Genomic DNA, 72,089 nt, shown 5'->3' with positions numbered 1-72,089 from the left:
CCTACTCTGATATATTCACTTTTCTTCTGGTACTTTAAAAAAAAATGCTTCTCTTTAATCCACCTGAAATTTATTGTTGTGGAAGACAGAAAAGAATGAGCGAGTTTTAAGTACTAGAGCCTACAGTGGCTAGTCTGGCCAGCCTTACATTCTGGTTAATGTATTACAGCTAACACACCAACTATCCAGTTAATACAGTCCAGCCCAGGGCCATTCCCAATAGAAGAGCCTTTGATCTCTACTCCCTACACAAAACTAGAAGCAATTCTCATGCCATACCTCCTTCTAAATCACACGCTCCCTGTCCTTTAGGTCTGAAGACTTGTCCAGACCCAGTGGAAAATGCTTTGAGCTCTATATTAGTTACTGTACTCCTATGCTGACATGGAACTGGCCCAAGTCAAAGGATCGTCTGTTGCCACAGAAACATGCAGAAAGGACATCTGGGGCCTTGATTTACTAGGACAACGAAGCTAAGCAACCTGATGCTCCAGAAGGAAACATTCTAGGGCCTCTCAGGAACTCCAGACAGAAACAAGGGCCAGAATGTTTCCAGAGATGAAAGACTCTTTGTCCCAGACCCACCTTAGACTTCTCATGTTCCCCAACCATCTGAAGTCAAGCAGACCAGGATCTGAATGCCAGCTGAGCCATGCATATACTAGTTTGCTCCCTCAGGAACACTGCTTAACTTCCACGACATTCAGTTCTCACCTGAAACAGGATGACACTACCACTCAGCCTGCAGTTACTGCATGGATCTGAAAGTGTGGAGAGTACCTGGCATACTGTAAATGTGCAGTAGTGCTAAATATCATGCGTGAGATTACCCTGAACTTCTATCACTGCTGCCAAAAAAATTTCTCTCTCCCTCCAGAAAGCCTTCAATTCCTCTACCCCTCTTCCTTCTCCTCCAAGAAAGGACTTGTCAGAAACATAAATAATGCCTCAATGCTATCCTTTCAGAGGAGCTCCTTAACTGCCTCTCATTCTCCTCCCTCCTCAGCCCTCATGACTGAGGGCTTTTCAACAGCTCTAGACTTACGCTGCCTCTTTCCTGACCACTTGTTCTTCCTCAACACCCTTAGAGCCAATTTACCCAGCTGTTACCCCCCCAGCTCTAAACTTAGGTCTCTTCTCTGATTCTCTTAACCACGAAGGGAGTCATCCATGACTCAGGCCTAACCCCTCTGGTTTTGCCTGCCCCCATGCTCCATGGGAGTTTAGATTATGTTCCTCTCTCCTCAATCTCTGTTAGAGCCTCCTGCCTATATACCTCAGTATAATAACAAAGATACAGAGCTCCCTCCTAAAATCTGTTTCCTCAGTACACCCCAAAGCCTAGAGGCTTTGTAACACCTTTCTCTCCCTACTTCCAAGGAAAAACAGTAGCCAGGAACTGTGTGTAGTAATAATAATAATAATATTAAAGGTACTGTAAGCACTTTACAGGTGCACTCTAACATAATCCTGGCAACCCTACGTGGTACGTACGTACCCCTTTTACAGAGGAGAAAATTGAGGCAAGGCAGCAGTGATGGTCATTTAAGTTGCCTGAGACAACAAAGGTAAACTCACACTCAAGCAGTCTAGGACACCACAGAATCTTAACCACTAGAGTGCCTCTTAAAAAAAGAAAAGTGTCCAACTAGATCTCTAATCCCCAAAGGAAGTGCTGACCACAGCATTACTTTTTTTTCCGACCACTGCACTATTACCAACCTCAACTACACTGTCAGAGATCGGGCTTTAAGTCACTAAACGCTTAGTTCACTAAGCAAGTCCTTCCTAGGAACTAAGTCAGCAATCATCCCTTCCTTCCCTTTGCCGAAAGCTTGCTGCACAAGGGACCTGTGTGTCCAACTCTATTCTCTCCCTCTCACCTCCCCAAGCTGCCCATCACCAAGATGTGCAGGTTTTATACATGGCCCTTGGACCTGACATTTTTGGCCATTTCTTTTTATCTACTATGTGCCAGACACTCTGCTAGGCATTGGAGATACAACAGAGAGCAAGAGTAACATGTCTTTGAATCAGGAAAATCTTCTAACTATACATCCTGATTCTCCCAACTCTGTCCTACCCAGGACAGCCACAAGCACCTTTTAGAAATGACAATCTCGGGCCCGCCCCGTGGCTTAGCGGTTAAGTGCGCGTGCTCCGCCGCTGGCGGCCCGGGTTCGGATCCCGGGTGCACCCCAACGCACTGCTTGTCCGGCCATGCTGAGGCCGCGTCCCACATACAGCAACTAGAAGGATGCGCAGCTATGACATACAACTATCTACTGGGGCTTTGAGGGAAAAAAAGGAGGAGGATTGGCAATAGATGTTAGCTCAGAGCCAGTCTTCCTCAGCAAAAAGAGGAGGATTAGCATGGATGTTAACTCAGGGCTGATCTTCCTCACATACACAAAAATAAAAAGGACAATCTGTTATTCAACTACACCCCTGCAAAAACAAACAGAATATGGTTCAGTCTAAGGGTGGGGAGACTTGGGGCTCAGCTACTGTCCTTTTCTATTAAGTTATTTCTCTGTAGGACTCAGTTTTCTCTTCTATTAAATGAAGGGGGCAAACTAAGGATCTAGAAAGTAAATTTTGTCATTCTCAGCCAAATGTTAAAGACCACTCAACAAGAAAAAAACCCCAATCACTTAAAGCCAACTTCATCCCCCAGCCACAACTCAGTTCAATCCAATCTGCTTGCTATAAATTACACTTTCAAGCACATAACATGGTCTCATGTAAATTCTTACTGGGTGATCGATTTGCTTAGGAGGCAGCATGAGGTAACATAAAAACTCAGAGGCTGCAAACTAGTAGTCTCCCCATCCCCACTCCCAAAAAAGGTTCTGCTTGGGGCCAGCCCAGTGGCATGCTGGTTAGGTTCAGTGTGCTCCGCTTCTGTGGCCCAGGTTTGTGGGTTCGGACCCAGGGCGCAGACCTATACCACTCATCAAGCCCTGCCGTTGCGGTGACTCACATACAAACTAGAGGAAGACTGGCAACAGATGTTAGCTCACGGCCAATCTTACTCACCAAAAAAGAAAAAGAAAAAAAAAAAAGGTTCTGCTTGGTTGGCATAGTAATTTGAGACTTCTGACTCGGAACGCTTTTCTTAAGGGCACTACTCTAGAGCACCAGAGCCTGGGTCTCCAACACTTTTTATTGTCTCACACCCAGGCCCTTAATGTTTGGCCCTCCCATCTGCCCCACCAGTATCCTATTCTCCTTTAACTGCATTTAAGTGCATGAAAAGCCACATCTCATTTCTTCTAGCTAATTTCCTACTTCCCTATATTACCAACAGCGTTTCTTCCATTCATACTTTCCTCCAACCACCACAATCCTAAGCATCACCCACATGCAAGGCATTCAAAGGTCAAACTGGCATCCTACTGCGTTTTCTTTCCCCTTGAGTTTTTCTGGGAAAAGGCCACATACTACACTCTTTGTTCACCTCTTGAAAGATTGATCCAGGCTAATCTTAGGTCTGCTTAGGCAGCAGTGCCTAACAAAGCTGTTCCTAAAGGAAGCAGAGCTCCACATGTCCTAGCGGTACTACGTTTGACAAATGGCAAAACTCTTATCCCTCTTTGGCGGCAGTGTCTTTCTCCAGCGCTAGATCATCTTTTTTGAGTTTCCTATTCACTCCTCTTCCTAGACACCTTAAGTACTTAAACGCTGAACTGCAATGCCATTTTTGATTGTATGCCTCAAAAACGATACTATTCTTATTTTTTCTGCCCTCCTTTCCCAATAACTGGTTCCGTGCTGGGCTCCGAGTTGCCTGTAAGTCTGGCCAAACTGCGCCAACGCGGCTGCTTCAGAGGCCAGGCTCAAGGCACAGCAAGCGCTCAACGAAAAGTTCCTGAACTGAACGGGCTTCTCCGGGCGCTCAGCCCGGCACGCCGTTTTCCTCGCCGCCCGCGCCGGGGCTGCCGCGGGACGGAGCGGGGTCTCGTTTCCTCTCGGCCCTCCTGCTCAACCGCCCGCTTCACCCAGAAGGAGCTGCACCGAGCTCTCAGACCCACTGCGGCCGAGTCTCCAGGCCAGGCCTCCCGTCCGAACGCGCCCGCCGTCTCACCCGGACACCCTGGCGGCTCGCCGTGCGGCTGGGGCCCGGGGGCGCCGCCGTCCAGGATGGCGAAGGCCTCGTCGTTCTCGATGCCCGCAATCTCGCTCTCCTGCTGCGCCAAGAAGGCCGCGGCCGGGTCTTCTTCGCCGGCGCCGGCCACCCCGTTCCCCAGCGCGGGGGCGCCGAACGGATCTAGCTCAGCCATGGCGCGCAGTTCAACGGCACGGGCACCGACGCTGAAACGAGCCAACCGACACCACGCCCGGCAGCGGCCGCTGTGGTGGCGACTGCGACTGGAGGGCAAGCGGGAGGAGGGAGGTAGCGGAAACGGAAACCCTGTCCCTATATCCGGCCGGTCTAGGCGGTTTGGGAGAGCCGAAAAGGCCACAGCCAATCAGAAGACAGCAATGGTTCAACAGCTACCCAATCAGCAGGAGGGGCCGGGCCCCCCAGGACAACTCGTGACTCGCGCAGTGGCGGAGGTGAGGGCCGCGCGCCCCTGGGGCGAGGGGAGGCGGAAGTGGGGCTTGAGTTAAAGCGTCCTTGCCCGCCTGGTGTCGGGGGCGGGCTGAGCCGGGCCGGCTCCTCTGAGGGGCCTCTGGGGCTGAACCGGCAGGTGAGGTGAAGTTAGGGCGGCAGTGATTGGCCGATTGCAGAAGAGTCAAGCTCGTTAGCCTTTCTGAACTTCAGCTTCCTCTTTCGTCAAATGGGAACGAGAATCCTGCGCTGCCAGGATGGTTGGGAAAGCTGAACTTGTACGGCTCTGTACTGGCTTTGCAAAAGACTTTCTGTATTTGTTAACTCATTCACCCAGCCTAGATTATTTTTTCCTTTAGAGCCCCCTGACTCAAATGTAATTGAAACCACTCTGATTTTTCTCCCCCATAGTATTTTTATAAAAAGGCGAATATAGCTCTGTTACAAAGCCCTTTTGCAGCCAGTATGTTTTTCAGACCTAGACAGAAGTTTCTAGGACTGGAGAATTCATCAGGGATCCCGGGTTCATAGGGAAACTGAGACCCCTGTGTGGAAAGGGATCAATCACACAGGGAGTCAGTGGCTGCGAGGAAACCCAGGTCTCCTGGGCAGCTCCATAATGTACTAGCCCCAACCTGTTGTATATGTATGCACCTCTCCCAGCTAAGGACAGCAGGAACTTTCTTTAGAAATAAAGTTCTTTCAGTATTTCTTTTAAATCCCGGAACTGTTAATAACATGGCTAGATAATTTTGTCTGCACTATAGAAATGGTAATAGAGTGATTCCAGTTAATCATGTTCATGTTGAGGATGGGGGAGCTTCTGCAATGGCTAACAGAAGGACCTTTCTCCTTTACCAGCACCACCCTAAAAAGTAAAAAGTCAAAAATAGAAACAAACTAACCAAAAAACCAGCCAGAGGTCAAAGATGCCTCCAGAGGCAGTCAACAAGGAACAAGAAAGTGGTTTCTAAAAACATACATGTATCTTTGGTGACAAAAAAGGGTAATGGTTTCCTTAAAGCATGCGTTTACTTTTAAAGCCATTTTAAGTGTGGAATGTAGGAAAGTCTTGAAGAAAAACATTTAATAAACTTAAAATTTTAGAACCTGTAACTGTCTCAGTCTTCCCCTCCCTCTTCTTGTTTAATGCTCACCCCTAACATAAATAGGTAACAACGCATGAAGTAGTTTCACGTTCATCTCCTTGAAACATTCTACCCTGCCCCTGTGAGAAGGATAAGTGTCAAGGACTACCATGTGAGGGTCCAAGGAAGACAACTTTTGGTTGCTTACAACAGTAGTAGCTAAGGGACAGACAGCATTCTCTCCAGGGTAAGTGCATGATTCTGGGGAAGCTGGCCTGAGAGTCACTTGCTACAGGAGGCATCACATCTCATCATGCAAAATTAATAAATATTTATACACTCAGAATTGGGAAAATCAGCTGAGGTGCTTAGGGAAGACTTCACAGAGGGGGCGGCTTGGAGCTCCATTATGGAATATGGGTAAGATTTAGAAGAATCAATAATGGTGGCCTCGTATTACTGTTGGGCAAAGATTCAGAGCTGGGCGTGTTTGAGGGACAGAGAGTAAATTAGTTTGGCTGGACCTGAAAGGGCTTAAGAAGAGAATAATTGAAGGTAAATCTAGAGACATATGCTGGGGTCAAGAATGCAGTCCATGCTAAGGAGACTTATTAGTGATAGGGAACCATGGAAGGTTTCAGAAAAAGGAATGATTTTTTTTTTTTTTTTGTGAGGAAGATCAGACCTGAGCTAACATCCATGCTAATCCTCCTCTTTTTGCTGAGGAAGACCGGCTCTGAGCTAACATCTATTGCCAATCCTCCTCCTTTTTTTTCCCCCAAAACCCCAGCAGATAGTTGTATGTCATAGTTGCACATCCCTCTAGTTGCTGTATGTGGGACTTGGCCTCCGCATGGCAGGAGAAGCAGTGCGGTGGTGCGCACCCGGGATCCGAACCCGGGCCGCCAGTAGCGGGGCGTGCGCACTTAACCGCTAAGCCACGGGGCTGGCCCTGAGAAAGGAATGATTTTGACCAACGTGCTGCTTAAGAGATTAATCTAGCCCCTGTGTGCAGGATGGAGGGGAGCAGAAGCTGTGGGCAGAGAATTTGAGGAATGGCATGATGAAGGTCTAGGCAGGGGAGTGGTGTGGAGCTGGATGAGGAGCATTTATGGGAAAGTGGGTCTCAACAGAGAAGTGACTGACTTCATGACTGACAGGTAGGGACTGGGAGAGATGCGGGGAAAAAAGATGAGATCATAAATCATGAGTTGGTGAAATTGCTGAAGCCACTAGTTTATGGGCTCTGGGAAAGCTCAGGTGATTGCCAGGAGTCATAGAATATTTAGGAGATGTCCAAGAAGTAGCTAGAAGTATGTGCAAGCAGGAGAGCTGCTGGCCTGAAATGGGAGCAATGGAGAGAGGGAAGTACTGGGTGACATAGTTGAGAAGAGCCCTCGGTTCTAGGGGGAGGCAGAGACTAGACCTGTGCAGGATCCTACCTGAGCATTTTGCCAGAGCCAGACCAAGGGTCACACAATGATTTTTGAAGGGTCTTGAGTGAGGGATTAAGACAGATCCCACCGTCTAAAGCGGAAAAGGATCTGATCCAGAAGGAGGTCGGTAAGAAATGCATACAAATTACTATAAGATAGATGGTGATGTGGAGTGGGGGTACGGAGAGTGCAGTGAGCAAGCAAAGAACTGTAAAGACAGAAAGAAGGCGAGTCATGTTTGGTTGAGAAGTCCTGGAAAAGTTTCATACAGGAGATTAAGTCCTTTCTGAGTGTCTATATGTCCCACTAGACCTTTATGTGAGGGCAAGGACTATGCCTGCCTTGTTCACCTTCGTATTCTCAGGCTCTGGCATTATGCCTGGCACATAGCACGTGCTCAAAAAATATTTATTGGTGGAATGAATGGAGTAGATTTTGAGACGCATCTCAGAGGAGAAGGGTTGTGAGAGATATGGCATGGAGGGGAAGAGAGGCAGAGGGTGGTGCTGTACTCTGAGATGTGATTTGGCTAGATGATGGAAAGATTAGGAAAGTACGTGGATACAGCTGAAGAAAGTTGGAGTCAAATCATAGAGGGCCTGAGTGCCCAGGTGAAGATTATCCCTTAATTGCTGAGGCTGTGAGGAGACTTTGAAGGACTTGAAGCAGGCAATGACTTGGTCAGAACTCTTCTGGCAGCTCAGGCACTGTAAGAATAGGAAAGGATTCTGAAAGCAGGGAAGACAGTTAGGAAAGACACTGCTGCAGTGATCCAACAGGGAGATGAGGAGAGCTAAAGATGATACTCTAGGGAACAGAGCAGTGGACTCACGTGGAAAGAAAATAATGGAGGCAATGTACACAGTACTTGGTAAGTGATAGCATCTAGGAGGCAGAGAGAGAGGAAATTCACACATAATATTTATAGGTAGGAAAACTATGAACAGAAATAGCCACAACAGGGGCTTGCCTGGTGGCCCAGTGGTTAAGTTTAGCACGCTCACCTTCAGTGGCCAAGGTTCAGTTCCCAGGCGTGGACCTACACTGCTCATTGGTGGCCATGCTGTGGCAGTGACCTACATACAAAACAGAGGAAGATTGGCAGAAAACTGAGCTAAACAGATATTAGCTCAGGGCAAATCTTCCTCAGGAAAGGAAAAGAAATACGCACCACAGGCAAAGCCAGCTGAGTGGGAGGGGTCAGGAGACGAGACAAATGTAGAGTTCAGTGTGGAAATATTGAGCACAAGAGACATGTGGGATATTCAGGAGACGTTCAACAGGATACTGGAAATCCAAGTCTGAAGTTCAGGGGAGAGGAATGGTGGTGGGCAAAGTGTTTAGGGCCAACTCTTCTGCTGAAAACAACTGGAAGGGCTGGGCAAAAAGTTTAAAAGATCTCTTTGAAGGTATCAGAGGACTACCAAAGCAGTGAGGAACTGTGGGCCCCAGTTCTAGGAGAGGAGGGAGGCCAAGAAAAGTGAGCCTAACATTTGGAACCATGTTTCCTCTCAAGGAGATTGTTAGTTCTGAAAACAGAGACTGAGAAGCTGAGTAGAGCTTCAGTGAACAGGGTTGGGGAGATCAAACAGTTGAGGGCCTACCAAGAAGGAGGGGTCCTGATAAATGTACCAGGCTTTTTGTGGGGACCCTGTGGGATACACACTAGGAATAAAGGTGAAAGACTAAAGCCCAGCTTTGAGTCATAAAAATCCTTGGTTGAATTAAAGTGGTCCAGGATTTCTGGGGCCCTTAGCCTAGGCTGCCCACCAAAAGCAAAAGTAAATTCTCTGACAGAAAAAATTTCATCCAAAAATAACTAAACATATAAAGACAAAACATGCTAAGAGACATTTTCAGGGACAGACATACAACAGAAATTCCAGGGGATTCAGAAAATGGAGTTATCAGACCTAGACATTAAAATAGCTATGATTAACGAGTTCAAGGAATTAAAAGAAAATACTGAGAATTTCAGCAGTTTGAAAGTTTGAGAACTGAAATTTAGAGTATCTGATATTAAGAATTTAGTAGATAAATTTAATAGTGGGTTAGACATAGATGAAAAGAGAATAAGTGAACCAGAAGATAGAGCAGAAAAATATCCAGGCTGAAACCCAGAATCAAAAGGATGAAAACACGGAAAAGAGCATAAAAAACATATGGGATATGAGGAATAGGATTTATAAACATGTAATTTTTAGCTAGAAAGAGAGAAGAGAGAGAATGGAGCAATGTGAGAAGAGAAAATGGCTAACAGTTTCCCAAAATTGATGAAGAAACCAAGCCACAGATTCAAGAATCACCATGAACTCCAAGGAAGATAAAAATACCCTCCCTAAAAGAATTTTTAAAAATCCACATCTCTGGGCCGGCCCCATGGCTTAGTGGTTAAGAGCGCGCGCTCCGCTACTGGCAGCCTGGGTTCGGATCCCGGGAGCGCACCGATGCACCACTTCTCCGGCCATGCAGAGGCCGCGTCCCACATATAGCAACTAGAAGGATGTGCGACTATGACGTACGACTATCTACTGGAGCTTTGGGGGAAAAAAAATTTAAAAAAATCCACATCTCGTGTGCATTTTAAATTGACATCTAAATTTTTTCATAATTACTTAATTTGTTGCAATGGATGTACTTTCTAATATACTGTAAACATTGATTCTTTGAAATAAAATTGTTCCATTGCTTTTTAAAATGTATCCAATGGCATCTAGATACCATAGTGGTTTGATATTCACCATTATCCATTCAAAAAATATATGACAAAGTTTTTCATTAAAATTAAGAAATTTCAGATTCTTGCTTTTGCTCCAGGAACACATACTACCATTCAAACACCTACTCTTAAGTTCTAGCCTATTAGAATTTTTTTGTGCTTTAAAGACTTTCGTTTATCAACTTGTCATACTTCTTTATAACAAAAATATGTAATATAAATATAATGGACTTTTAAAAAATATCCCATGACCGTAAGGCTCTGAATGTTAAAATTTTGTTTTGTATTGACATCATTATAATTATTAGTAGTATATATTTAATTAAAGCAACAAATTATACCAGAAATTTCATAAATAATTATTAAATATAAAAAGTACAATTTTGTTGGAAATTCCTGTCTTAAAGAGGTAGATGGGTTTGTATTATCTATTGCTGTGTAATAAATTATCATAGAACGTAGCACTTAAAATACCAAACATTTATTATTTCACACAGTTTCTGAAGGTCAGGAATCTGGGAGGGCTTCACTGGGTGGTTGTGACCCAGGATCTCTCATGAGGCTGCAGTCAAGCTACTGGCAGGGGCTACAGCCATTGAAAGCTTGACAGGGGCAGGGTAATCCACTTTCAAGGTCACTCACATGGCTGCTGGCAGGAGGCCTCAATTCCTTGCCACATGGGATTTTCCAAAAGATTGTTCAAGACACAGAAGTTGGCGTCCTCCAGAGTGAGTAATCCAAGAAAGAAAGAATGACCAAGACACAGGCATCGTATCTAACAACTATATTGAGATACAATTCAGATACCTTACAATTCACCCATTGAAAGTGTACAGTTCAATGGCTTTTAGTATATTCACAGAGTTGTGCATCCATTTCCACTATCAGTTTTAGAACATTTTCATCATTACCCCTGAAATAAACTTTGCACCTTTAGTCACCATTCCTCAATCCTCTCAACTGTCCCACCTCCAGGAAACCACTAATTTTCTACTTTCTGTCTCTGTAGATTTGCCTATTATGAACATTTCATAAAAATGGAATTATGCAGAGTGACAGCATCATGGTGAAGTGAGCTGTTCCCTTAGTCTCTTCCCCCTAAGTTACAACCAAATGGACATTCATTAACCAACAGAAGATTCCCTACAAAGCACAGTAGGACATCTGAGAGGTCCACACAGCCATACATCTGAAGGAGGGCACAGGATCCCCAGGAAGCAGTGGAAGGAGGTGAGCAGATCCCCTCCCCATCCCCAGTGGCAGCAATATAGGTCATGGATCCTCACACAGCAACTGGAATGCAAGTGTAAGAGGAGGTGGGGCAGCAGGCAGGCCTGTATATGAATGCTTTTACTTTTGGAGTTGCAGCCTGGCCCACAGGAACGCTCCACACTGAGTGGTGAGGCTCAGCCACCGTGTGGGTGCCCCCACCAAGTGCAACAGCCTAGGCAACTGCCCATGAGTGCAGAGCAGGCCTGTGCACATGTGAAAGAAAGCACCCCTCTCCCCCTGCCTAGTGCACTAGTTTGGCTGGTCTCTGGCCAAGGCAGCAGACCCACACCAGAGTGCCTGCACGTGCGTGAGTGACCCACCAAGTGTTTGCAGCCAGCAAGCAAACACAGATGAGGCCTATCAGCACAACTTCCAGCAGATGTGGTGGGTTCAGAAAACACAGCTCCTGCCCCCAACCAGTGGTGGCATGTGGAATCTGCTGATACTACCACTATGTGCTGGCAAAGGATCACTTCATCAAACACCATGAAAAACTACATTAACATTCCAGAGCAGGTGGAAAATGACAAGTCTCCAGACACCAATCTTGAAGTCACAAAAATTTACAATCTAAATGACAGAGAATTCAAAATAGTTGTCATAAAGAAACTCAACGACTTACAAGAAAACTCAGAAAGACAATTCAATGAACTAGAAATAAAATTAAGGAGGAGAAGGAATTCTTCACAACAGAGATTTAAACTCTAACAAAAACCAAACAGAAATTCTGGAGATGATGAACACAATGAATGAGATAAAAAAGCAATCTAGAAACCTCAAAAACAGAGCTAACGTTATGGAAGACAGAATTAGTAATTTAGAGGACAGAAATATAGAAACACTTCAGGGGGAGGAAGAGAGAGAACTAAGACTTTAAAAAATGAAGAGAGGGGGCCGGCCCCGTGGCTTAGTGGTTAAGAGCACACACTCTGCTACTGGTGGCCCGGGTTTGGATCCCAGGCGCGCACCAACGCACAGCTTGTCTGGCCATGCTGAGGCAGCATCCCACATACAGCAACTAGAAGGATGTGCAGCTAAGACATACAACTATGTACTGGGGCTTTAGGGAAAAAAAGGAGGAGGACTGACAATAGATGTTAGCTAAGGGCCCATCTTCCTCAGCAAAAAAAAGAGGAGGATTGGCATGGATGTTAGTTCAGGGCTGATCTTCCTCAAAAAAAAAATTTAAAAAAAAGAAGAGATTCTTCAAGAAATATCTGACTCAATTAGGAAATGCAATATAAGGATTATAGGTATTCCAGGGGGAGAAGAGAGGGAGAAAGGAGCAGAGAGCTTGTTGAAAGAAATAATACCTGAGAACTTCCCAAACCTGGGGGAGGAACTGGACTTACAATTACATGAAGCCAATAGAACTCCTAATTACATCAATGCAAAAAGATCTTCACCAAGGCATATAATAGCAAAACTGGCAAAAATCAATGACAAAGAAAAAGTATTAAGGGCAGCAAGGCAGAAAAGAATAATCTACAAAGGAACCACTATCAGGCTTTCAGCAGGTTTCTCAGCAGAAACCTTACAGGCTAGGAGAGAATGGATTGATACATTCAAAATACTGAAAGACAAAAACTCCTAGCCAAGAATGCTTTATCCAGTGAAACTATCCTTCAGCTATGATGGAGAAATAAAGACTTTCCCAGATAAACAAAAGCTAAGGGAGTTCATCACCACTAGACCTCCCTTAAAAGAAATGATCGAGGATGCACTCGTACTTGAACAAAAAGGCAAAAAGGTTTACAGAACCTTAAGCAAGGAGATAAATAGACAAAATCAGAAAATGGCAGCTCTCTGCCAGAACAGGTTAGCAAACACTTAATTATAACATAAAAGGAAAAGGGAAAGAAAGCATCAAAAATAAGTATAAACACTTCATTTTAATCTGAAACTTACAATACAAAACAGAATAATTTGTGACAACAATAACTTAGATGGGGAAGAGGAAAGGGATGGAACCTGCTTAGGCTAATGGAGATAAGTGGCTATCAGAAAATGGACTGTCACATCTATAAGATCTTTTATACAAACCTCATGGTAACCACTAAACAAAAAATCAGAGCATAGCCATGAATAATAAATAAAAAGAAGACTCAGAAAACCATCACAGAAAACCATCATACTGAAATGGCAGTTAGAAATACAAGGGAAGAGAAACCAGGGAAATATAGAACAACTGGAGAACAAGAGATAAAATGGCAGTATTAAGCCCTCATATATCAATAATCACTCTAAATGTAAACACATTGAATTCTCCAATCAAAAGACAGAATGGCTGGATGGATTAAAAACAAGATCCAATAATATTCTGCCTACAGGAAACACAGCTCTAAAAACAAACACAGGCTCAGAGTGAAGGGGTGGAAGATGATACTCCAAGCAAATGGCAAGCAAAAGAAAGCAGGTGTTGCCATACTTACATGAGACAAAGCAGACTTCAAGATAAAAAGACAATGGGAGACAGAGGGGCAGTATATAATGACAAAAGGGACATTCCACCAAGAGGACATAACACTTATGAATATATATGCACCTATCACAGGAGCACCAAAGTATATAAAGCAACTATTAACAGACCTAAAGGGAGAAATTGACAGCAAAACAATAATAGTAGGGGACCTCAACACCCCACTTACATCAATGGATAGATCATCCAGACAGAAAGTCAACAAGGAAATAGTGGACTTAAATGAAAAACTAGACAGATGGACTTAATAGATATATATAGAACATTCCATCCTAAAACAGCACAATACACATTCTCCCCAAGTGCACATGGAACATTCTCAAAATAGACCATATGTTGGGAAACAAGGCATGCCTTAATAAATTGAAGAAGATTGAAATCATATCAAGCATCTTTTCCAACCACAATGCTATGAAACTAGAAATCAGCTACAAGAAAAAACCTGGGAAAGTCACAGATATGTGGAGACTAAACAACATGCTACTGAACAACCATTGGATCAATGAAGAAATCAAAGGAGAAAGCAAAAAATATCTGGATACTAATGAAAATAAAAATACATTATACCAATTCTTATGGGATGCAGCAAAAGCAGTTCAAAGAGGGAAATTCATAGCGATATAGGCTCATCTCAACAAACAAGAAATTCTTAATTAAGTAATCTTAAACTACATCTAACAGAACTAGAGAAAGAAGAATAAACAAAACCAAAAGTCAGCATAAGGGGGAAATAACAACAATTAGAGGATAAATAAAGGAAATAGAGACCTAAAAAAACAGTAGAGAGGATCAATGAAACTAAGAACTGGTTATTTGAGAAGTTAAAAAAAATTGACAAACCCTTAGCCAGACTCACTAAGAAAAAAAGAGAGAAAGATCAAATAAATAAAGTTAGACATGAAAGAGGAGAAATTACAATGGATACCACAGAAAAACAAAGGATTATAAGAGAATATTATGAAAAACTATGTGCCAACAAATTGGATAACCTAGAATAAATGGATAAATTCTTAGACTCATACAACCTCCCAAAACTGAATCAAGAAGAAATAGAGAATCTGAATAGACCAATCATGAGTAAACAGATTGAAACGGTAATCAAAAACCTCCCAAAAATCAAAAGTCTACAACCAGATGGCATCTCTGAAGAATTCTACCAAACATTCAAAGAAGATTTAACACCTATTCTTCTCAACTATTGCAAAAAAATGAAGAAGATGGAATGTTTCCTAATTCTTTCTATGAGGCCAACATCACTCTGATGCCAAAACCAGACAAGGACAAGACAAAGAAGAAAAATTATAAGCCAATATTGCTGATGAACATAGATGCAAAAATCCTCAAAAAACATTGGCAAACTGAGTACAGCAATACATTAGAAAGATCATACACCATGATCAAGTGGGATTTGTACCAGGAATGCAGGGATGATTCAACACCTGCAAATCAATCAATGTGATACACCACATTAACAAAATAAGGAATAAAAACCACATGATCATCTCAATAGGTGCAAAGAAAGCATTTGACAAGATCCGACATACATTTATGATAAAAACTCTAAATAAAATGAGTCTAGAAGGAAAGTACTTTAACATAATAAAGGCCATATATGACAAACCAATAGGCAACATCATACTCAATGGGGAAAAACAGAAAGCTATCCCTCTGAAAACAGGAATAAGACAAGGGTGCCCACTCTCACCACTCATATTCAACATAGTACTGGAGGTTTTAGCTAGAGCAATTAGGCAAGAAAAAGAAAAGGTATCCAAATTGGAAAGGGTGTTTGTGGGTGACATGATCCTATGTATAGAAAACCCTAAAAATTCACCAGAAAACTATTATAAATAATAAACAACTACAGGAAAATTGCAGGGTACAAAATCAACTTACAAAAATCAGTTGCATTTCTATACACTAAAAATTAACTAGCAGAAAGAGAACTCAAGAGTACAATCCCATTTACAATTGCAACAAAAAGAATAAAATATCTAGGAATAAATTGAACCAAGGAGGTGAAAGAACTATGCAATGAAAACTATAAGACATTATTGAAAGAAATCGAAGATGACATAAGGAAATGGAAAGATATTCCATGCTTATGGATTGGAAGAATAAACATAGTTAAAATGTCCATGCTGGGCCGGCCCCATGGTGCAAGCAGTTAAGTGCGTGTGCTCCACTGCGGTGGCCCGGGGTTCGCCGGTTTGGATCCCGCGCATGCACCGATGCACCACTTGGCAAGCCATGCTGTGGTGGTGTCCCATATAAAGTGGAGGAAGATGGGCATGGATGTTAGCCCAGGGCCAGTCTTCATCAGCAAAAAGGGGAGGATTGGAAGATGTTAGCTCAAGGCCGATCTTCCTCACACAAAAAATGTCCATGCTACCTAAAGCAATCTACAGATTCAATGCAATCCCAAAGAGAATCCCAACGACATTCTTCATGGAAATAGAACAAAGAATCCTAAAGTTTATATGGAACAACAAAAGACCCTGAATAGCTAAAGCAATCCTGAGAAAAAAGAACAAAACTGGAGGCATCACAACCCCTGACTTCAAAATATACTACAAAAGTATAGTAATCAAAACAGTGTGGTACTGGTACAAAAACAGACACACATATCAATGGAACAGAATTGAAAGCCCAGAAAGAAAACCACACATCTATAGACAGCTAATCTTTGACAAAGGTGCCAAGAATATACAATGGAGACAGGAAAGTCTCTTCAATAAATAGTGTTGAGAAAACTGGACAGCCACATGCAAAAGAGTGAAAGTAGAGCATTATCTTTCACCATACACAAAAATTAACTCAAACTGGATTAAAGATTTAAATGTAAGGCCTGAAACCATAAAACTCCTAGAAGAAAATATAGGCAGTACACTCTTTGACGTCGGTCTTAGCAGCATCTTTTCAAATACCATGTCTACTCAGAAACAAAAGAAAAAATAAACAAACGGGACTACATCAGACTAAAGAGCTTCTGCAAGGCCAAGGAAGGCATGAACAAAATGAAAAGACAACCCACCAACAGGGCAGAAATATTTGCAAATCGTATATCCAACAAGGGGTTAATTTCAAAAATATATAAAGAACTCATATTACTCAACAACAAAAAAAACCAAACAACCCAATCAAAAAATGGGCTGAGGACATGGACAGACATTTTTCCAAAGAAGATATACACATGGCCAACAGGCACATGAAAAGCTGTTCAACATCACTAATTATTAGGGAAATGCAAATCTAAACTACAATGAGATATCACCTTACACCTGTTAGAATGGTTATAATTACCAAGACAAAAAATAACAAATGTTGGAGAGGCTGTGGAGAAAAGGGAACCCTCATACACTGCTGGTGGGAATGCAAACTGGTGCAGCCTCTATGGAAAACAGTATGGAGATTTCTCAAAAAATTAAAAATAGAAATACCATATGATCCAGCTATCCCACTACTGGGTATTTATCCAAAGAACTTGAAATCAACACTACAAAGAGACTTATGCACCCCTATGTTCAATGCAGCATTATTCACAACAGCCAAAATATAGAAGCAGCCCCAGTGCCCATCAACTGATGAATGGTAAAGAAGATGTGGTATACAAACATTCAAAGAAGACTTAATACCTATCCTTCTCAAACTCTTTCAAAAAATTGAGGAGGGGGGGAAGCTCCCTAACTCATTCTATGAAGCCGACACACCCTGATACCAAAACCAGACAAGGACAACAGAAAGAAAGAAAATTACAGGCCAATATCACTGATGAACATCGATGCAAAAATCCTCAACAAAATACTAGCAAATCGCATACAACAATATGTTAAAAAGATTATACGCCATGATCAAGTGGGATTTATTCTAGGGATGCAGGGATGGTTCAACATTCGCAAATCAATTAACGTAATACACCACATTAATAAAATGAAGAATAAAAATCACATGATCATCTCAATAGATGCAGAGAAAGCATTTGACAAGATACAGCATCCATTTATGTTAAAAACTCTGAATAAAATGGGGATAGAAGGAAAGTACCTCAACATAATAAAGGCCATATGTGACAAACCCACAGCTAATATCATCCTCAATGGTGAAAAACTGAAACGTATCCCTCTAAGAACAGGAGCCAGACAAGGATGCCCACTCTCACCATTCCTATTTAACATAGTACTGGAAGTCCTAGCCAGAGCAATCAGGCAAGAAAAAGAAATAAAAGGGATCCAAATTGGAAAGGAAGAAGTGAAACTCTCACTATTTGCAGATGACATGATTTTATATATAGAAAACCCTAGAGCATCCACCAGAAAACTTTTAGAAGTAATAAACGAATATGGTAAAGTTGCAGGATACAAAATCAACATACAAAAATCAGTTGCATTTCTATACACTAACAATGAAGTAGCAGAAAGAGAAATTAAGAATACAACCCCATTTACAATTGCAACAAAAAGAATAAAATACCTAGGAATAAACTTAACCAAAGATGTGAAAGATCTGTACACGGAAAACTATAAAACATTGCTGAGAGAAATTGAAGAAGACACAAAGAAATGGAAAGATATTCCGTGCTCTTGGATTGGAAGAATTAACGTAGTTAAGATGTCCATACTTGCTAAAGCAATCTATAGATTCAAGCAATCCCTATCAAAGTTCTAACAACATTTTTCACAGAAATAGAACAAAGAATCCTAAAATTTATATGGAACAACAAAAGACCCCGAATAGGTAAGGGAATCCTGACAAAAAAGAACCAAGCTGGAGGTATCACACTCCCTGATTTCAAAATATACTACAAAGCTATAGTAACCAAAACAGCATGGTACTGGCACAAAAACAGACACACAGATCAATGGAATAGAATAGAAAGCCCAGAAATAAACCCACACATCTATGGACAGCTAATCTTTGACAAAGGAGCCAAGAACATACAATGGAGAAAAGAAAGTCTCTTCAACAAATGGTGTTGGGAAAACTGGATAGCCACATGCAAAAAAATGAAAGTAGACCCTTACCTTACACCATACACAAAAATTAACTCCAAATGGATTAAAGACTTGAATGTAAGACCGGAAACTATGAAACTTCTAGAAGAAAACATAGGCAGTACGCTCTTCAACATCGGTCATAGCACCATATTTTCAAGCACCATGTCTGACCTGGCAAGAGAAAGAATAGAAAAAATAAACAAATGGGACTACATCAAACTAAAAAGCTTCTGCACAGCAAAGGAAACCATCAAAAAACGAAAAGACAACCTAACAATTGGGAGAAGATATTTGCAAACCATACACCTGATAAGGGGTTAATCTCCAAAATATATAAAGAACTCATGCATCTCAACAACAAAAAAACTAACAACCCAATTAAAAAATGGGCAAAAGACCTGAACAGACATTTCTCCAAAGAAGATATACAGATGGCCAAGAGACACATGAAAAGATGTTCAAAATCATTAACTATCAGGGAAATGCAAATCAAAACTACAATGAGATATCACCTCATGCCCATCAGAGTGGCTATAATTAACAAGACAGTAAACAACAAGTGTTGGAGAGGATGTGGAGAGAAGGGAACCCTCATACACTGCTGGTGGGAGTGCAAACGGGTGCAGCCACTGTGGAAAGCAGTATGGAGATTCCTCAAAAAATCAAGGATAGAACTACCATATGATCCAGCTATTCCACTGCTGGGTATTTATCCAAAGAACTTGAAAACACCAATGCGTAAAGATACACGCACCCCTGTGTTCATTGCAGCGTTATTCACAATAGCCAAGACTTGGAAGCAACCTAAGTGCCCATCAAGTGACGAATGGATAAAGAAGATGTGGTATATACACACAATGGAATACTACTCAGCCATAAGAAATGATGAAATCCAGCCATTTGTGACAACATGGATGGACATTGAGGGTATTATGCAAAGTGAAATAAGTCAGAGGGAGAAGGTCAAATACCGTATGATTTCCTTCATTAAGTAGTAGATAATAACAACAATAAACAAACACATAGAGACAGAAATTGGATTGGTGTTTACCAGAGGGGAAGCAGGGAGGGAGGAGGGCAAAAGGGATAATTCGGCACATGTGTGTGGTGATGGGTTGTAATTAGTATTTGGGTGGTGAACATGATGTAATCTATGCAGAAATACAAGTATAATGATGTACACCTGAAATTTATACAATGTCATAAACCAATGTTACTGCAATAAACAAAAAATTAAAAAAAAAGATGATGTATATATATGCAATGGAATACTACTGAGCTATAAAGAAAGACAAAATCGTCCCGTTTGCAACAACGTGCATGGACCTTTATTTTAAGTGAAATAAGGGCCATCCCCGTGGCTTAGCAGTTAAGTGCGCGCGCTCCGCTGCTGGCGGCCCAGGTTCGGATCCCAGGTGCACACCGACTCACTGCTCCTCCGGCCATGCTGAGGTGGCACCCCACATACAGCAACTAGAAGGCTGTGCAATTATGACATACAACTATCTACTGGTGCCTTGGGGAGAAAAAGGGAAAAAAAAAATAAGTGAAATAAGCCACACAGAGAAAGACAAACACTGTATGATTTCACTCATATGTGGAAGATAAACAAACACGTGGATAAAGAGAACAGGTTAATGGTTACCAGAGGGAAAGAGGGTTGGGGGTGGGCTAAAGGGGCACATATATATATGGTGATGGATAAAAATTAGACTACTGGTGGTGAGCACAATGCAGTCTATACAGAAACTGCTAAATAATAATGTACACCTGTAATTACACAATGGTATAAAGGATTATGACCTCAGTAAAATAATTGAAAAAAAATGCAATGGGGCAGGCCCCATGGCTATGTGGTTAAAGTTCTGCACACTCCACTTCAGCACCCTGGGTTTGTGGGTTCAGATCCTGGGCACAGAGCTACACCACTTGTCAAGCCATGCTGTGGTAGTGACCCATATACAAAATAGAGGAAGATTGGCACAGACATTAGCTCATGAATAATCTTCCTCAGCAATAAAGAAAAAAAATGGAATTATATAATATGTGGCCCTCTGTGACTTCCTTCACTTAGAATAATATTTTCAAGGTTCATCCATATTGTAGCATGTATCAGTACTGCATTCCTTTTTATGGCTGAAAAATACTGCGTTGTATGGACATACCACTTTTATTCATCCATTTATCAATTGATGGGCATTTGTATTGTTTCCACCTCTGGACTATTACACAAAATGTATAATACTGCTATGAGCATTCATGTACAAGTTTTTGTGAGCACAAATGTTTTCATTTCTTGAGTATATATACCTACTAATGAAATTAAGGGGTATATATACTCAGTATATATAGTACTGGGTCATATGATAACTCCATGTTTAATCATTTGAGAAATTGCCGGATTGTTTTCCAAAGTGGTTGCACCATTTTACATTTCCACCAAATTGTGACAGGTTCCAATTTTTCCATATCCTCACCAACACTTCTTATCTGCCTTTTTTATTATATCCCTCCTAGTGGGTGTGAAGTGGCATCTCTTTGTGGTTTTGATTTGCATTTCACTGATGGCTACTGATATTGAGCATCTTTTCACATGCTTTTTGGCCCTGTGTGTATCTTCTTTGAAGAAATTTCTATTCAAACCCTTTGTCCATCTTTTAATTGGGCTTTTTACCTTTTATCATTGAGTTGTAAGAGTTCTTTTATATTCTAATACAAGTTCTTTGTCAGATATGTGCTTTCAAATATTTTCTCAATTTATATCTTTTTGCTTTCCCATGATGTCCTTTGAGGCACAAAAGTTTTGTTTTTGTTTTTGTTTTTTTTTTATTGATGTTTTAATGGTTTCTAACATTGTGAAATTTTGGGTTGTACATTTTTGCTTGTCCATCACCCCATATATGACTCCCTTCACCCCTTGTGCCCACCCCCCACCCCCACTTCCCGGGTAACCACAGTCCAGTTTTCTCTGTCCATGTGTTGGTTTACATTCCACATATGAGTGAGATCATACAGTGTTTGTCTTTCTCTTTCTGGCTTATTTCACTTAACATAATACGCTCCAGGCCCATCCATGTTGTTGCAAATGGGACGATTTTGTCTTTTTTTATGGCTGAGTAGTATTCCATTGTATATATATACCACATTTTCTTAATCCAATCGTCAGTCGAGGGACACTTAGGTTGCTTCCACTTCTTGGCTATGGTGAATAATGCTGCAATGAACATAGGGGTGCATAAGCCTCTTTGGATTGTTGATTTCAGGTGCGTTGGATAGATTCCCAGTAGTGGGATGGCTGGATCATAGGGCATCTCTATTTTTAATTCTTTGAGGGATCTCCATACCGTTTTCCATAGAGGCTGCACCAATTTGCATTCCCACCAGCTGTGTATGAGGGTTCCTGTTTCTCCACATCCTCTCCAACATTTGTTGTTTTTTGTCTTGGTGATTATAGCCATTCTAACGGGCGTGAGGTGGTATCTTAGTGTTGTTTTGATTTGCATTTCCCTGATGATTAGTGATGTTGAGCATCTTTTCATGTGCCTATTGGCCATCTGTATATCTTCCTTGGAGAAGTGTCTGTTCATTTCCTCTGCCCATTTTTTGATTGGGTTGTTTGTTTTTTTGTTGTTCAATTGTGTGAGTTCTTTATATATTATGGAGATCAACCCCTTGTCAGATGTATGTTTTGCAAATATTCTCTCCCAGCTGGTTGGTTGTTTGTTCATCTTGATTCTGGTTTCATTTGTCTTATAAAAGCTCTTTAGTCTGATAAAGTCCCACTTGTTTATTTTTTCTTTAGTTTCCCTAGTCTGGGTAGGCATGTCATCCGAAAAGATTCCTTTAAAACCAATGTCAAATAGTGTGTTGCCTATATTTTCTTCTATGAGTTTTATAGTTTCAGGTCTCACCTTCAGGTCTTTGATCCATTTGGAGTTAATTTTTGTGAATGGCGATAGCACATGGTCCACTTCCATTCTTTTGCATGTGGCTGTCCAGTTTTCCCAACACCATTTATTGAAGAGACTTTCCTTTCTCCATTGCATGTTCTTAGCACCTTTGTCGAAAATTAGCTGTCCGTATATGTGTGGTTTTATTTCTGGGCTTTCAATTCTGTTCCATTGATCTGTGTGTCTGTTTTGGCACAAAAGTTTTTAATTTTGATGATGGTTATTTATGTTTTTTGGAGTCATATCTAAGAAACCATTGCCTATCCAGAGTCATAAAGACTTACACCTATGTGAGACTGATAAACGTTTTTTTATGTGACACTGAAAAATCTAAAGACATTTTAAAGATTGTAAGAGGATATACAAACAATTGTATATTAATAACTTTGAAAATTTAAATGAAATAGAGAAATTCTTAGAAAAGTATAACTTAAAAATAACATAAGGAGAAATAGGATTGAATATTCCTATTACTAGTAAAAACACTTTAATAAATTAAAAACTATCCCACAAAGAAAACTCCATTGGCATTATTAGTGAAAATTCCAGTCTTCATAAATTCTTCCTCAACTCATTTTGTGGGAAGCATAACCTTGATACAACACCCACAAATGACAGTGAAAGAAAGGAAAATAACAGGCAAAGTCATTCAAGAATATAGTTGAAAAAATCTGAATGGGAGTAAGATGGAGTAAGTACATTCCTCCTGGTCTTTCCCACTGAAAGCAGCTATTAAATGTAGCCAGAATGCATGGAGCAGAAGCTATTGGAGGACTCTGAACAGTAGATAATGGCAGGAGAATTAGGAAAGGAGGCCAAAATATGAAGTGCTGAACTGGCAATGAGTTCACCATTTTTTATCCTCTGCTCCACCTGCCACTTGGCCTCAGACACGGGAACGCCTATGAAATGCATGGCAGAGTGGGCGAAGTAAAGCTCTAGCTTTCTGGCTGGAGAACCAAAAAGAGAATCCCCAGGGAACTGAATAGTACAAGGGAGATAATAGAGAGGGAGAAGCTTGAGAAAGTGACCCCATAAAATTGTTTACACTCTCCTGGGCTCAGCTCTGAGCTGTACTTAGGTTGATCTGGTCTTAATCCACATATACAAGACTTGAAGAACTGGATTTACCATCATCCAGGTCCCAGACTGGCCACTGGCTGGCGCACACATGGGACAGATCTGAATACCACTGCAAAGTCTGAAAATTGAAATGAAATTCAAACCACAGCCCACAAAAGTTCAGTTGGAACTTAAGGACTGAACTAAATCAGGTAAATTGCATACTAATACAAAAATATCAACATTCTTCATAGGATTTCTTCAAGACCCAGAGTCCAGAGTCTCATAGTATAATACTCAAAATGTGAAGGATTTAATCTAGAATCACTTGACATATGAATAACTAGGAAAATCTCAACTCATGAACAAAAAGACAACACATGTCAATATGAAGATGACTCAGATTTTGGAATTATCTGACAAAGACTTTAAAGCAGCTATTAGAAAAATGCTCTAACAAATAATTGTTAACACCCTTGGAACAAATGGAAAACTAGAAACTTTCAGTAAGTAAATGGAAAATATAAAGAATAACAAAATGGAAACGTTAGAACTGGAAAATAAAAAAACCTAGAAATTAAAAACTCACTGGATAGACCTCAAGGGAGAATGGAGATGACATAGGTAAGCATCAGTGAACATGAAGACTGATTAGTAGAAATTAGTCTGAACAACAGTGAGGAAAATATAATGAAAAGAGCCCCAGGGACCTGTGGAACAATAATAATAATTTTAAAAATGTCCAAAATTTGTTCCATTGGACTTCCAGAAAGAAAGGAAAAAGACTGCAGAGCTGGAAAAACATTTGAAGTAATAACAGCTGAAAACTTCCTAAGTTTGCCAAAAGACACAAATCTACTAATTCAAAAAGCTCGGTGAACCCCAAACAAGATGAAGACAAAGAAATTTATATGCACTCACATAATAAAACTGCCGAACACTAAAGGAAACAAAAACTCTTCAAAGCAGCCAGACAAAAAAACCACATTATTGACAAACAATGATTTGAATGAATGCTGTATTCTCATTGGAAACCATGAAGACCAGAAGAAGGTGGCACAACATTTTTAAGGTGCTGAAAAAAAGAACTATGGAGCCAGAATTTTATATCCAGTGAAAATAACCCATCAGTAATGGAGATGTTATAAGGACACTCTCACTAAAAGGAAAAGTAAGAGAATTCAGGGACAGCCAACATGCTCTAAGAGAATTGCTAAAGGAAGTTTTTCAGAGGGAAGGGAGATGACACCAAAAGCACACCTGGAACATCAGGAAAGAAAGGAGAGCAACAGAAATGACCAATATCTGGGTAAATATAATGGACTATTCTTTTTCTCTTCAGTTTTTAAGATATTCTTGATGTCTGAAAGCAAAAAAACTTATAATACTGTCTCCTGGAATTTCCCATGTGTGTAGATGTAATATATGAGCCAACTACCATATAAAGGAGAGGGTAAAGGGACTGAGATGTCAGTAAGGTTTTTATAGCCCACTCGAAGTAGCGAAGTCTTAATCTTAAATAGACTACGAAGTTCAGTACCTATATTGTAATCATGAGAAAAAACACTAAAAAGTTTCTACAAAGAGATATAGTCAAAACATAATAAATCAAAATAAAACACTAAACAATATTCAAATAACCCCAAAAAAGGCAGGAAAGAAGGCAGAGGAATGAAAAAGGGGGAAAATGGAAAACAAATAATAAAATGGTATAGCTAAGTCCAAACATTAACAGTAATTGCATTAAATGTAACTGTTTAAAACACACCAATAAAAAGAGCAGACATTGTCAGAATGAATAAGAAGACATGAACCAATTATATTCTGTCTACAAGAAACTCACTTCAAATATAATGATACAGATAGGTTCAAAGTAAAAGGATGGAAAAAGACACACCACGTGAACACTCATATCAGAGAGAATAGACTCAAAGCAAGGAAAATTACAAGGGGTAAAGGTGTATATTTCACATTGATAAAAGGGCCAATTCACCAAGAAAACGTTACCATCCTAAATGTGTAAGTAACAACAATGACCTCAACATACATGAAGCAAAAACTGACAGAATGGAAAGGAGAAACACACAAATCCACAATTATATTTGGGGACTTCAACACTCCTCTCACAGACCTCTATAGAACTCATAGAAAGAAAATCAACAAGGATATAGAAGGAATGAAGAGCACCATCAACCAACTGGCTCTAACTGGTATTTATAGGACACTCTATCCAGCAATAGCTGAATATACATTTTTTCCAGTGTACATGGGAGATTCACCAGCAAAGATCATATTCTGGGTCATAAAACAAACCTTAAAAAATGTAAAATAATTGAAAAAAGTACAATTTGTGCTCTGTGACCATAATGGAGTTAAAGTAGATATCACCAACAGAAAGATATGAGGAAAATTCCAAACCTTTGGAAATTAAACAAAACACTTCTAAATAATCCATGAGTCAAAGAGGAAGTCTTGAGGGAAATTAGAAAACATTTTGAACTGAATGAATGAAAATACAAATATAAAATTTATGGGGAGTAATTAAAGTTGTTTTTAGAATAAAATTTATAGTACTAACTGCTTATACTATAAAAGAAGAAAGGTCTCAAGTAAATAACCTAAGTTTCCACTTTGAGAAACTGGAAAAAGAAGAGGGATATAAACCCAAAGGAAGCAAAAGGAAAGAAATAATAAAGATAACAATATAAACCAATAAAATTGAAAATAGAGAAAATTAATGAAATCAAAAGCTGGCTCTTTGAAAAAATCAATAAAATAAATCTCTAACAAGATTGACAGGAAAAGAGCGATAACACAAATTATCAATGTCATGAAATGAAAGACCTTGCAAACATTAAAAGGATAATAAGAGAATACTATGAACAACTCAATGCACATAAATTCGACAGCTTACGTGAAATGGACAAATTCCTGAAAGTCACAAACTACCAAAACTCACCAAAGATGAAACAGATAATCGGAATAGTCCTATGACTATTTAAGAAATTGAACTTGTAGTTAAAAACCTACCCTCCCCCCACCAAATCTACAGGACCAGATAGTATTGCTGGCCACTTCTACCAAATATTTAAAGAACACCACTTCTACACACTGTCTCCAGAAAAGAGAGAGAGAGAAGGGAGCATTCCCAACTCATTTTATGAAGCAAGCATTACCCTGATACCCAAACTAGACAAACGGAGTACAAAAAAAAGAAAACTATAGATCAATATTCCCTAAGAACATAGACACAAAAATCCCCCAATAAAGTAAGTGGAATTCAGCAGCATATAAAAAGAACAACATATCATGACAAAATGGAGTGTATCCCAGGATCCAGGGCTAGTTCAATACTTGAAAAATAAATCAAGGTAATCCACTACATTCACAGTCATATGAAGAAAACCCACATAATTAAATTAATTCATGCAGAAAAAAATTTGACAAGATTTAACATCCACTTTTTACAAAATCTCAGCAAACTAGGAGTAGAACAGAACTTGCTCAGCCCATAAGGACATCTATGAAAAACCTATCCTATTTAATGGTGAAAGACTGAAAGCTCTCCCCCTAACATCAGGGACAAGTCAAGGATGTTCCCTCTCATCCCTCCAATTCAACATTGTAACTGGAAGTTCTAGCCAGTACAGCAAGACAAGAAAAATAAATAAAAGGCATACAGATTGGAGAGGAATAAATAAGCTCCTAAAATTAATGAGTTTAGTAAAGTTGCAAGGAATGTGGTCAGCACACAAAAATCAATCATATTTCTATATGCAGTACTAGATATGTATGATAAGAAAAGAAAAATTTCAAAATACCACTAACAATAGCTCCATATGATAACTTTACAAATAAAAACCTGAGTGAATATATAGCAAATGAAATCTGGTAATATTTTAAAGGAATTATATAATTACTGACTCTAATAATTATATAAAAATATACAGTGCTTTATATAAAAATCTATAATATGTCATAACCAAGTTGGGTTTATCCCAGGAATGGATGGGGGGTTTTACATTGACAAATTAATAAAAGAGACTTTTCCTATTAATAGATCGAAGGAGAAAACATGCTCATTTCAAGTAGATGCAGAACATTCAATATCTATCACGATAAAAACTCTTAGCAAACCTGGAAAAGAGGAAACCTCTGTAAAGAAAAAAAGAAGTCATTGTTTGTACCTGATATAATTGTGTATATATGGAAAGTATGGAAATATCTACAAATAAATTATTAGAAGGTTCTTTACATATTCTGGATACAAGTCCTTTGCCAGATAGGTGATTTGCAAATATTTTCTTCAATATGTGGCTTGTGCTTTCATCCTCTTAACAGTGTCTTTCCCAGAGGAAAAGGTCTTCATTTTGATGAGATCCAATTGATCAGTTTTTTAATGGATCATGCTTTTGGTGTCATGTATAAGAAATCTTTGCTTAACCCCAGGTTACAAAGATTTTCTCCATGTTTTCTTCTAAAGTTTTGTAATTTTACATTTTCCATTTAGAGCTATGATTCATATCGAGTGAAGAGAATATATTTACCACATGTGCAACTGATAATTGGCTCGCATCCAGAATATGTGAAGATCTCCTACAGTTTGCTAAATACAAATTCAATATATAAAAATCAATTGTATTTCTCTAGACTAAGTAAGAAAGGAGGAAATGAATTTTTTTTTTAAGATTTTATTTATTTATTTTTCCCCCCAAAGCCCCAATAGATAGTTGTGTGTCATAGCTGCACATCCTTCTAGTTGCTGTATGTGGGCCGCGGCCTCAGCATGGCCGGAGAAGCAGCGCGTCGGTGCGAGCCCGGGATCCGAACCTGGGTCGCCAGCAGTGGAGCGTGCTCACTTAACCACTAAGCCACGGGGCCGGCCCAGAAATGAATTTTTTAAAGAATACTATATATATAATTCTAAAATGTCAAGTTGCTAGGAACAAATCTAACAAAAGTTGTGAGGCTGCTACAGAGTAAAGTACAAAACTTTAATAGAAATTAAAGAAGCCTCCCCAAAATGGGATGATATACCGTATCCACGAATTTAAAAAATTGATATTGTAAATCAATGAAATTTCCCTAAATTGGTCTATAAATTCAGTGTAATCACAAACAAAATCCCAATAGGTTTTTTGTGGATCTTGACAAACTAATTCTAAACTGTACAGGCGATGATAAAGCTATAGTAATGGAGCCTCTGTTATTGGAATAGCTCAGACAGATAGACCAATGGAATAAGAGAGCTCATGAACACATCCACCCATGTATGGACATGTGATTTACAACAAAGGTGGCACTGCAGAGAAGTGGGAAAATTGATGCTGGGACAGTTGTTTATTCATATGGGAAATTCCTCACCTCAAAGTAGAGAAAGATTTCTTCAAGTATCAAAGAGATTAACAAAAAAGGAAAAGACAAATCAGACTAGTTAAATTAAAATATACCATTAAGAGTGAAAAGGCAAGGCACAGAGTGGGAGAAGATACTTACCACATGTGTAACTGATAAAGGGCTCCTGTTGAGAATATATTAAGAATTCCAACAAGTCAATAAGAGATATACTCAACCAAATAGAAAACAGAAGCAGAGATTTCACAAAAGAGGAAATTCAAATAGCCAATAACATGAAAAAGTGCTTAACTAATTATCAATCAAGAGAATGCAGATTAAAACTACATTGAGATACTACTTTACGTCTGATTGGCTATGATTAAGAAGTCAGATAATACCAAGTATTGGCAAGCACGTAGAGCAACAGGACTTCTCATATACTGCTGATGGCAGTGGGAATTGGCACAATCACTTTTCAAAAGAGTCTGGCATTATCTAGCAATCAAGACAGCAATTCCACTCCTAGGTATATACCCTAGATAAACTTGAGTTCATGTGCACCAAAATACATTCACAAGAATAGCATTGTTTGTCATTGCCCAAACTGGAAAAAACCCAGATGTCCATCAATAGGAGACTGGATAAATAAAATGATATATTCCTATGACAGAACACTATACAGAAGAGAAATGGAAGAAACTACACCTACATACAACAACATGGATAAACTGTAAAAACAAAATTTTGAGTGAAAGAAGCCAGACATAAAATAATTCATACTCTACAATTCCCTTACATAAAGTTCAAAAACAGGACGAACTAATCTTTATATTCAAAATGCCTACTTAGAAAGTAGGCACAGGGCCGGCCCAGTGGCTTAGCGGTTAAGTGCGTGCGCTCCGCTGCTGGCGGCCCAGGTTCAGATCCCAAGCGCGCACCGACGCACCGCTTCTCTGGCCATGCTGAGGCCGAGTCCCACATACAGCAACTAGAAGGATGTGCAACTATGACATACAACTATCTACTGGGGCTTTGGGGGAAAAATAAATAAATAAATCTTTAAAAAAAAAAAAAGTAGGCACAAAAAAGCCAGGAACACATTATCATAAAGATCAGAGGGGAGTGAAAGGATTATATTCAGGAAGGGACCACACAGGAGACTTTGGCGGTGTTGGCAATATTCTATTTCTTGAACTCAATAATGGTTATGTGGATATTTACAATATGTACAATAATTCATTAAGCTACACAATTATGTATGGTCACTTTTTACGTGTGTTATATTCATAATAAAAAAAGGTTTAAAATGTTTCTTAGAAGGCTGAATAAGCATTCTAACCTACGTGTGATATACTTACTTTTATTCCAAGATGTAACACTGCCCTTTTGGAAGTAAATGTGGAACTTTTTATGCCATCCTTTAAATGGTACAAAATAGGTAACTGGACATGGGAGAAGGGGAGCTCTTTCTCATTACAGAGAGTGGTGAAAATGCAGAGAGGACATGCTTGGTAAGGGATATTTCTAACATAGTGTAACAAAGCTCGAATATTCTATTTCTAAGATAGATGGAGATGGAGAGGCAGAGAGGCTTATCATGATTCCATGGCCTGAATGAAATAATGCACTATGATCACCAATGTTTCTGAGCCAGTCTGTCTTGGTTTTGTCCTCACAGAGCTCTTCCTCAGAAGGAATACTTTCTCTGGTAACAGTTGAGCATGGAATAGGCTAGGTTATTAAACAACTGTCATCAAAAATAAGCTCATGAAAAGGGCCGGCCCTGTGGCTTGGTGGTTAAGTGCGCGCGCTGCGATGCTGGTGGCCCGGGTTCGGATCCCGGGTGCGCATCGAGGCACCACTTCTCCGTTCATCCTGAGGCCGAGTCCCACATACAGCAACTAGAAGGATGTGCAGCTACGACATACAACTACCCACTGGGGCTTTGGGGGGAAAAAAATAAAATAAATAAAATCTTAAAGAAAGAAAAAAAAAATAAGCTCATGAAAAGATGCTCAACATCATTAGGCATCGGGGAGATGCAAACCAAAACCACAATGAGATGCCACTTCGTCCCACTAGGATTTACTATATTTGGAAAGACAGTAAGAAGTTTTGGTGAGGATGCACAGAAATTGGAACCCTCCTACATTGCAGGCGGGAATGTAAAATGATGCAGCTGCTTTGGGACACAGTCTGGCAGTTCCTCAAATGGTTAAACATAGAGTTACCATTTGAGCCAACAATTCTACTCCTAGGTATATACCCAAGAGAAATGAAAACACATGTGAACACAAAAACTCGTATATGAATGTTCATAGAGCATTATTCATAATAGCCCAAAAGTGGAAACAACTCAAATGTCCATCAACCGGTTGATAAATGGATATATAAAAGGTAGTACATCCAAATTATGAATGTTATTCAGCCATATAAAGGAATGAAGTAGTAGCATATGCTATGACATGGATGAACCTTGAAAGTACTATGCTGAATTGCTGGAAAGGTGGAGGCGTAGGTGGACTCTGAGCTCACTTTCTACCACAGACTCAACAAATTTACAACTATTCTTGGAACAATTATCCCTTAGAGAGAACTGAAAACTGGAAGAAAATAACCCCCACAGCAAGGGACAGTGCTGACTGAGGTGGAGGAGGCAGAAATTCCTTTCTGGAGAGGAAAAAGCCACATTTTAGCTGTGGCACTTCACGGCCAGGAGCAATCTTAATGTACGAAGCATTCCCTGGAGGAGTCGGGATCTGAGCAGGAGAGCTTTGCCACGATAAGCAGCTTTTGGACTCAGCACAACCGAAAGGAGTGTCATAATATCTGGCTTTTCTGGCTATTGACAACAATGGGAAATACCCCCAGAAAAGCTATCGGACATAAGAGAAAGAAAAGTCGGCTCTTAAAGGGCCCATGCACGAATTCACCCATTTCAGAAAGAAACCTAAAATCACCAGAAAGAAAGGTGCACAGTCCTTCGATGAAAAGAGACTCACTTGATAGGCTCTGGGCACATCTCAGCAAGAGGTGAGACCTCCGCAGGCTGGGACCACCTCCCCACAGACTGAGACACTGGTGGCAGCCATTGTTGTGACCTAGTACAGGCGTGCTGACACAGACAGTGGCAGACACCATTGGAGTTCCTCCCCTGTCCTGTTAGCCCAGAGTCTGTCCCATCCACTAGAGCACTGATTTAATCCAGCTCAGCCAGGGCAGGCAGGCCGCCCTAGGGACTGGCCCCACCCAACAGCAAGCCCTTGGGCAACTTATGGGCCTGCATAGGCAGGGTGTGTGGGGCTTCTGTAGTGGGGTGAATGGGTCTGCTTCAGTGTGTTGGGGTGTGTGCATGGGGCAGGCCTGTGTTGACAGGGTGTGTGGGCCTGCTGGCGGTGGGGCTTGTCAGCTGCAGCAGACATGTGCTTCTCAAACAGCTACATAGGGGATGGGCCCCACCTTCCAACACCTGAAACAATTGTGTGCTGCCATGCCTGGGGCCAGCCCCACTCAGCTGCTTTCCTGGAAGAGCTGACAACAGGTTTGTAGGCCAGAGGCCTATGGCAGTTGTAAGCCCCAGAGCCTAGCAACCAGCCACTCTGGGGGCCTACTCACTTAACAGAAAAACTGTAGCACAAATGTGCTATCAGACCTTGTAGCCAACTGTGCTGGGGCACCCCAAGCCTGATAAAGTGAGTGAAGGGACCATAGTATCTGCAAGCAGCTGAACATTGCAACCAGCCAGCCAGGAGAACAGTCTAGCCTCCCCATGCAGCTGCAGCAAGAGCAACCCTGCCACAACAGAAGGACACATGTAGCCCACACAGAGGACACTCCTGGAAGATTTGGAACTGGTGACAAGAGGGAAGTACACTGCTGGGCCTCATAAGGCATCTTATACATAAAGCCACCTCTCTAAGACCAGGAGCCATAGCTGGTCTACCTAATTCATAGATATAAACTCAGAGAAAGAGGCAAAATGAGGAGACAAAGGAATATGTTCCAAATAAAGGAACAGGACAAATCCTCAGAAAAAGAACTAAATGAAACTGAAGTAAACAATCTATGTGAAAAAGTACAAACTAATAGTCATAAGGGTGCCCGCTGATCTTGGGAGAAGAATGGATGAATTTAGTGAGAATGTCAACAAAGAATTGGAAAATATAAAAAAGAACCAATCAGAAGTGAAGAATACAATAATGGAAATGAAAAACTAGAGGAACACAATAGCAGAGCAGATGATGCAGAAGAATGGATCAGTGAGCTAGATGAAAGACTAGAGGAAAGCACCCAAGCTGAACAGATAAAAGAAAAAAGAATTAAAAAGAACAAGGACAGTCTAAGGGATCTCTGGGACAACACCAAATGCACTAATATCCATATTATACGTGTCCCAGAAAGTGAAGAGAAAGACAAAGGGGCAGAGAACCTATTCAAAGAAATAATAGCTGAAAATTTTCCTAACCTAAGGAAGGAAACAGACATCCAGGTATAGGAAGCACAGAGATCACAAAAAAAGATGAATCCAGACAGGCCCACACCAAGACACATTATAATTAAAATGTCAAGAATTAAAGATACAGAGAGAATCCTAAAAGCTGCAAGAGAAAGGCGGCAAGTTACATACAAAGGAAACCCCATAAGGCTATCAGCTGACTTCTTAGCAGAAACTTTACAGGCTAGAAGGGAGTGGCACAATATATTTAAAGTGCTTAAAGGAAAAAAATCTACAGCCAAGAATACTCTCCCCGGTGAGGTTATCATTCAGAATGGAAGGAGACAGAAAAAGTTTCCCAGACAAGCAAAAACTAAAGGAGTTTATCACCAATAAATCAGCCTTACAAGAAATGCTAAAGGGACTTATTTAAGTGGAAAAGAAAAGGTCACAAATACGAATAAGAAAAAAAATGGTAAAGGCAGATAGACAGTAAAGGTAGCAAATCAACAACCTATGAAGCTAATACAAAGGTCAAAAAACAAAAGTACTAAAATTGTCTATTTCCATGATAAGAGGATAACGGATTCACATGCACAAAAAAGAAGTTAAATATGATATAAAAACCATAAAATGTGAGAGGAGGGGAGTAAAAGAGTAGAGCTTTTAGCAAGGGGTCAAACTTAAGAGACCATCAACTTAATATAGATTGCTATATACATAGGTTATTATATATGAACCTCATAGTAATCACAAACCAGAAATCTGCACAAAAAAATAATAAATGCACAAAAAATTAAGAGAAAAGAACCCAAACATAATACTAAAGAAAGCCATGAAACCACAATGGAAGAGAGCAAGAGAAGAAGAAAGGAACAGAGAAGAACTACTAAAACACCCAGAAAAAAAGTAACAAAATGCCAATAAGTACATACTTATCAATAGTTGCTTTAAACATCAATGGACTAAATGCTCCAATCAAAAGGCATAGCGTGGCAGATTGGATAAAAAGTAAGACCCATATATATGTTGCCTACAAGAGACACACTTCAGACCTAAAGACACTCACAAAGTGAAAGTGAAGGGATGGAAAAAGATACTCCATGCAAATGGTAATGAAATGAAAGCTGGGGTAGCTTATTTCAGACAAAATAGACTTTAAAACAAAAGCTGTAACAAGAGACAAAGAGGGGCACTACAAAATGATAAAGGGAACAATCCAACAAGAGGATATAATACTTGTAATTATCTATGCACCCAACATAGGAGCACCTAAATATATAAAGTAATTATTAACAGACATAAAAGGAGAAATGGATGCAATAACAGTAGGAGACTTTAACACTCCACTTACATCAATGGATAGATCATCCAAACAGAAGATCAACAAGGAAACATTGGCCTTAAATGACATATTAGACCAGATGGACTTAGTAGATATACATAGAACATTCCATCCAAAAACCACTGAATACACATTCTTTTCAAATGCACATGGAACATTCTCCAGGATATATCACATATTAGGCCACAAAACAAGTCTCAATAAATTTAAGAAGATTGAAATAATACCAAGCATCTTTTCTGACCACAGTAGTATGAAACTAGAAATCAACTACAGGAAGAAAATTGGAAAAGCCACAAATATGGAGATTAAACAAAATGCTACTGAACAACTATTGGGTCAATGAAGAAATCAAAGGAGAAATAAAAAAAATACCTGGAGACAAATAAAATGAAAATACAACATGCAAAAAAAATAAAAAAAGAAAAAGAAAATACAACATGCCAAAATTTATGGGATACAGGAAAAGTGGTTCTAAGAGGGAAATTTAAAGCAATACAGGCCTACTGCAACAAAGAAGAAAAATTTCAAGTAAACAATCTAACAGTGCACCTAAAGGATATAGAAAAAGAATAAACAAAGCCACAAATCAGTAGAAAGAAAGAAATAATAAAAATCAGAGCAGAAATAAGTGAAATAGGCCGGCCCCGTGGCTTGGTGGTTAAGTGCGCGCACTGCGATGCTGACGGCCCGGGTTCGGATCCCGGGTGCGCATCGAGGCACCGCTTCTCCATCCATCCTGAGGCCGCGTCCCACATACAGCAACTAGAAGGGTGTGCAGCTATGACATACAACTATCTACTGGGGCTTTCGGGGGGGAAAATAAATAAATAAAATCTTTAAAAAAAAAAATAAGTGAAATAGAGACTAGAAAAAATACCAATGAGACGAAGAGCAGGTTCTTTGAAAAGATAAACAAAACTGACAAAACTTTAGCTTGACTCACCAAGAAAAAAGAGAGGGGCTCAAATAAATGAAATCAGAAATGAAAGAGGAGAAATTACAAGAGACACCTCAGAAATACAAAAGATTATAAGAGACTACTATGAAAAGTTATCCACCAACAAATTGGATAACATAGAAGAAATGGATAAATTCTTAGAATCAGACAACTTTCCAAAACTGAATCAGGAAAAAATAGAGAATCTGAATAGATCAATCACCACTAAGGAGATCAGAACAGTAATCAAAAATCTCCCCCAAAATAAAAGTCCAGGGCCAGATGGCTTCTCTGGTGAATTCTACCAAATATTCAAAGAAGATTTAATACCTATCCTTCCCAACCTCTTCGAAAAAATTGAAGAGGAGGGGAAGCTTCCTAACTCATTATACAAGGCCAACATTACCCTGATACCAAAACCAGACAAGAGCAACACTAAAAAGGAAAAATAGAGGCCAATATCACTGATGAACATCGATGCAAAAATCCTCAACAAAACACTAGCAAATCGAATACAACAATACATTAAAAAGATCATACACCATGATAAATGGGATTTATTCCAGGGATGCAAAGATGGTTCAACATCCCCAAATCAATCAACGTGATACACCACATTAACAAAATGAAGAGTAAAAGCCACATGATCATCTCAGTAGATGCAGAGAAAGCATTTGACAAGACACAGCATCCATTTATGATTGGAAAAAAAATTCTCAATAAAATGGATATAGAAGGAAAGTACCTCAACATAATACAGGCCATATATGAAAAACCCACAGTTAATATCATACTCAATGGAGAAAAACTTGAAAGCTATACCTCTAAGAAGAGGAACCAGACAAGGATGCCCATTTTCACCACTCATTTAACATAGTATTGGAAGTCCTAGCCAGAGCAATCAGGCAAGAAAAAGAAATAAAAGAGATCCAAACTGGAAAGGCAGAAGTGAAACTGTCATTGTTCGCAGATGACATGATTTTATATATAGAAAACCCTAAAGAATCCACAAGAAAACTGTTAGAAATAATATATGAGTATGGTAGAGTTGCAGGATACAAAAATCAACATACAAAAATCAGTCATTTTTCTCTACACTAACAACAAAGTAGCAAAAAGAGAAATTAAGAATACAATCCCATTTACAATTGCAACAAAAAGAATAAAATACCTAGGAATAAATTCAACCAAAGAGGTGAAAGATCTGTACACTGAAAACTATAAAACATTGTTGAAAGAAATTGAAGACACAAAGAAATGGAAAGATATTCTATGCTCTTGGATTGGAAGAATTAACATAGTCAAAATGTCTATGTTTCCTAAAGTGATCTACATATTCAATGCAATCCCTATCAAAGTTCCAATGACATCTTTTCACAGAAGTAGAACAAAGAATCCTAAAACTTATATGGAAGAACAAAAGACCCTGAATAGCCAAAGGAATCTTGAGAAAAAACAACAAAGCTGGAGGTGTCACATTATCTGATTTCAAAATGTACTACAAAGCTATAGTAATCAAAACAGCATGCTACTGGCACAAAAACAGACACATAGATCAATGGAATAGAATTGAGAGCTCAGAAATAACTCCCCACATCTATGAACAGCTAATTTTTGGCAAGGGATCCAAGAACATACAATGGAGAAAGGAAAGTCTCTTCAATAAATGGTGTTGGTAAAACCGGACAGCCACATGCAAAAGAATGAAATTAGACCATTATCTTACACCATACACAAAAATTAACTCAAAATGGATTAAAGATTTGAATGTAAGACCTGAAACCATGAAACTTCTAGAAGAAAACCTGTGCAGTACACTCTTCGACATTGGTCTTAGCAGCATATTTTCAATGACCATGTCTGACCAGGCAGGGGAAGCAAAAGAAAAAATAAACAAATGGGACTACATCAAACTAAAATGCTTCTGCACAGCAAAGGAAACCATCAACAAAGCGAAAAGACAACTTAACAATTGGGAGAAGATATTTGCAAACCATATATCTGATAAGGGGTTAATATCCAAAGTACATGAAGAAGTCATACATCTCAACATCCAAAAATCTAAAAACCCCTTAAAAAATGGGCAAAAGATCTGAACAGACATTTTTCCAAAGATGATATACAGATGGCCAACAGGCACATGAAAAGATGTTCAACAACACTAATTATTAGGGAAGTGCAAATCAAAACTACAATGAGATATCACCTCACTCCTGTCAAAATAGCTATAATTAACAAGACAAGAAATAACAAGTGTTGGAGAGGATGCGGAGAAAAGGGAACTCTCATATACTGCTGGCAGCAGTGCAAACTGGTGCAGCCACTATGGAGAACAATATGCAGATTCCTCAAATAACTAAGAATAGACCAACCATCCGATCCAGTTATACCACTTATGGGTATTTATCCAGAGAACATGAAAACATGAATGAGTACAGATATATGCACCCCTATGTTCACTGTGGCATTATTCACAATAGCCAAGACTTGGAAACAACCTAAGTGCCCACTGAGGGATGAATGGATAAAGAAGATATGGTATATATATGCAATGGAATACTACTCAGCCATAAAAAAGATGAAATCTTGCCATTTGCAACAACATGGATGGACCTGGAGGGTATTATGCTAAATGAAATAAGTCAGAGGGAGAAAGTCAAATACCATATGGTTTCACTCATGAATAGAAGATAAAAACAACAACAAATAAACACATAAAGACATAGTTTGGATTGGTGGTTACCAGAGGGGAAGCGGGGAGGGAGGAGGGCGAAAAGGGTGATTTGCGCATGTGTATGGTGATGGATTGTAATTAGTCATTGGGTGGTGAACATGATGTAATCTACATAGAAATCAAAATATAATCATGTACACCTGAAATTTATATAATGTTATAAACCATTGTTACCTCAATAAAAAAAAGAAAGTATTATGCTAAGTGAAGGAAGCCACATAAAAGGACACACATTATATGATTAAATTTATATGAAATGTCTAGAATGGGCTGATCCAGAGAGAGGGAGAGCAGATTAGTGGCCATGTAGGGCTGGGAAGACAAGGGGGTTAGAGGGTGACAGCTAAGGGGTACAAGGTTTCTTTTTGGGGTAAAGAAAATGTTCTAAAATTGATTGTGGTAATGATTGCACAACTCTGTGAATATACTAAAAGCCATTGAATTGTACACGTTCAATGGGTGAATTGTATGTTATGTGAATTATATCTCAATAAAGCTTTTAAAAATATATCATCATTCCATCATGCTATTTAACATTTCTGACCAATCCAGCTTGGACCAAAATACCCTAGTATTTTTTTTTTAATGTTTTATTCAATAATGTACAAGTTCTCTATTTCAAAGCCTTGAATTTAGATTTTATTCAGTTTTTTTAAATAATTTTTATTTATTTATGTTTCCCCCCAAAGCTCCAGTAGATAGTTGTATGTCATAGCTGCACATCCTTCTAGTTGCTGTATGTGGGATGCGGCCTCAGCATGGCCGGAGAAGCGGTGCGTCGGTGCGCGCCCGGGATCCGAACCCGGGCCGCCAGCAGCGGAGCACGCGCACTTAGCTGCTAAGCCACGGGGCCGGCCCAAAATACCCTAGTTTTTAACACCAGACTTCACACCCTAACAGAAACACTGCATAGACAAGACAAACATATAACAAACTCTTCTTTGGATACTGATGTCTTGATGAAAAGAGGCTTCACTGACGCCTCACTGACACGTTTACACTCTTACGTGGCATCCTGGGGCAGTGCATCCTAGGAAGATTGGGGAGGGGTAAAGGTTGTTCTCTGTGTGTGTGTGTGTGTGTGTGTGTGTGTGTGTGTGTCAAGTTTTTGAAAGATAATTTTGAAAGGGAAGGTGGGAAAAGAGAATTAGAATGAAATCTCTAGGTGTATTTTCAGGTGGATCAATTTTAGGAAAAAGTGTGAGGATCTGGAAACTGATTGCCTTAAAACCATGCACGTCTGAACTTCCCTTGGAAGGCCTTCAGGTACCCATGTGAAGCTCTGAGTTCTAGTTCAAAAGCCTTGTCTTTCAAGACCATAATCTCTGCTATGAATTGATCAAACTTCCCTAGCAGCAATGCCAAGAATTTGACTCTGACTCCTCCATTCAGCTGAGCCAGCCTCCTCGAGGTGAGAAGCCCTGAATGCTTCAGCCTCATGGTCTAATTTTAATGTGGGATGAGCTTAGGAAGAAAGAAGGAAGGAAGGATCACCTTGGTTAATATATCGAATTATAATCCCACTATGTTAAAGACCCCCCCCTTTTTTCTTTCTGAGGAAGATTCACACTGAGATAACATTTGTGCCAATCTTCCTCTATTTTGTGTATGGGTTGCTGCCACAGCATGGCTGCTGACGTGTGGAGTGGGTCCCAGCCTGGGAACCGAACCTGGGCTGCTGAATCAGAGTGTGCCAATCTTAACCACTAGGCCACAGGGCCACCCCCTAAAGATCTCCCATTTTAGCAAGTGCCTTAGTGATTCTGCTGCAGGTGTCAGTGGTCAATACTGTCCAGTACTGCAAGGAAAAGAATGCTGTGAAAAGGACAAAGAAGACAGTGTTGTCAGGAGATACTTTGGTGGCATGGTGGGCACAGAAGCCAGACTGAGTGAGTTAGAGATTGATCTGGAGCCAGAGAGCAGAGACAACACTTAGGAAGCTCAACTGAGGAGAGAGATGGGCAGACAGCAAGAGGCAGACCTCAGAGCTGAGGAGGGTTTACTTTGAGGATCTGAGAAACTTGAGAATATTTGTTTTGTGGTTACCATGAGGTTTGTATAAAACCTCATAGATGAGACAGTCCATTTTCTGATAGCTGCTTATCTCCATTAGCCTAACCAGGTTCCATCCCTCTCCTCTTCCCCTTCTGAGTAATTTTCACAAATTATTCTTTTTTTCTATTGTGAGTTTGGCAGCAGATTGAAGTGTTTATAGTTATTTTTAATGCTCTCTTTCCCTTTATCCTTTATGTTATAATAAACTGCTTGCTAACCTATTCTGATATGGAGTGCAATTTTCTGACTTTGTCTATTTATCTCCTTACTCAAAGCTTTATTTCAGGTAGGAGGGCTCCCTTCATCATTTCTTGTAAGTCAGGTCTAGTGGCGATGAACTCCCTTAGCTTTTGTTTGTCTGGGAAAGCTTTTATTTCTCTGCCATATCTGAAGGATAATTTCGCAGGACAGAGTATTCCTGGCTGATAGTTGTCTTTCAGTATTTTGAATATATCATTGCACTCTCCTAGCCTGTAGAGTTTCTGCTGAGAAATCCACTGAAAGCTTCATAGGGGTTCTTTTGTAGGTTATTTTCTTCTGCCCTGTGGCCCTTAATATTTTTTCTTTGTCACTGACTTCTGACAGTTTTAATGTTACATGCATTAGAGAAGCTCTTTTTGCACTGATGTAATTAGGAGTTCTATTGGCTTCATGTGCTTGCATGCCCACTTCCTTCCCAGGTTTGGGAAGTTCTCAGCTATTATTTCTTTAAACAATTTCTCTGCCCCTTTCTCCCTCACTTTTCACTTTGTGATACCTATAATCTTTATGTTACTTTTCCTAATTAAGTCAGATATTTCTCAAAGAATTTCTTCAGTTTTTAAAAATCTTAGTTCTCTCTCCTCCTCCACTCAGATCATTTCTAGGTTTCTTTGAGCTCACTAATTCTCTCTTCCATAGGTCTACTCTATTTTTAATGCTTTCCACATTATTTTTTATCTCATTAATTGTGTTCTTCATATCCAGAGTTTCTGTTTGGCTTTTTTTTTAGAGCCTCAATCTCTTTGGTGAAGTATTCTTTCTGTTAATTAATTTTATTCCTGAGCTCATTGAACTGTCTTTTTGAGTTTTCTTGTAACTCACTGAGTTTCTTTATGACAGCCATTTTGAATTCTGTGTCAGTTAGATTGTAATCTTCTGTGAATTCAGGTTTGGTTTCTGGAGAGTTGACATTTTCCTTCTGTTCTGCACTCTTACTGTAGTTCTTCATGGTGTTTGATGAATTGATGCTCTGCTGGAACATTTGTAGTAGTAATTACCTTTTCTTATTTGGGTATGGCTTTAGTTTTGAGCTGCTTCTGATTGTATTTGAGAGCTTGCACTTTCCACTCTCCATAGCCTCCACCAGGAGTCTTGTCAGTGCCCTCCTTGTGCCTCCTGTGCTTCTGGGGTTGCTGGTGCCTTGCTGTTTAAATGTTACTGCAGTCTCAGGTGACACCACTGGGGTCACTAGGCTGTGAGGACTTCTTCTGCTTCCAGAGTTGCCTAGGTCTTGTGTTCTTCCACTGGCTACCCGTGGGCTCAGATGCTGCTGTCCCATGCACCACCTGCGCTGCTGTTCCCAAGTTGTCTGGGGATGATGGCTGCACTGCTGCCAGGGGCACTATGTTCACAGGTGTTGCTCTCATTGGGTGGGGGCCCAGGGACCCAGGGACTTACATGCAGCCCCTGCTGCTGGAAGAGTTGGTGTCAGGGCTGCCACCACTGGGGGCCGGGTCACCAGTTCTGCTGTGGTTCCTAATGCTTCTGGTTGCAGTTTCCACCTGCCACCAGTGGCGTGGGTGCAGGGGCTGTTATTTCTGCTCCCACCCCGTCCACTCAGAGTTGTGTGGCTCAGACCAGTGCTCCATTGACCGTCACATGTATGGGGCTTCCACCAGCCACGAGCACTGCTCTGCAGGTATTTGCTCATGTGGGGCCAGCTGCCCTCGCCTCCACTCGCAGTTGCACAGGCTGCTGCATGGGGATCCGGGCATTGGATCATTGCTGCTGGGGGAGGGGAAGCGGACTGCTCCCCTAGTTCCACTGCCTCCTGGGGTCCAATCCACCCACCTTCAGATGTATAGCTGCATGGATATCTTAGGCATCATGTTGTGCTCTGTAGGGAATCCTCTATTTGTCAGTGGATGTCTGGTTGTAATTTAGAGGGGAGAGACAAAGTTGAACAACTCACTCCACATTACTCCCCCAAAACTTGAGAATATTTGTGGGATGAAGAGAAGAAACCAGCAAGGGGATGTGAATAGAGAGGGAACTGAGGAGGCTGAGAATTTGTGAGGGGACAGAATGAAGACACAGGGAGGCATCAGCTTTGAATTGTGGATGGACACCTCCTCCTCTGAGATGCTCAACAGCAGCAGCTCTGGAGAGATTTTTGGTGGACATGGGATTACTTATGGAGCTCAGATTATCTGACTCTATTTCTCCATAGTTCTGGTGCCAGAATGAGAGGTAAGTGGCTGAGAAAGAAAACAGGAGAAGGGTAGGCCCCAGGACACCAGCGAGGGTGGAGAACCAGCTGTGGGGAATGGCCTCCGGAGTCAGTAAGAGGTGACTTAGCGGTCAGCTGAGCCTGGTGGGGTGGGGAGGGGGCAGCTGGGCTTAGCTGCATGGATCTGGAAGGCCCTGCTCTTCCAGCCGGCGGATGGCAGTGAGGTGAGCAGAGGAGGGGGCTGCCCAGGGCTGGAGAAGTGAGGAATGTGGGAGAAGTTCCAGGGGAGAGAGGGTCAGCTGTGAAGTCCAAGGTCCTGGCCTGGAAGGAGGAAAGTAAGGCCTGGGCAGAGGAGCAGGCTTTGAAGAGAGAGGCCAGCCAACAGAGAGGTCAGGAAGACGAGGCTAAGCAGGTGAGCAGGACTGAGGGGCAAAAGGAAGGGGATAGAGCAGATTTGAACCAGGAGGACATGTAAGGTGTCCTGCATTGTCTAACAAGAGCCGTTAGCCTCCTGGGGCCTCACGTATGTGGTTAGTCCAAACTGAGCTGTGCTGTAAGTGTAAAGTACACACTGGATTCTGAAGACTTAGCATGAAAATAAGAACGTTACATATCACATTAATATGTTTTTACATTGATTGTTTAAATGATAATATTTTGGATATATTGAGTTAAATAAAATATGTTATTCAAATTAATTTTACCAATTTCTTTTTATCTTTTATTTATTTATGAGGAAGATCGGCCCTGAACTAACATCTGCCAAGCCTCTTCTTCTTCTTCTTCTTTTTTTTTTTTTGTGAGGAAGATCGGCCCTGAGCTAACACCTGCCAATCCTCCTCTTTTTGCTGAGGAAGACTGGCCCTGGGCTAACATCCATGGCCATCTTCCTCTACTTTATATGGGACGCCGCCACAGCATGGCTTGACAAGTGGTGCGTCGGTGCGCGACTGGGGTCCGAACCAGCAGTGGAGCGTGCGCACTTAACCACTTGCGCCACCAGGCCAGCCCCCTCCTCCTCTTTTTTTGCTGAGGAAGACTGGCCCTGGGCTAACATCCATGCCCATCTTCTTCCACTTTATCTGGGATGCCGCCACAGCATGGCTTGACAGGTGGTGTGTCGGTGCACGCCCAGGATCCGAACCAGGATCCGAACCCTGGGCCGCCGCAGTGGAGCGCGGGCACTTAACCTCTTGTGCCACCTGGCCGGCCCCTCTTTACACCTTTTTAACGTGACTACTAGAAAAATTTAAATTACACATGTGGCTTGCATAATATTCCCGTTGCTGGGCACTGGCAAAGATACTCCCACCCGGGCCCATGGATTGTCCCTGTCATGCCTGTGGCCCCAGCACCTGGAACAGGGACCTGCACACAGAGGCCTCAGTGATGGTGTGCGTGTGCGAAGTGGAAGAGAAAGTGAATTCATGATGAGTGAGAGAACGGATGAATGAAGATTCTATATGCTGTTCCAGAACGTGGTCAGTTTCTTCTAAATTGCTGAGGGTTACGTGTGAGTACACACATGACTGAAGGGGAAACAGGGAGCTGGAATTGAGGAAAGCTCACCAAGGCTTTGAGGGCGGGAGTCTCAAAGAGCATCTGATGGGACCTCACCTAATATAAGGGCCCAAGAGCCCGGACCCTTGCCTCACCCCTCTTTCTTTCCTTCTAAAAAAGTACTCCTGTAGCACTTTGATATATACCAGGGACTGTCCTTGGCATTTTGCATGTATTGACTCATTTAAACTTCCCAGCACCCTATGAGGTCGGCACTCTTATTGTCTCCTTTTTACAGATAAGGAAACTAAGGCACAGAGATGGTGAGTAACTCGCCCAGGATGACCCAGGAAGTGATGGAACTGGCATTTGAACCAGGCCATCTGTCCCCCGTGTCCATACCCCTAACTCCTACCCACCCTGTCTCTCCTATCCTGTCATCTCGCCTCATCCTCAAGCTTCTCTCCAATAGAGAAATAGGTTTCTTTTTTCTCCCTTGACTGATCTCTCTTCCACCCCCAGTCCCTCAGACCTCGTATTCCAGGAGAAAGTTCTCAATGAACCTTGCTCTCTGGAAACAATTGTGAGTAACCCCCCAAGTTCCCCACAATGAGTCACAAACACACAACAGCTGCATGGTCCAAAACAACAGCCAAGTAACCCTGCCCCCCCATTCCTTCTGCCCCCATGCCTGAGGCTGGCCCACACCACCGTCTCCCTTCCCAGCCCAGGAGGCTCTTCTCCCAGACCAGGGATTGGCCCTCCCCGCCCTCCTGGGCAGACTCAAGGTTAGTGACTGTTGGAGGAGCCTGAGGCTTCACAGCTCCAAGCAACTGCTTTACCTGTCAGTCCCTGTGAGGTGACTACAGGGGAAAGAAGAGGGGGTTTCCAGACACCACCTTGGCCAGTGCCCGGGAGATGCCTCAGTCCCACCCACCAGGGACTCCATTCCAGCCTCAGCTGGGATCCCTCCAGTGACAGAGTAGCCCTGAGTTTCCACGCACTGGGAGCAGCCATAGCCCAGGATCTCCCCTTCAGGGGCAAACACAGTCTGAAGCACTAATAAGAAACCCACAGGCCATCCTCTTCTCTTTCTCCCTCTCACTAAATTGTGAATAATAATGCATTCACTTACTCTCCAAACTAAAAAATGGTTTAATTCCTTTGAAGAACTTTGCAAGGCAGCTTGGCTAGACAGCAAGCGGGACAGTCCAGTGTCTCTGGTGTTGGGGGGGGGCCAGGGTCTTCCACTCGCTTCTCTTTTGGTCCAGCAAGTAGGCGTTTGGATTGATGGTGTAGTCTCTTTTCTGAACATCACTAGCTCTGGTGACACCCCCACATACAAACACCCTGCCGTCTTCCATGGAGCATATAGCATGGGACTCATCCACGGGGCAGTTATTGGGCAAGAGAGGCACTGATGTGGTCAGCTTGTTGGCCTTTATCTTCTGCAGGCTGATTTCCACACTGTGCTGGTGGCTGTGCATGCAGAGGATGCTGTTCTGATTGAAAGAGAGCAGGGGCCTGTGGTTGAACTCAGTAGGGAGGGTGATACTCTGGACCACCTCTCCAGTATTGGTGTCAAAGTAGTCCACCACCCAGACCCTGGAGATGTAGCCCTTCGCCAAGCACTGCCCAGTGACAATGTACAAGTTCTGGTCACCCCTGGTGATCATGGCTGTGGCATCCATAGGGATGCTCATCCCCTGCCAGGCATCAGGCATCCTTGCACTCATCATAACGACAGATGTCAGAGACATACTGTCTTGGGGCAATGCTCCCACCCACTGAGTACACTGTCCCCCCACAGGTCATCATGGTGTGGAAGACAAGCCCGACTGGCAGGTCAGGCAACTTGGTCCAGGAGTTGTCATCCATGTCATACTGGCAAGCCATCTTCAGCCATGAAATCCGGTCCATGGTCCTGCCAGAGACATAGATGTAGCAACCAGTAGAGGTTGCACTAAGTGCTGCTGCCTGATAGGACATCACTGAGAGCTTCAACCACAGGTTCTCCTGGATGATATATGCAAACACTCCATTGTTGAACTTGCCCTGGGCCTTTTCCCACCTAAGATGACCACCGAGTCAAGCAGGGCCCCTTTCCACTGGTGGCTCAGCAGGCTGGATGGCCTCTCCTGCTTCCGTTCCACAAGGACACTCTCAATCAGGGTTGTGTGGGCTGAGCTGTTCTCCGTGCACCTCAACTTGTTGAGGGCAAACATCAGTGTCTTATTGGAGATGGCATTAAGATTGATGTAATAAAAGAACTTCTGGAAATACTTCTCCTGCTCCTCCTTCTGGAAATACACCCAATTTAGGAGTGCACTGAGAGCCTGGTCCTTGTTGAGCACATGCAAGTTTTCATCTTGAAGCAGGCGGCCAAAGATGACAGGTGGACAGCACAGGAAGCCCTCAGGCATGGAGCCCTCAGGACTGGCCCAGTAGTGGAAGTTGTCGCGAATGCCAGAGTAGGCCAAGTCTGATACCTCTTTGAGCCCGAACATCTCGGCTAAGAAGAGGTAGCGCAAACAGTTGGCACGGCAGATGGACTTAATCAGGACATCATTGCAGTGGGTTTGAAGGCGTGGGGTATTGAAATACTGGGCCCCACAAAGGAGCTCCTCCACATTCTGCTCCAAGATCACCACCTTGCTGCAGCAGAAGTAGTCCAGGAGCTGGTCCACCGTGGCTGGACTCAGGTAGTTGGGGTCAAGGATGATAAAGAGCTCATCAGTGGTCTTCACATCATGGCTAGAGATGAGGTTCTTCACTGGAGAGATGTTGTGATGTGCATAAAAGACATGGTGGTCCACAGTCAAGGCCATGTCCCAGTACTCGTTGCGTTTCCTCTGTTCCTTCAGTTTCTGCAGCAGGAAGGTGTCTTAGTTTTTCTCAGTGAATTCCAATTCCATGGTGCGTCTTGCCAGCTGAGGCAGATGAGCAGCAGGTACTGGAGAAAAGACTTTCTCAGGCTGTTGGGATTCAGACTGACAGTTGTTTGCAGAGCAATTGACTGGAGAGGAGTGAAGGGTGGGAGAGAGGATGATGTCACAGAGTCGATGAGGTCATCACAATGCAGGTCCCCCTCAGGCCTTTCTCAGAGGCTTAGGGCCTTTCTCCCCTCTGATGGTTCCAACCTGCCAGGGCCAGATACCCTGTCAGGACCTAGTGCCCAGGGCCCAGAGCTGAGGAGGAAACTGAGAGATGGGTTGTGACTCCCACCCAGGACCTTCAAAGCCCCTTCTGGAATGTCAGAGCCTGTTGGGCAGAGGGTGGTGTAAGGAGGGATAAGGGCAGACTGGGGGAAGGAAAGCGATTATTAGATCATCCAGAAGAATCCTCCCATTGTACAGGAAGGAAACTGAGGCCCAGACAAGAGAAGGGACTTGCCCATGATCACACAGCCAGTTGGAAGTAGAGCAGGACCTGGAAGCCAAGGCTTCTGTAACTTAGTACTCTTTCCGCCCTTCCAGGAAGCTCCTCACTACTCAGCTTTCCCCAGCCTCTGATTCTCAGGCCTGGAAGTACCTTTCTGCCCCAAGGTTCTGGCCGTCAGAGAAGAAAGGCTCTGTCCTTTGGCTTCTGACCTTTGTGGCCACAGACACCACTCTTCTTTAACATAGAGGGAGAGATGGAGGCCACTCCCTGGAGCAGGGATGCTAGGGTTAGCATCCAGTGAGTGGGGATGGGAGGGCCTCTAAAGTCCTGATCATTTCAATTCCACGGCAAACCAGGACATCCTCTGCACATTCCCAAGTCTCTAGCTGTAAAACGCGGGGGGCTGTGGGGGTCAGCTCTCTCCATCAAGTGTGGACTTGGACAAGTTGCTCAGACTCTCTAAACCTCAGTTTCCTCATGTGTGAGATGGGAATAACAGTACCACTTCAAAGGTTGTCAAAAGTTTAAATGAGAAAATGGCTCCAGAGCGTTAGCACCATTTGGCTCACAGCAGATGTTCAGTAAACACTAGGTGCCATACTGTTGTTCCTGCCGTGGAGTGGATTCGGACTCCTAGCGACCGCGTGTACAGCACAGCGGAACCCTGCCCGGTCTTTTTGCACCATCCTCTCACCCGTGCTACATCAGACAATACTCTGCTGCTATTCACAGGGTTTTGATGGCCAGTTTTTTTGGCAGTCGGTGGCCAGGTCCTTCTTCCTAGTCTGTCTTAGTCTGGAAGTTCTGCTGAAACCTGTCCACCATAGTGGCCCTGCTGGTATTTGAAATCCCGGTGGCACAGCTTTCAGCACCACAGCAACACGCAGCCACCACAGTCTAACAACTGACGGGATGGGTGGTGTGATTCCAGGAGTGGGAAACGAACCCAGAGTGACGGGTGGTGAGAGCGCTGAGACTTCACCACCAGACCAGGAGGGCTGGCTGCCTGCTGCCATTACTTTGATTAATATTGTATCAGTTCGTCCAGAGCTGTCATTCCTGGCTGCTCCCTTCATAAATACTTGTCGTTGTGGTTGGTGCTTCTCGTTTCGCGGTCGTGGGGAGTCTGGAATCCTCCGGCCCCTCTGGGCGGACTCCCTGAGCCACCTCCTGCCACGCGGTGGGGCTGGAGAGTCACTTCCTGCCTGCAGCCCGCGCGCCGCCTGCGCCCCGGCCCCACCGCAGTCTCTCCGAGCGGGGAGAGCAGCGCAGTCTCCCCTTTTCCGCGGGGCTTCCACGCGCCTGCGGCCCCGGGGCAGAGGTCAGCTCAGGTCCGCCAGCCACGACCCTGGAATTCAAATGGCAAGGCGTCTCACGATCACCACAAGACACGCCTGTGCCCACTTTATAGAGGGGAGTACTGAGCCCGAGAGGGCGTGCGCAGGGTCGGGCAGCCAGAAAGCAGCAGCCTGAGACTGGAGGAGTCACCCATCGTGCCCCGCCGGGTGGGGTCCTCGCAGGCTAGGTCAACTCGGATGCCCGCCTCGGGCGGGCGCGGGGCCTCAAGAGTTCCCAGGGTGCGCCTGTGCCAAGGAGAGGAAAAGGGCCAGCCAGAGCCCCCACAGAGAGGCCCCCACCCAGCTCCGCCTTTGGGGGCTCCCAGGAGGGGGCTCAATACGCAGGCCCTGGCGGCATTAGCGAGACGGTGCCCAGAGGCCTGGGGCTCGGGCCCCGCCCCTGATGCTCTAGCCCGGGCCCTAAACCCCACTCTCAACCCTCAGGACGTCCTCAGCGCCCGTACCAGGAAAGTTCAGCGTCACTAGGAGGCTGGGGGATGTGAGCCTGCCAGCTCCTTTCCTTCCTGGGTTAGTCAAGTTCTCATTATTCACTGTCTCTCTCCCTCATCTTTTGATTCCAGACCTCACCTTTTCTTTATTTGGGGATTTGGTAATTCGAAAATTATTGCAAAGCACCTACCTTTTAATGCTGAATTTGTTCACCTTGATGCCTGAAGGGCATCTCAGTCTCTTGAGATATCTCTCTGCAGAACGCTAAGAACTTGTCTTCCCCATAGGAGGAAGGCTTAAATTCAGCTCCTCTGCCACAGACCAGCTGTGTGGCTTAGGTGAGTTCCTCTGGGTTTGTTCTCTCCCTGTGGGAATAACTGAGCTCTAATTGCTTCTCCAGCCCTGATCTCGTGAGAGGCCGCAGCGACTTGGGCAGAGGATGAGGCCTCTTGGTGCTGATGAGACACCTTCTCACTCTCCTTGGCCTCCAGGCTTGCCCTTAAGAGAGGCTGGCAGCCGCCACCTCCTGGAGCATCTCTACCCAAGAGCAGGGGATGCACGGACCAGGCCCTGCTGCTTCCCTGCTCCTTGGCCTCCACACCCTCCAGCCTTGGGGGCATTTTGGTGGAGGTGGCTGTGCTTCTTTGTGTTTGTTTCAGACCCCAAAACACCAGAGCAGGAAGGTCTCTCATCAAATGCTTCCATCTAGTTAAGAAATTTGGGCCTAGAGGGTGTCATGGAGACCTGAGAGAATCCAATAGACCTAACTCCATGTGCCACACCTTGTACAGCTGGACAAATTGGGGCCCAGAGAGGGGAAGGGGCTTGCTCAGTTCAGAGCGCACAGAACTAGGGTTTGCAGCCAGGGGTCCTAACTCCTTTCTCTGCCCTCTGGCTGCAAAGGAGAGCTGCCAATCTGGCTTGTCCTCTGCTCTTGTTGCACTTGTGGGAGTTGCTGTCTTTAAGAAATCCATTAAAGAAGTGAGATTAGTGCTCACCTGCTCAGCCAGCTTTGTTGTCTGGCATTTCCTTGGCCTGGAAAGTTCCCCTGGTCAGCTTTTTCCTTACTGCAGCCTAAAGAGGCTGGCTGCATGTCAGTGTCCACCACCTGGTTGTGTGTGTGTGTGTGTGTGTTAGGTGGAGAGTGTCTCTAGGAGCCACCAGGAAGTTGACTGGTCAGAGTTCCTGTTGCTCCTGGTGGCTGCTCGGGTGTGGCCAGAAAAGGACCTAAGCCCAAGGCCCTCAGCTAGGTCTCCTTATCCCATCCATCCTCAGCTTCCTGCCCAGCTCAGCATTTTCTGTTCATTTCTGTTCCCCCTAGGGGAGGGGACCCTAATAGTCTAACCTTCTGGGGACCATCAGTTGATATATCAATTTGTTGGGAAGCCTGAAGAAAATGAGGGGCATGTTTTAAAGATATACAGATTAGGCCTGGAACTAGAAATCTCAGGATTGGTCTTTCAGAATCTGCACCTCTTTTGTACCTCTAACTGGGTTTCTCACTTCTATATATTTCCCGCTTATAACTTGGCTTACATATTAGCTTTGGCTTGCTATGGCCCGAATTCAAACTCATGGCATCATTTTTTCAGTTCCACTGGTCAATTCTCCATAATCCTTAGCTCAAATTCCTGGTCCATGGCCAGCCCAGGAATTGGCTGCCCTTGGATCATGTGTCACTCTAGTCCAATCAGCTGTGATGGTAGGTCACATGGTTTAAAACATGGAGCACAGTCTACAGCGGAGAGGTTGGAGGTATTCAGAAGCTTGAGTTACCTAACACAGGAACTCAGAGTTATGGATTACCTTAGTCACTATCCCTGGTGAAATGAAGGGCACAGCATGAGACTGTGTTCACAGGGCAACACAGACCTTCAGGAAGCATGTTTCAAAGACTGGTCTGCTGAGATTCCTGTCTGTAAGCCGGCAACCCCCAACTCTCGCTCCTGCTATCTTACCTCCTGGACATACCATGGTTTCAGGGACACTCAGCTTGGTATCCGGGTCAGTCCCTTCCACATGGACCATGTGAAACTGTTATTCAGGGGAACTCTGTGTAGTTTGAGGCAAAACACAGAACCAAATTAGTGACTCTAAGCCCCCGCATGGGCTATCTCTCTGGAACATTTGGGCCTGTCACACACTCTGGGGGAAGCAGCTGAGGCCACAGCTGCCAGGACCAGGCCTGGGCTCCCGCCCTGTGTGCTGGGGGGGGGGGGGGGCGGGTAGAGGCTGGAGGGCTTCCTCTGGGTCCCGGAGTGAGCTCACCCTCACCCCCACGCTCACTGACTTCATCCATCCAAGGCCAGTTGGCCAAGAGCCCAGGCATGTGAGGGGCTCCTTCCCAGAACAGGCCCTGGGCCACCTAGCAGAGGTGGGGGAGGGGCGAGCTTCAGGCCTGGCCCAGCTCCCCAGAAACCAGGAGGCATACTGAGCTCTGAAACGCCAAGAGGAGTTTAAGAAAAAAGGAGGGGGGTAAGGGGTAGGGGTGGTACTTTGCTATTTAAAGGTAGAAAAATGCAAGGAAGTAAAGTTTGTTTCTCCATCTGTTCTTTGGCGATCCCCTTAGAGGATTCCAGGAGGCATGTGGATGACATCAGGTCTCACAACTGAGAAATCCCAATCACTCTGTGAAACAGAGCCTCTGCCTGCCCCACCTTTCCAATGGAAGCTGCTGTATATTTATGTGTTTAAAACTGTATTTTGTGTCACATTTAAATGAGGGTTTAATTTTCTTAAATATCTACCAAAAGTAGATTACAATGCATGAAGATCACATAAAATGAACTTCACTTCTTAGCATCACAAACATGTGGAATACAAAAAGTCTAAGGATGGATATTATAAGTAACAAAGATACAAAAGAAGTTTGCTTAAAAAATAACAAAAAAAGTTTAAAAATTGATTCCCCACCCCCAAAGTCCAAATAACTGTGGTCTAGGTAACCATCAGGGTAAAGCCTTCACATGCTCATTCTTTTGACAAGAATGAGTTCATGCAGAGCTGTATATCCAAGTGTGTGTGCAAGAGACACTCACATGCATCACACACACAAGCACATACACTCACAGGGACAGGCACGCAGCTGGCTTTTTGTTGTTCTAGGCACTTCATATCTATGTTCTTAAGTCTGCCACCTTCCCATTACATGTGACAAATTACTTCTTTGGAGGCAGGACATTTTCTTCGAAGAAGCCCTGGTTAACAACATTCCCCGCTGGGAAGTATCTGGCAACCACGAAGGAGGATCCATCACTTGCAGATGCCTTCCCCACGCCCATCTTCTTTGTACTCTTCCATACCATGGCTGTGAAGTGTCCTGTAGGGGAATAGGTGGGGGAGAGGGAAACAAGCTAGCCAGCAGAGCCTGGAGAAGGATGGTTTAAGGGATTCTTGAATCCCCGCACCATCTTGCCACGCTCAGGGAAGCTTGATCTTCAGACACCAGTCAGAAGAAGGAGACACAAAGCACACCGACTGACTGACTTTCTGAAGCCTCAGGCCCTCTCCATCAGCCACACAGACCCTACTCACCTCACCACTTTCTGATGCCCAAAGGTTTTGTGGTCTCCCAGAGATCATGACAAAGCCCCGTGACCCCAACAATTAGGACGCCACCCTACCTGTACTCTACTCTGTACACCCCACAAACTGTCTGCTTCAAGATCACCAACGATCTCCATGTTCCTCCCCCGTGGTCACTTTTTGTCTTCATCTTACTTGACAGCTCAGGAACATTTAATAGGGTCGACTCCTCCCCTTTTCAAAGCACTCTCCTCTTTTGGTTTCCATGATGCCACCCTCTCTTGGCATTCCTCCCATCTCACTGCCTCTTCCTCCTCCTCTTCTATCTTCCTTGTAAATGTTGGAGGACCTGCATTTCCCAAGGCTCAATCTGGGCTCTCTTTTCTTTTCTTACTGAACTCTTTGGGCAGTAAGAAATTTCATCTTTCCCTGGCTTCCAAATTTATTTCTCCTGCCCGAATCTCTCCTGTGTTCCAGACACAATGACTTACTCAACATTTCCACTTGGATGACTCACAGGCATCTCCAATCTAACCTCTCCAAACCTCACTCTTGATTTTGGTCCCCCCCGAGTCACTCCTCTCTCTTCCCTCCCATTTCCATTAACGGTACCTCTAGGCACACAATCCTAGGAGTTGGTCAGCATTCTTCCCTCTCTCTCATTTTCCCCACAACAACCCATCATTCAATCCTGAAGAATCTAACTCCAAAATACATCTCAAGTCCATCCACTCCCCAAACCTTGGTCCAACCACAAATTTTTTTCACTTGGATCACTGCAATAGCCCCCAGTTGGTTCTCTAGTGTTCACCTTTGCCTCCTCCAATTCACTTTCCACTTAAGTAGCCAGAATGATCATTTTGAGACACAAGTCATATCTTTTTACTTTTCTGCTTAAAAATCCTTCGATTACTTCCAATTGCACCTAGAATGAAAGTGAATGCTTTGGCCCAATGGCCTCCTTTCCGTTCCTTGAACACATCTGGTTATTTCCCACCATGGAGCCCTTGCACACACTGGCTACTGTGTGGAATGCTCTTCTGATGATCAACATCTTCTTGTCCCTTAGGTCTCAGCCTAAATGTCACTTGTCCAGAGAAGCCTTTCATAATCACTTTTTAAATTCCTGGACACTTCCCTCCCAAGATAGTCTTATTGCACCCTGTTTTTCCCCTCATAACATTCTTACCATTTGCAATGATATATTTGTTTGATTACTTGATTTTGCTTGGCTCCTTCACTAGACTATGAGCCCCACATGGGCAGAGACCAAACTGTTTTATTCACTAAAGTATACCCAGTACCTGGGCACAGCCTGGCACATGAAAAGTGTAAAATAAACCTTTGCTGAATGAATGGATGGAATGAAAGAGGGAATAAATGAAAGGCAGATGGAACAACCATCTTGGACTCGGGTTCTGCCCTCACTGGAAGTGCAGGCTTTCTATGTTTTAAGCTCTTTGAGACCTTGACAAGTTAGAGCCTCCTTTAATTCCCTCTGCTCTGAGCCAAATAGCCCAGTGCCTTCTCAAGGTCCTCCCTGACCCTCTAGACACTTCTGCAGCTTGCTGAAACTTCTCAGCATCAATCTACCATTGCTCAGGCTACCTGCCCCTTACTCACTGGTCCTTTCAAGCTGCTAACATACCTTAGCTTCCAATACTCCTCTCACTTGGGGTCAAATAGTTGATGCCGTAATGTACTCTTTGCTCAATGACCATAAATTTTCATCTCTTGGGGGTAGATGTCAAGAGTTTATCCCTCTCACTGGGGATATCCCATCTCCCTCTTTACTGTTGAGGACTCACAGAGATCCTTTGACAGGTCAATGCGGTATTTACTTTCATGTCACAGGATGGTATTCATTTGCTAAAAGGAGGAGGAAAGAGATTATGTTTCCTCCACGAGGGCAGGCACCACGTCTGTCTTATTGACCACCAGATCCCCAGTGTTTAGCACTGGGCTTGGCACATGGTAGATGCTCAATAAATATCTGATGAAGAAAGGAAGGGACAGATGGAAGGAGGAAGGAGAAAAATTGTGATCAGAGCAGCTAAGCTTCCCACGGGGTGGTTAAGAAAGAGACGGTATCCATCCCATTAGGATGGATATTATTTAAACAAAAACAGAAAATAACAAATGTGAGGATATGGAGAAATGCACAAGAAACCCTCGTGCATTGCTGATGGGAATATAAAATGGTGCAGCCGCTGTGGAATACAGTATGGTGGTTCCTCAAAAAATTAAACATAAAATTACCATATGATCCAGTAATTCCACTTCTAGGTATACAACCAAAAGAATTGAAAGCAGGGTCTCAGATGTTTGTAGACTCATGTTCACAGTAGCATTATACACAATAGCCAAAAGGGACCAAATGTCCATCAATAGATGAATGAGTAAACAAAATGAGTGAGTGAACAAAATGAATGAGTAAACAAAAACAAATGAGTAAACAAAATGTTGTATATACATACAATGGAATATTATTCAGCCTTAAAAAAGAAAGAAATTCTGGGCCAGCCCGGTGGTGTAGTGGTTAAGTTCACATGCCCCGCTTTGCGGCCCAGGGTTCGCAGGTGCGGATCCCAGGCACAGACCGGTGCACTGCTTGTCAAGCCATGCTGTGGTGGCGTCCCATATAAAGTAGAGGAAGATGGGCATAGATGTTAGCCCAAGGCCAATCTTCCTCAGCAAAAAGAGGAGGATTGGCAATGGATGTTAGCTCAGGGCTAATCTTCTTCACAAAAAAAAAAAAAAGGAAGGAAATTCTGATACATGCTACAACATGGATGAACCTTGAGGACATTATGCTAAGTGAAATAAGCCAGACATAAAAGGACACATATTGTATGATTCCACTTATATAAGGTACTTAGAATAGTCAAATTCATAGAGACAGAAAGTAGAATAGTAGTTACCAGGGCTTGGGGGGCGGTAGGGAGTTATTGTTCAATGGGTTCAGAGTTTCAATGTGGGATAATGACAAAGAAGTTCAGAGATGGATGGTGATAATAGTTGCACAACAATATGAACGTGACTAATCTTACCTGAACTGTATGCTTAAAAATGGTTAAAATGGTAAATTTTATGTTAAGCATATTTTACCACAAAAGAAAGAAAGAGAAAAAGAGAGAGAGGCTGGTATCCACACTCTGCCAATCCTTCAGAGAAGAGATAAAGCTGACACCTCCCACTGTGTCTCATATATGGTAAGGACAGAATAAATGTTCACTGATTAAACTGTATTTTTTCCCCTACAGTTGAACTCCATTTTTATAATTTTTAAATTTAGGTAGAGTTTATTTCTTTGTCTACATCTACAAAAGATTTGAGGTTACTAAATTCTTTACGAAAATAGCCAAACATGAACCCTAATAAATCAGTAGAGCTGAGTGATACAATCAAAGCAAGAAGGAAAAGAAAACAAACCCGAAGCACAATTATGCATCTTTACCATTTACCCTTCAACTTGTATTAACCATTGCCCAATAAACTCTGATTCTTACCTCAGAATAAAGGAGGAGCACTTCTTGCTAATTCAGTCTTGGTCCTTACTGCTTTTGAGTCACAGCTCCAGGCTTCCGGCAGCTCTGCCAGGTGCCCTGCTTCTATAGGCTCGAGTCCTTTTGCATACAAGCCTTTCCTCTCAAGAGACTACATACTTTGGCCAGTGACCCACCCACTCTCTGTTGCCTAGACAAGGAAGAGCTGCCATTTATCCTGGTGGCCAAGACAATGATTACACACACAACATGCATATCAGCGACATGAATGCCTGGGGAAGCCTTTTCCAAACAGAGGGGGCTAGTCATCTTTCTTCTGGCTGGGGAGGTTTCTGTCTGCACAGAGTTAATTAAGAATGAGTCTTCAGAAATGAATTAAAGGACACAACTTCCTTAGCAACCATCATATACACACTGGTTTCTAACTCTAAACTACTACCAACCTTCCCTTTTCTTTTTCTTCCTTTCCTAACGGGATCACATCCTCTTTCCTGCTATGGACCCATACTTCCTAGAATATATCTTTGAAAAACACATTAAATAAGTTACAGTATATCCTTGCCATATAATGTGCAACAGTCAGAAAGAATGAGAAAGCTCTTTTTGTATTGATATAGAAAAATCTCTGCCAGTCTGTTGTGTGAAGAACACAAGTGCAAAACAGATCATACATCTGACACCAGAGCATAAAAAATGGAAAAAGAGAACATATATACACAAATGCTGCTGTAAGATCAGAATGAGCATAGAATGAAGCACAGGAAACTGGTATCACTGGTTGGGAGGGAAAGTGCTGGAGGCCAGGGAAGGCCTGTATACACTACATACAGCTTGCAAATTTCATGTCCTGTAAAAGCATTACTTATCCAGAATAGATAAACAAACCTACTCATTAAAATAGAATATAACAAAGGAATTGCAAGAAACCGTGTCCCTCCACTCAGCACAGAGCATAGAACTGTGTCCTTCATCACGAGACGCTGACTCAGGGTGGGGTGGGGATAGATTATAGGATATTTCAAAGGCCTGTTCACCTACAACATGGACACAGGGAATCCCTGAACAACAGTGCAGCAAGAAGAGCTCTGGGGAAGGCTGAGGCATGGGGGATGGGCCTGAGGCTCTTTAAGGGTCTCGCAAGCCCCGAGTATGCTACCACCCAAAACCGCGCTCATGTCTGTCCCCAGGCATTGCTCAGTGGCACCTGGGATGCCAGAGGGCCTGGTTGCTGTGAAGGTTTCCTCTGTAGGGTGGGAGATGCGGGGCAATGGGTGGGACAGGAGGTCAGTGACCACGGAAAGCCGAGTCCCATTCCTAGCTGTGACACTTGTGAGACTCCTGCCTTGGAGCAGAGGTCATGGAAAAAGCATCAGATTGAGGATAGAAGGTATAAAAGAAGTCTCTTCTCCTTTCTGGGCCTCAGTTTCCTCCTCTGCAAAACGGGTGGAATAAAGCCCTGCCTTCAAATGGTGCTGCGAGGCTTACGTGGCCATGGATGTGGAGGCGCTTTATAACTGTCAAGTGCCATGCACACCTGAGCAACACTAGGAACTTGCTCTGACACATGTCTAATTGCTCATGAATCTTGCTTATGGGAAAAGCAAATCCAGATACTATGAAATAAAACATCTTCTGGACACTGATCTTTACGGAAAGAAGACAAGGTTCTGCCGACACATCCTTAATCCCTAAGTGGAGGTTGTTACTGTTCCCTCCCTCACTCCTCAGATTTAAGTGCCACAGGACCACCAGTTCTCACTCAGGGCCCTGACAGCAGCCTCCTCGTCCCAGGCCTGCTGTGCTGAGAGGGGGAACACCTCGGCAGATGCTCTGCTCCTGCCCCATCGTCCTGCTCACACAGTTGCAAGAACCCTTGCCCAAAAAGCTGAGCAGTAAACCACAGGAAACTGGTGACTGGCTCTGAGAACATGTCACTTCCTACTTCTGAAGAATCCTCCAGGGGTGACAGGCCATAAGTGGCTCCACCCATGGGTGGGGCAGAGAATCCCCTTTTCAGTTTCCCTGGTGCCTTCTGGTCAGAAACTCACAGCCCCTTCCAACCCATCCTGGGCCCCAGGCAAGTCTGAGTTGGTTCTGAGGAAAGACAGGAGCCTGGGGAGGCCTGGGAAGCAGCAGGCAAGAGGGAGCCCTGAGCTCAGAGCGGCGGCCTGGGCTAAATGTTTACTGGTCACCGCAGAGGCCTGTGACAAAGGACGGATGGTCCCATGGCCGGCTCCTCCCAGCATCTAAACACCAGTTCTCAGAATGTCCTGCAGAGGACATCACCTTGTCCCTCTCCCTCAGGGACAGGGAAGGACAGAGAGTTCACACAATTAATAGTGCCAGAGCTGAGACTAGATCCAGGCTTTCTGCATTCCAAGCTCCCCTGAACCACAAACTAGAGCATAAAGGTGAAGCGAGATTGCCTGGGAGCCCCTAAGACATGTGGCGGACAGCAGGAAGGAGGTGGGGGTGTGAAGGGAAGAGGGAGTTAAGACCAGGAGACAAGCGAGCGAGCAGCTTGGCCCTTTTCCTGATGGCCCCAGGGAGCCACTGGCAGTTTACTCAGGACAGCAAAATAGGCAGAGAGGGTTTTAGAATATTCTGGCTGCTGGGGAGCAGGCTGGATTGGATGGGAGCAAGACTAGAAGTAGGTGACCAGTTAAAAGTGCTGAGTCACCAGTTCTGGAGAAAAGCACCACAGCAGCTTTTAAAATCCACAGCCTCCTTACGACACACTGCAGTCATCTGAAGAACTCTGAGCTGCTGGGGCAGGAATCAGCAGCTTGGGTGCTCTTAGATGGGTGTGTGTGTGTGTGTGTGTGTGTGTGTGTGTCAGTGTGCGCGTGTGTTAGGAGAGGTGTTGGGGACAGAGAGTTTTTCCTTTTGGGCAAAGTCAAACCAGAAAAATATGGAAGAGGTAAAATAGGAAGGAAATGATTGATTTTCAGAGGGTTAGTTCCCCTCCAAAGTCAGACACCCAAACTGCAACCCTGCCCAGGGCTAGGCCACTGGTGTGACCCTGTCACTCACCAGTCCCGGAGGTGAAGCCAGGCTGCTGAAAGTTGTAGTTCTTGATTTCACTGTACCATCTGTCGGCCACCTCCTTTCCTGTATGGAAGAGACACGGTTTAAAACTCAGTAGCAAAGTCCACCCACCCCCGATTCCTTCCATCTTCTCCCAGGAACCCGAACCACCCATCACACAACTGGACATCTGATAAAGCCCCAACCAGCTGCAACAGGGACTCCTGCCCACGAGCTGAAGTGGAGGCTGAAGGGGAGGCCTTGTTGGAGGCTGCGAAGAGCCCTGGTCTGGGGTCAGGGGAACTGCATCTGTGTCCCCACCCTGCCACTAATTCGCTGTGTACTTCTGGGCAGGGCCTTCCTCTCTCTGGGTCTCTGCACAAAAGGGTTGAATGCAATGTACCCCAAGGGCTTCTGATGATGCTCAGAGTTTCTGGGAGACTCTGCTCTATCCCACCCCAAGTCCAGCTCCTGAAACATCCCCAGGAGGAACAGCAAGTGGGCTGGTGGGCCAAGGTCTCCACTGCAGGCAGAAGCCTCCTCACTTGGAGTGTCCACTGGCCCAGGAGGTGCTGACAGGAGAAAACCGACAGCATTTCCCTGGGAGATGCTGATCTCAGGGCAGAACTAGGAGCCTCTGATCTCAGAGCAAAAGTCTTGAACTTTAGTGTGTGCACAAATCACCTGGGCTCTTGTTAAAACGCAGATTCTGCCTTCAGCAGGTCTAGGGTGGGGCGTAGGAGTCTGCATTTCTAACAAGTTCCCAGATGCTGTTCCTAGTCCACAAGGCCTTAGAGAACAGTGGCTACACACTGGCCTGGGCTGGGGAGCGTTTACAGATTACTGATGCCTGGGGCCTGCCATAGACTAGTCGTATCGGTGTCTCTGGAGGAGAGACCCAGGCATCCGTATGTTCTAACAGCTCCGCAAAAGATCTCCCAGCGTGCAGCAAGGGTGGGGAACTGCTGCCTTAGAAACGGCATACCCAACCCCCTCTCTGTAGAGACAGCGAACCTGGGGCCAGAGAGGGGAGCGGCTTGCTCAAGGTTCCACAGGGAGCCAGCGCAAGACTGGGGTGGAACCACGTCTCCTGCAGGCTCTTTCCCATCCCTCTCCCTGCTCCTCGGGCCCACTAAGGCCCCCAGCCTGGGCCCGGGGAGGGGGGCTGCGGGCTGCAGGCTGCGGGCTGCGGCCTGCTTCAGGAGCATGCGCACACCTCTCCCGAGGGCCGAGGGCCGCTGCGCCGGGGAAACCGAGAGGATTCTCGCCCAGGAAACTCCCAGGAATGTGGGCCGGGAGGGAGGAGTCATTCTCCCGCCGGGGTTTGGAGATAGCTTCAGAGAGCGAGGTGGCTCTCTCCAGCATTTTTCCTAAAAAGCTCCAGCAGCCTTGTTAGAGCCCGGAAGCTCCAGAACGCCTGGTCAGGGTGGTGGGATCACCATTCCAGGCTGCGACCCTGGATGGAGGAAGTATCTTCCCCAGCATTTTTTTTTCTAACATGAACAAAGCTCTATTGTGTTTTTCTGATGATAAAAGTTAATACACCAGCACTGTAAAAAAAAAAAAGAAACGAAACGAAAAATGTGAATAAAATAAAATTCTTCTGTAGCTGGGGCTACTTCAGGTGCCCACAGGGTCAGGCTGAGACTCTGCACAGAAACCGTGTCTCCCCCACCCCCACTCCTCAGCGGGGAGCTCTTCCGGGCAGTCTGACTCATCTGTGTCCCTGGCACCCAGCACTTGCCTGGCCCTGAGCTGGTCACCAGAGACCTTGTGGTGAACTGCAGTCAGGCCCTGGGAGCACGGAGAGCACTGGGGTGCCTTTCCCTTTCTGGGCCTGTGGCTGCACCTCCACAGCGGCACCGCTACACCACGGAGGGCACTGGGGCCAGAAGGGGCCTGATGTCCGAGATCCTAGGCCCAGCTCAGGCAGACAGGCCAGGAGCTGAGAAAGCGACCCACCTGTCTGATCGTAGGATGCCCACGCCAGGTTCTCTCCGCATTGGCCACGACTGGACTCCGGGCTGTGCTTGAGGATCCTCGTGCTGGCTAGAGCCTCTGAATACCTGCCAGAGTTCACCGGGAGTCCTCAGAGCGGGCTCAGCCCAGGGAAGCCCTGAAGTATGAACCCTCAACCGTGTGGCTGAGCTTCTGTCCCCACCCCGGGCTCACCGAGGCAAGCAGGAGCATCACACCAGCATCTCTTCTGAGCCCCCAACAGCCCCGTTTTACGGAGGAGCAAACTGAGGCTCAGATGAACAAAGGGGCCTGGCTCAGTAAGTGGCAGAGTATTATTTAAGCCTGGCTTATCTGTCCCCAAAAGCCACGTCCCTCCAGCCTCCCAGAGCCCCTCTGTGACTGCGGCAGCAGTGCCGTGAGGGCCCAAGTCACCCTGGGGCTCTTGGGGGACTCACTGCTGAGCCTCCTGGTTGAGCTTCTTGCAGAGCTTCAGCGGGGGGACGCCATGCTGCTGCCGGTACTCGTTGTGGGCCTTCAGGACCTCGTTATTAAACTGCTTGGAAGCTGCAGTGATTTCAAAACGGAGAACGTCTCAGTGCAGAGAAAAGACTCGCCAAAAGTATGACGGCAGGCTTCAGAGGACGCCTGGCTCAAACCTCAGGCCACACGGACAGGCTCGCCGTCAGCAGCCCAGCCAGAGGGGTAACCATGACACCCTGCTCCCCACCTTTGCTCATCCTGTCCCCATCCCTGATGGCACGCTCCGCATCTCTACACAGCTACACCCCATGGATGATGCAGGGTTGCATGGGCCACCTTAGGGATTTGGGTCTTTATCCAAGGCAATGGAAGCAGGGGAGTGAGCTGATGGGGTCTGTGTTTCGGAAAGATGCTCTGACTGCTGCGTGGAGGACGGGCTGGAGGTGCAGAGCAGATGCTGGGGGTTGGACCTCCTAGACTGGACCTATGGTGTCTGGGAGGGACTGCAAAGGGCTGGAGGTGGGAGCCCAGAGACAACAAGCCTGGCTGGGGTGGAGAGGTGCCCACACTGGTCTGGAGAAACCAAGAAGACAGGGGGACAGATGAAGAAAAGAGGACCAGGGCCGGGCAGAACTGAGGAAGTAGAACGAGGGGAGAGTGTGGTAGTGTTGGCGGTCAGGGTGTGATCAGCTGAGCCCAGGGTTGCAGTGAGGGAAGAGGTGGAGCCTCTGCCCACCTGGGTCATGACCTCAGAAAGGACAAGGTCAAGGGGGCTGGAGTTAGGGAGAGAATAAGTGGGTGAAGCCAAGGGCAGGAAAGGTCAATAGTGGACAGAAGTCACGTCAATTTGGATCTGAAATGGAACCCCACCCACCCAGCATCCTCCATCCATCTCTCCACCACTCATCCATCCATCTGTTGATTTGTCGCCTATCCAGCAGCATCATCCATCCAATCCCAGTCCATCTATCTGTTTATCTGCTCTCTGAGCACCTTGTCTGAGCCAGGTTCTGTATTGTGTGCCAGGTGCCCAGAGACAGATCAGCTGTGTCCTGCCCTCAAAGAGCTCAGACACAGAGGGAGACAGCCTTGTAAACAGACACTAGCAAACAGTGTGATAAGCGCCAACGTGCAGATGAGCACAGGTGCAAGAGGAACCTGAAGAGCAACCTACCACGGTCTGGGGGATCAGGATGGTGACCCCAGATTTGAGGCCCCAAAGATGTCTGGACAGGAGCTAGCCAGGCTAAGATTGTGAAGGCACCAAGTGCTGGCCTTAGGAATCTGGGAGTGCCTGTGTTCCCCCGCCCCCCTGTGGAAATGAGGATGAGTTATGAGTGAGGGCCACAGAGGGCCCTTAAACTGAGCTAGTCCTGTCTGCCAGGAGCCTGTCCCCGAGGCCTGGCTGTGGGTGAGGGCAGGAAGGTGTAAACCGGAGGATGACAGAAGCGCCACTCCTGCTACTGCCCCAGGTCTCCTTCACCAGTGGTCCTTCCCCTCTGCTGCCCTGTCACCCCAGAGGCTTAAGTGATCCAGCAGGGAGCCTCCTTCCCCTCACTCAGCCAGACCCCCGGGTCTCCTGAGCCTTCAAATCAAATCCCTGGGCCCTTGAGGGAGCATGAGAGGAAGACCAGGGCTTGCCCTCAAGGGGCTTTGGGCTAGATGCACGCCCAGGAGAGGTGAGGGTACCCGCAGCTCATGCCAGCGGTGGTCAAGCTGTCCAGGGGGATTCCGATAAATTCAAGAGTGAGTGGTACTGACCTCGAGGACTCTGGGGCCCGGCAGGGCAGTCCAATGAGGTCCAGTCACAGTGATGTGGGGGGACAGGGACATGGGGGTGGGTGCGGGGCTGACTGCCAGGATCTGGGAGGTTTTGGCTGACAGGCAGATGCTGTGAACACAGGCGTGAAAACCCTGGTGATGGTAACTGGGTACAAGGCGGAGGGCGGAACTACAACCTGAGGTCTTCAGCTCTTTGTAGCCAAGAGACAGGCCAAACCCTTGTTGGTACAAAGACAAAGATTTCAGGTTCTCTAGAGGGCGGGGGGAAAGGGAAGGTACTGTTTAATGGCTATACAGTTTCAAATTTACAAGATGGAAAAGTTCTGGAGATTTGTTTCACAACAATGTGAATATACTTAACATTACTGAACTATATGCTTAAAAATGGTTAGGATGGTAAATTTTATGTCATGTGTTTTTTACCACAATAATAAAAAACGATTTTGGGTTTCACATGTTCATGTGGTATTTGGGATAACAAAGTCACAGAGGCTTCTAAAGAATCTCTCAGGCGGAAGTGGCGGGAGCCATAGCAACTCATGGGATCCAGATGGGGGTCTCACTGACGATATGCTAAGCAGTCAGCAGGGTGGCCTGGTGGCTTCTGGGTGATGCGATGCATGCTTGCCCTGCAGGAGCCAGTGTCCGGCTGGAATGCTTCACTCAGCCCGCTCCCACCTCCTGTGAGAGGCAGCAACGACCTGAAGTGTGTTCAGAGGTGGTGGTGATGTGGAGAAGGGGCTGGAAATGGGGTCTTATACGGAATGGTTGCAAGTACTGGGTATGTTCTTCCTGGAGAAGATCAGACTTTGGGAGACATAGGGGAGGCCCCTGATGAATTCTGGGGCCCCATAGGGCAAAGCTGGGGCTAGTGGGTGGGAAAGGCAGGATGACAGATTTCAGCTCAGCTTTCTCTCCATCAAAGCTTTCTAAAGACTGAAAGGGCTACCTCCCGCGGTAGCGAGCTCTCCAGCACTGGGGGAATACAAGCAGGTGACTTCTCTCAGAAGGATTTAGGCACTGGAAGCCCAGTCAGATGACCTTCAAGTCCTTCCAATCCTGAGATCCCGTAAGGTCCCATCAGGGTGGGGGTGGGCAGAGACAAGATGAACAACAGATCCGGGACTTCTAGGAGCTCATAACTTCTCTAAGGAGACGGAGTGATCAAGACAAGTGTATGTGTATGTGCAGGGGCAGGTGTGACTGCACACAGTCAAGGTGGTGGAGGGTCCCCATGAGTGACAGGCTTGGCCAGGCCCATCTGAATGTCTCTCCCAGCTCCTGTGTCCCAGGCAGGCCACAGTGGGACACCACGGGAGATGCAGGGACTGAGTGGCATGGGCAATGGTAACCACAGCCTTAACCCTGAAGGAGGTGTTCCTGGATCAGGAGGCATGAAGCGAGGAGGCAAAGGGCACAGAAAGGGCCAGGGTGGATGGGATCTGGGTATCCCAGGGCTGTGGGGAGGAGGTGGAGATAAGGGGAGGGAGTGGGTGGCTAAGGTGAAACCAGTTTAAAGGCAGCCCTGAGTGTTGGGGTTATGTTGCACTGGACCCCGCAGTGCTGTGGGCCCTGCAGTCTCCTTGGCAGAGAGGGACATATAAGGCTGCTAGAAACTAGGTCACTGCACTCCCAGAATGTGGGAAGTAAAGAGAAACAAAAGTGAAAGTTCCTGTGCCCAACCTAAGCTCAGAAGCCGACGTCATTTTCCCCACCAGGGCCAGTCCCCTGGGCCAGGGTTTTCAGGACGCGGCCAGGAGGACTTTTTGGTAATCAGGAGGGGAGCTCCCTCTCCCCACCTCCGCTGGGAGGCATGGGGGCCCCAACCCGACCACACTCTGGCTGGCCCCAGGAGTCCCCTCCCACCAGGGCAGCCACTCCCAGCCCAGGTGGCACCTCTGAGCAGGGCCTCAGCCTCAGGGAGGCAAGATATCGCTGGTGACCACACCCAACAAGAGGCACACCCCCTCCTGTAGAAACACCGAACACAGATAAACATAAGGAAAAAAGTTAAAGAAAATCCACCCATCCCTGCATTAGGCAGGGAGAGGCCTCACGGCCACCCCATGATGGGGGAAGGTAGGGATTATGTCCTCATTTTGTAGGAGGGTAAACTGAGGCTCAGAGAGGTTGTACTGCTTCATGGTGTCAGCCCAGAATGAGGGAGATCCTTTCTTCTGCTTGCTGGCCAACCATTTCTGGGTGCTGGGCCTGTGCATGATCTTAATTACTTCTCACCACCTTTTGTGGGAGCTTCAACTACTATACCCATTTTTTTGATAAGGAAACTGAGGCTCAAGAAGGGAAGTAACCTGCCAATGTTCCCACAACTGGTCCAGCGGTAGACCCATCAGGAGGGAAACCCTGTCCTTAACCCCACACTACCCACCAGGGTCATGAGACAAAGGAAACTACTGAGAAGAGACAGAGGGGGTCACCAGACCTGGGAGGAGGATCAGGCCCAGTGAGGTTGGCAGCTGCCTTGAAAGCTCTGAGTGGAGAGAAGAGGAGGAAGGAAGAGGAGAAAAGAACCAAGATTCCTCAAGAGCCTCCTCTGAGCCAAACCCTTTACGGGCCCCAGAGGAAAATCGGGGGCTGTGGAGTAGAAGTTACAGGGGGCAGACTTGGGGCTTAATGTTGGAGCTGCTGAAAGGTGGCAGGAGCTCCTGGGCCTGGCTCCTTGCAATAGGAGAAGGCAGCAGGGCGGGCTCTGTGGGGTGGAGGCCCTGGGCAGCTTAGATGGGGCTGAATTTAATGGTCCTTTGGGGCGGAGCTTTTAACTGCGGAGAGGGTGGGTCCCCTCTTCCCTCTTGGCTTTGGCTGGGACAGGCTCCACCCTCAGCATCCATCCTCCTCTGAGGCCCCTAGGGCCCAGCCTGACTCATTTCTCTGCCTCTCCAGACTCCCCACCAAGAAGCCCAGGACATCAGAGGCCAGAGCAGGAACTGTGGACAGGCCCCTTCTGTCCCCTTGGCAAGAGGCTGGAAAGCGACCTGTCCCGCCTTGGGGAAAAGCTGGTTTTGCTAGTTTTTCAGGAAGAAAGAACGAAAAGTTGATTTGAAGAAAAAAAAAAAAGAATGAGTTCCAGATGGGTAGCTCCTGCTTTTAGCCTGGGTTCCAGGAAATTCAAGAGGTAAAGCCCAGCTGTCTTCTCCTAGCTGTGTGATCTTGGACAAGTTGCTTAGTCACTCTGTGCCTCGTTTCCCCCACATAAAAAATGAGGATAACAGTATCTACGTCACAGAATTGTTGTAAGAATTAAATGAATTAATCTGTGTGAATGCTTTAGAACAGTTCTGGAACACAGTGAACAGTTATGAAATGTCAACTATAATTATTATCATTACTACTGGTGGAGATCCTTCAGCCTCTGGCCTTGGGAGAAACTGCCCTGTCAGATCCCTTCCCTGATTTTAATGGGAGCAGGGCTGCTGGTATTTAAATTGGTCTTTGATGACATCTTTTAGCACCTCTGAGCTCGCATGTTTGCTGAGTGAATGAGTGCGTGAACAAATGAATGAGATTCTCACACCAGCACTGGGAAGGCACTGGGACAGGCGTCTTCTCATTACAGACAGGAAACCTGGGTCTTTGGGAGGACCTGTGAATTGCCCAGGGTCACACATTAGGGCCAGATCTAAGACTGTCCCTCCCTTCCCGCCCTCCGCTCCCCAAATCTCACACACCCTCCACTTTACAGACATCCTCCTCTCCCTAAGCAAGAGCATGGTCAATGAAGGGTTGCTCAACTGCTCACAGGAACAAGGGTGTCCGGGGGACTCGCCCCAGGCTGCCCCTTTGGGGACAGACGGGAGTTGCTGAAGCCCTGAAGGAGCCAGGGCAAGGAGGCACTTGCTCCGGCCAGCAGAGAGGCTGTCTATTCTCCAGCCCCACCTGCCGCCACTCAGGCCAGCGGGAGCACGGGGCCAGTCCCCCCTCTGGGCCCGCTTCCCCTTCTGCCTGGAAGCCTGAGAAGGAGGAATGGCACCTGCAGTTTTCAAAATACGTTCACAGCAGGGAAACTCTTTCTTTGAACTTTTCTCTTTCTCAATAAAATCAACTGATGACAAATGGAACTGCTGACCTGACGGCCACACGGCCACACGGCCCCCCGGCAGAGGTGTGAGGGCTCCACTCAGCAAAGAGTCGCTGGGCTCGCTGGTCCCAAAGGCTCTTCTGCTCTGACATCCGCTAGTGCTGGGAGGTGCGGGTCAAGGGGCTCTAAGATTCTTAGGGGCGTCCAGGCTGAGAAGCAGGCGGGGAGCGGGGACAGCTGGCCAGTGTGGTAGAGGGGAGAGCACGCAGCTGGGCAGTCAGAGCGCTGGGTTCCAATCCCAGCTTGTCCACTTACTGGTCACGGTGTGCGCCTGCGCAAGGTGCTCACCTCCACAAACCTATCAAGTGGACAATACCTAACAGCGGGGCTGTTAGGGAGGTTGGTAACACGCATCAGATGCCTAGCTCCAAGTCGGGCACGCAGGAGGAGCTGAGGACTTGGTAATGACTATTACTAAGGACTAGAGGCTGCCACTGAGCCCCAGGCCATTGCCTTTCTCTGCCCCATCACACCTGCTGCCAACTGAAGCCCTCAGGGAGCCCAGGGCCAGGACAGGACCCGGGAGTCTCTGAACACTGGGCCCAGCGTCTTCTGGAATTCAAGCTGTGTCGGTTGTGTGATACTTTCTCAACAACGCCCAAGATCCCAGGCGGCTCTGGGATGTATCTGAGGTTAAAGGCTAAAAAGAGACTGTCTCCCAGGCAGTGACGAGGAAACCGAGGCCCAGAGGAGGCAGGGACTGGCGCCTGCTGATGGTCTTTATGGAACCACATAAAGCCCCCATGCGGCTACCCATGCGAAAGTGCCCCCGGCCCTGCAGCACAGACAACCTCAGGCTGTTGGCTGGGAACTTCCAGGTGGGGCCTCTTCACCCAGAAGAGTCACTTTCTCTTGGGGACCCTTAGGGGAGCCAGACACTGTCCTGCGGGCTCACAGTCTTCGGGGGAGACAAATAAAATGCATGTGGCTATGAGGCAGATAGGCCTGGGCCAGCAACAGGGAACTCCCTGGGTATGGGGGGCCGCGGGGGAGCACCTGCCTGAACCAGCTCTAACCTGCCTTCTGCCGCCGTGCCCCTCCTCTGAAACTTGCCCGACCCCGCATCTTCAGTCCTAGAAGGCGTCACCACCATCCTGCACCCAGACTCACACCACTGACCCTTCCCTCTCCTTCACAATAAGTTGGTCACCAAGTCTGCTGGAGGCTACCATCTGGAAATCCATCCCCTCCTCCTCTGCAGTCCCTTAGATGCCTCAGTCATCTCCTGCCTGAGTAACTGCAGCAGCCTGCCTACAGCCCCCCACCTCTCCCCTCTCCCCATCTGACCCGCCCTCCTGGGCGCAGCTCTTGTCCTGCCGCTTTCAGATCCGACGCCTTTCAATGGCATCCCAGGTACCAGGGATAAAGCCCAAATTCCCCAGGCCCTCTGGGATTTGACCCTTCCTCTGGGAGCCTTCCATGGGCTCCTCTGCAGGGATCGCCCCTCCCTTGAGCTCCCCCCGCTCTCCGCCTGCACGTCTTGTGGCCTGGATCACTTTCCACCTCTCACGGGAGCCATGTGGCGCCTGTCTGTCCCCCCAGTCAGCTTCATGATTTATTTCACAGTCCAAACGCACACCCTGAAGACAGTGGCCACGCCTCCACAGCACTGGTCCACAGTTTGTACAGAGCTGAGAGACGAGGAATGGAGGGAAGAAGGGGAGAGAGAAGGAAGAAGGGAGGAAGGGACAGATGGATAGACGGATGAACAGAGAGAAGAATGGGCACACAGCTGAATATCAGCAGTTCTGGAAAACTGTTTCTTAGGGAAGAAGCCAGAAACAACTGATTAAATTCTAACTTGAGAGAACTTTTGGGTTTTCTCTAACCTACAGGGAAAGGAGTTGGTTTCTCGAAATGCTCTCTCACAGCTGCCATGCTCTCGCCCCATCACCAGCTTTCGTCCTGTTCTTTAACTACATGCCCACTCTTTATGTCACCTTTCCATACTGCGAAGGACCCTGGGCATCATATGGGCCTCCCTCACTGAACATGAGGACACTGAGGCACAGAGAGGGAAAAAGCCTTGCTCAAGATCACACAGCAAGTGATCAGGAAAGCCAGGACTGAAACTCAGACCTGTCACCACAGGTAAGGGAGGTTAGGACCAACGCCAGGGAAAGCCACTTACTCCCAACGCTGGTACCTCATGAGACCAGATCTTGGAGGATGGATTCAAGATGGGATCCAGCCTCACCCATCTGAGGCTGACAACTTCAACTTCCCCTGAAGCAGGACTTCTGAACTCTGTTCAACAGCTGTTCTTTAAGAGCCTCCTGCGAGGCAGGAATTCTGCTGAGAGACATAGTCCCTGGACGCCAGAAGCGAGAAGTCTATGGGACACAGGTCTATGGCTGGGTAGTGTCCCAAGCTGACTGTTGGCCCGGCTGCAACAAAGAAGACACCGGGTGGGTCGGTCCCTCTGGGGGAGGGGAAATCAGGGATGGACTCCCAGCTCAGGAGTGGAGCCTAGAAGGGTGGGGAGGGTTCTCAATCTCAGAGAAGTGGGGGGGGGGGTGGTGAGTGCTGGGAGAGGGAACACGGGGACTGGACCAGTATGCCGGCCCCAGGTTAGCTGAGGAGGAGGAGGCGAGAGCTGATGACCAACTCTCGGGGGGCCCCAAGGCGGGCTGAAGAGCGCACACTCTTTCACCTGCAGACAGTAGGACGGAAGGTGCTAGAGAGCGACAGGAGGAGATCTGCATTTTAGAAAGTTCACCCTGACAGCCACAGTGGTGAGGATGGGCCGGGACAGGTCAGAGATCAAGGGGACCCGCAGTCTGTACCCGGGTGGAGCCTGACTGAGCCTGGCACACAGCCTGGCCCAGAGGGGGCGCTCAGGGGAGGAGGGACAACGACAGAAGACAAGGACACTCAGAGCTGTCCCTAGGAGGGTTAGTTGGAGCAAGCTGCTTTGCAGCCAGAGATGCTGTCACAGTTGGGTAGCTTTTTCCAACTCTAACTCTGCGCTCCTGAAACAAAGCAAAAGCCACGCCTCGGCCGGACGCTGAGCGCTAATCCCATCAGCGCCTGGAAGCCCTCCCTGACGCAATCTCTGGATCGCAGACAGCGGGACCCTCCCTCGGTCTCGCCTTCCCTCCCTCCCTCTCTCCCGGCGGCCTGGCGGCCACCCGGCTTCCCGGCTGCCCCGGAAACTGCCCGCGCTGCGCCTCCGGGCGCCTCGCCCGCGCGCCCCTCCATCCCGCACCCGGGGGTCCCGCAGCGCAGCCGGAGCCGCGTCCCCGCGCGGAGGCGGCCGCCCCGTCCCCAGGGGACCAACCCGCCGCGCGGAGGGCGACGGCGCAGAGCCCGGAGCCCGGGGCTCCCGAGCCATCCCGCCCGGCCCGGGGCTCACCTGACTTGCCCATGGCCGGCTCGGCGCTCCTGCTCCCGCCGCGCTGCGCTGCGCTGCGCTCCCTCGTCGCCCAGCGCCCCGGGAGAGCCGAGGAGGAGCCGGCGGCGCGGCCCCTCCCCCGGCGCGGCCCAGCCCCCGCCTTATAAGGCAGCCGCCGCTGCGGGCGGAGGCGCCGGGGGCTACGCCGCCGGCTGCCTGGAGGAGGCGCCCCGCGCGCCGCCCCGCCGGACTCCGGAGGCCTTGCCCCGCGAAGTGACCCCAGCGACTGCCCAGGGCTCTCCAGGTGCGGGCGGGGAGCCCGGGACCCCCGGACCTCTGCCCCGAGCTGTCCCCTCTCGGGACGGGGCGGGGGTGCGCTTAGGAAAGCCCGCGCCTCCCACTCGGTTCCCGGTAACTCCTCAGCGGCTGACGCGCTGCGAGGACGCGGTACTCACTGTCGCCGCGCGAGCGACCGTTCCGGCCTGTGCTGCCGGTGGTCGGGGTTCTCCTGGCCTCGGCCTGACCCCGGAACACCTCAGGCCCCGAGTGTGCCGCCTTCCTCTCCGCAGTGACGCCGGGCTCTGAAGGGCATCTGCGTCCTCCCCCCGGGACACCCCGTCTGGTGCAGTCCGGGTTGGAGCTGGGCACTGGCTAACCCTCCTGCGCGGCCGCCCTGACCTGTCCGCTTGTCCCTCACTGCCTGTCACACCACGCTGAATCCCCCACCTCTGAAGTCTAGCCCCCTACCTGTCTCCTCAACTCCCTGGCTTCATCCCACGCTCCAGTCAAACGAGACTTGATGTTTCCCAAATGCGTTCTGAGATGTCCCACCTCCTTGCCTTTGCTCAGGCTGTTCCCTCAGCCTGGGGTGCGGGCCCAT

The 72,089-nt window shown here is 45.4% G+C and overlaps 2 protein-coding genes and 1 pseudogene across 3 annotated transcripts in view; all 3 read right to left on the bottom strand.

Annotated features, from left to right (window-relative positions):
• CLTA (clathrin light chain A) overlaps nucleotides 1-4,376 on the bottom strand; it is a 21,684-nt gene extending 17,308 nt beyond the window's left edge. Inside the window, exon 1 of the mRNA XM_058523519.1 lies at nucleotides 4,088-4,376. Coding sequence (XP_058379502.1) covers nucleotides 4,088-4,283 — 196 coding nt within the window. The 5' untranslated portion in view covers nucleotides 4,284-4,376. The remainder of the gene's footprint in view (nucleotides 1-4,087) is intronic.
• A 40,949-nt stretch (nucleotides 4,377-45,325) lies between these two features.
• On the bottom strand, nucleotides 45,326-47,771 carry LOC131393651 (calicin-like; annotated as a pseudogene).
• A 4,430-nt stretch (nucleotides 47,772-52,201) lies between these two features.
• On the bottom strand, nucleotides 52,202-71,329 carry GLIPR2 (GLI pathogenesis related 2). Of its 2 annotated transcripts, XM_058523517.1 has the most exons (5): nucleotides 71,231-71,329; nucleotides 61,973-62,081; nucleotides 61,521-61,624; nucleotides 59,565-59,642; nucleotides 52,202-52,819 (listed from the first exon to the last, which is right to left on the bottom strand). In XM_058523517.1, the coding sequence occupies exons 1-5, from the start codon at nucleotides 71,241-71,243 to the stop codon at nucleotides 52,659-52,661; spliced, it is 465 nt and encodes a 154-aa protein (XP_058379500.1). In that variant the 5' UTR covers nucleotides 71,244-71,329; the 3' UTR covers nucleotides 52,202-52,658. The 2 variants fall into 2 exon arrangements, with proteins under 2 accessions (XP_058379500.1, XP_058379501.1); XM_058523518.1 differs by lacking the exons at nucleotides 59,565-59,642; nucleotides 61,521-61,624 and having other exon boundaries at nucleotides 52,753-52,819.
• Between the last annotated feature and the right edge of the window lie 760 nt (nucleotides 71,330-72,089).

This window comes from Diceros bicornis, chromosome 28 (assembly GCF_020826845.1).
Source record: "Diceros bicornis minor isolate mBicDic1 chromosome 28, mDicBic1.mat.cur, whole genome shotgun sequence".
NCBI classification, from domain to species: Eukaryota; Metazoa; Chordata; class Mammalia; order Perissodactyla; family Rhinocerotidae; genus Diceros; species Diceros bicornis.
The sequence above is the reverse complement of the archived record's forward strand: the minus strand, read 5'-3'. Positions and strand labels throughout refer to the sequence as shown.

Excerpts from the sequence above, each read along its gene's own strand:
- GLIPR2 (XM_058523517.1), bottom strand. Across the intron at positions 61,625-61,972 it reads CTCAACCAGGAGGCTCAGCA|GTATTCAGAGGCTCTAGCCA; the intron begins GTGAGTCCCCCA and ends GAACTCTGGCAG. Across the intron at positions 52,820-59,564 it reads TGGCTTCACCTCCGGGACTG|GACACTTCACAGCCATGGTA; the intron begins GTGAGTGACAGG and ends ATTCCCCTACAG.